This window comes from Diceros bicornis, unplaced genomic scaffold (assembly GCF_020826845.1).
Source record: "Diceros bicornis minor isolate mBicDic1 unplaced genomic scaffold, mDicBic1.mat.cur scaffold_339_ctg1, whole genome shotgun sequence".
Classification (NCBI taxonomy): Eukaryota; Metazoa; Chordata; class Mammalia; order Perissodactyla; family Rhinocerotidae; genus Diceros; species Diceros bicornis.
The window spans coordinates 60,538-132,626 of NW_026691210.1; the positions used below are offsets into that span (position 1 = coordinate 60,538).

Here is a 72,089-nt window from a genome sequence, read left to right on the forward strand (position 1 = left end):
ATGGAAGACCATAAATAAATAAGGAAGTTATAGCATGTTAGGAAGTGGTAAGCGCTATGAAAAGAAAATCAGGATTAGGGGCAGGAGAAGCATGAATGTCAGGGTAGGAGAAAAGGAGGCAGTACGAAATCGAGTTGCCAGAGGAAATACTATTGATAACAAATGATTGGAACAAAGATTTGAAGGAGGTGAGGGAGTTGGCCATGTGGGTATCAGGACAAGAACATTCAAGGCAGAGTGAGCATCCAGGTCAAGATTCCTAAAGAGGAAGTGAGCTTGGCGTGTCTGAAGAATCCTGAGCAGGCCAGCATGGGTGGAGCAGAGGGAAGTGAGATTAACAGAAGATGAGGTCAAGGAGGAAAAGAGGGTCAGATCGTACAGGGCCTTGTGGGCCATCAGGTGACTTTGGCTTTTACTGAGTAAGGTGGGAGCCATAGAGGTTTGTAGGCAGAGAAGGCATGTGACCCGACTCAGGAGTTCACAGGCGCCCTCTGGCTGCTGCAAGGAGAACAGACCAAAGGTGGGGCAGGGAAAAGGCAAGAGGGGAAGCAGAAAGACCCTTTATGAGGCTATTTCCATAATCCTGGCTACAGACAATAGGACTTGGAACAGAATAGAAGCAACAAAGGAACAGACAGGCGATCAGATTCTGGATACATTCTGAGGAAGTGTCAACAGGATTTGCTGACAGATCGGAGATGAAGGGTAAGAAGAAAGGCAGAGTCAAGGATAACTCCACGGCCTTGTGCTGAGCAATAGAAGGATAGGGGACCCTCCATGGAAATGAGAGGCGGGGGGATCAGAAGCTCAGTTTGGAACACGTTACATTTGTGACATCTATTAGACATCTCAGTGGGGGCACTTGGTAGGTGGTTGGTTATATGAGTCTAGAATTCAGGAAGGGGGCTGGACTGCACATTGTTTAGTATTTTGGGGTCATTCCTAATAAATGGTGTTTATGGCTGTGAGACTGGATGAGATCTATGGTGTAGAGAAAAATGAGTACTTCCATGGAAAACGATGTATTGTCAGAGCACACATCTCCAGGTTACCCAGTTCTGATCTATGTGGGAGATATTTTACAATTCAGTAAATTTTAAATAAATGACAGAGATGCAAAATAATTCCATGGAAAAAACAGTTTTGTGTCCATTTGCACGTTCATTTCAATATTCCTGAAATTATATATATGTATTATAATTCATAGGTATTATAATGCATATATATGTAATATGTCTATAACATATAGGTATATGAAATTTTATATGTATTTTATAATATTAATAATTATATGTATAATTATACAATATATAAACATTATATTATATATATCTTGGGTTAACACAGCTAGGAAGTGACAGAGATGGACTTGAAACTCGGCTGGTCTTGCTCTGGATCCAGGTCTCTCAAGTCCTAAGCCCCATATTCCTCTAACTAGCAGTTAGGGCCTCCCTGGCAGAGAATTCACCTCAGATCTTGCATGAGAGGTAAGGAAACTCACCACAGCACTAATGAGGATGTCTTTCCTCTCTCCCAAATCTGCCTGCTCACCAAGGCTCACTTTGTTCTTCATTTCTTCCCTGATCTGTCACCAGATCTCACTGAAACACCTCTGAATTCCTACAGCGCAACCTCTTGCACCATTTGTATGGTTCAGTGGAAAGAGACTTCTGGAACCAGACTGTCCTGGAATAGAATCCCACCTTCCAATTACTAGAAGGCTACTGAGCCTCAGTCTCTTATCCTGTGCAATGGGTCTAAAAACACTTAAAATAAAGGGTCCAGAACAAGATCAGTGCTCAGTAAATGGGATCTGTGATTTTTACTGTGCCTGCACCTGTTTAGGGTCATTCCTCATCTGACATATGAGCGTCATGGCTTCCCAACAAGACCATGAATTCTCCAAGGGCAGAGGTATGGCACACACCCCTTCTGTGCCCCCATGACTCCTCCCACAACACACAAGGCCATGAGAGGCACACCATGCATGTTTAGTCAATATTTTCCCATTGGATTTGGGGAGCAAGAAACAGAGCATCAGTACTGACCGTGAGCTCCCCAGAAGCCATGATGATGGCCAGGTTCGCCATTCGATTACAGCTGCAGACAGTATGCGTCTCGGAAGCTTCAAGGATCACGCAGCCAGATGGCGTCCACCTGCCACCCTTTGCATCCGTTCTCCAGGAAACGCAGATGGGGCTCTCAGACTTCTGCTTTGGCTGAAAAAATCAAAGTCCCTGGTCACCTGACAGTCCTTCTTGAATGGATGCAGTGTGGCCAACCTGAAGTCATCTGGGGCAAGAAGATGCAGGTGTGCTCTATAGGGGATGGAGGAAAACGCTGCCATTTCATTGTGCAGTCATGAGAAGAAATGTCTTGGATGTCAGATCTGTCTCTCCCACTGACTTGGTCATAGCTAATGTAACTAAAGTCTCTGTAAATATTCCTGCATCAGTGTTACTTAACCTAACCTAAATCTTGCCTGCTGATGAATGGAAGAACGCCACATAGAAATAGGAAAGTTTACTCCTCTAGAGGTGGGTTTTGAGGATTGGCTTAAGTTGCTAGAAATTGTGGAAGCTTGCCACCTTAATGGGTCCCCATTAAAAATGAGAGTTAAGCTATTCCACTGCCAGGTATTTATCCAAAGTACGTGAAAACATGAATGTGTAAAGATACTTGCACCCCTATGTTCATTGCAGCATTATTAACAATAGCCAAGACTTGGAAACAACCTAAGTGCCCATCAATGGACAAATGGATAAAGGAGATGTGGTATATATACACAATGGAATACTACTCAGCCATAAAAAAGATGAAATCTTTCCATTTGCAACAACATGGATGGTCCTTGAGGGTATTATGCTAAAAGAAATGTCAGAGAGAGAAGGTCAAATACCGTATGATCTCCCTCATAAATAGAAGATAAAGACAACAACAACAACAATAAACAAACACATAGATACAGAGATTAGACTAGTGGTTACCAGAGTGGAAAGGGGGAGGGAGGAGGGCAGAAGGGGTGACAGGGTACCTGTGTGTGGTGAAGGACAGTAATTAGTCTTTGGGTGGTGAACATGACATAGTCTACACAGAAATCGAAATATAATGATGTACACCTGAAATTTATATAATATTATAAACCAACGTTACCTCAATAAACAAAAATAAGAGTTAAGCCCACTAGGGGATGGGGAGTTCTCAACGGGTAGATGGGGGCTCAGTGGAGACCTCTTCACAAACCTTGATGTTCTCCAGAGTGTAGATGATTGGGTTGGAGAAGCCATCTTTCTTCTTCCCGGTCATGATGCCCCCAGCGATGCGAGAATTCATCTTCAGCTTCCTCTTGGAGTTGCCCAAGAAGGTCCGAGGGTCTTGGAAGAAGCTCTCATCCAAAACAGACTCCATACCCGCAAAGGAGACAAATGCCACCCCAGTGGTCCCTGCGATTTGCCCCAAATGCAAAAAAAAAAAAAAAAAAGGGAATCATTTGCTCAGTATTTATTAGTATATGCACTGTAATATCTCATGCATTCCTGCACCTTCACTGGCCTGCTCTGAGGATTAAAACATGGGTGGGCTTCTGGTTGGTGACCCTCATAGAACCATAGAAAAAAATCCTGAGGTGCTATCACCTGGAGAAATCTTGGCTATACTTAAAAACAAATTTGAATTTGTGTTTTTAAAGGACGATTCAACTCAGCAGTGGAAAATAAGTTCCCCTCCCACATTTGTGGTCATTCTTGTTTAATCTCTTTGGTGGGCTTCCCCTTTCAACGTTGGGGGTCTCCCAGGATGTGTCCTAGGTCTGTGCCCTCCAGAGAGCATGTAGATCAGGGGTGGTGGACAATGTACAGGCTTATCTGGCCATTGCCTGTGTTTTGTAAATAAAAGTTCTGTTGCAACGCAGCCACACCCGTTCATTTACATATTGCCTGTGAAGGCTTTTGCCCCACAGCAGTAGAGTCCCATGGTTGCAACACAAATTGTATTGCCCTCAATGCCTAAAATATTTACTAACCTGCCCTCTACAGGAAAAGTTTGCCAACCCTTGATACAGATTAGTGCCGTCTGCTAGAAACATAGTATTAGCCACATATGCAATTTTAAATTTTCTAGTAGCCACATTTCAGAAAAGTAGAAAACGGGTAAAATTCATTTTAATAATATATTAACTCAATACATGCAAAATATTATCATTTCAACACATGATCAGTAGCAAAAATTATTATTATATTTTTGTGTGTGAGGAAGATCAGCCCTGTGCTAACATCTGCCAATCCTCCTCTTTTTTTGCTGGGGAAGTCTGGCCCTGGGCTAATATCCGTGCCCATCTTCCTCCACTTTATGTGGGACGCCGCCGCAGCGTGGCTTCCCAAGCAGTGCGTCAGTGCGCGCCTGGGATCCGAACCGGCGAACCCTGGGCCGCCGCAGCGGAGCATGTGCACTTAACCACTTGCGCCATCGGGCCGGCCCCTAGAAAAATTATTAATGAGATGTTTTACATCCTCTGTTTTTTGTACCAAGCCTTTGAAATTTGGTATGTATTCTATGCTCACAATCTAGCCACATTTCAAGCGCTCAATAACAAAGTGTGGCCAGTGGCTGCTGTATTGGACAGGGAAGGTTTCAGTACTCCGGTATTGTGAGATTATTTATTTAATGTCTGCCTTCCCTAGCAGATGGAAAACTCCCTGAGGGCATGGGCTATTTCTGCCTCTGCCATCAGAGATTCCCTCACCACCTGGCACAGGACTTGGGACCTAGAAGGTGATGGATAAATATTTGCTGATTGAATATACCACAACCACCCTCCTTGATTCTCAGGAGCGGGTCTGTACCTGTGGATTCAGATTCTTCAATTGTGGAGCACCAAATCTTCATCTCATCGCCTTTGGCTTTGAAGTTAAAGACGGTGTTCTCCTCAGCGCATTCTTTGTTGATAACTTGGGTCTTAATATCCAGAAGGAGAAAGGGAGAGTTTGCATGAGGTCACCCAGAGAGTGGGTCCTGAATTCAGTTTCTGTCCAAGAAGGGTACGCATCCATAGTCGCAAGCAAAGGAGAGGACAGAAAGGCCAATTCATCACGGGAAACCTCTTGAGCCCCTGATTATTGGTAGGAGGATGGTAGCACCAAACATATGAGAGACTCGGGTGGAGCCATAGGCGTGAGCCCTCACATCATAGGGGGTGCATGGGGAAAAGATGGGATTGAAGTCGACAGTGATGGAAGGCGACAGAGTTGTGACTCTGGCTACTCCAAATTTAGGCAAGTTTTCCAAAGCCAAAGGAATAGAAAGGGACCGGGGCAAGCCCAGTATGGTGGATGAGGGCTTGGGTTCTGCAGTCAGATGGAGTCCAGCCCTGCTACTCACCAGCTGTGCAAATTTGAGCAACGACTTAACCTCTCTGAGCCTCAGATTTCCCACCTGCAGCATGGCAATGATTAAAGGACTCTTATTGAAAACAAAATAGATAATTCTACCAGAGGTACCCTCGAAAAATATCAGCCAGATAATGCCATGCATTTTCTCAAACTCTCCAATCCCACCCCCCATCTTACCTCAAATAAAATCCTGAGTCCCTACCTTCGTCTACAAAATCTGCACTCCCTTTCTGTTCTGACCCCTTCTGCTGCAGCTTTCACCGGCCTGCTCATTGTTCCTTGAACTCACCAAGTGTTCCAAGGAACACACTTGCTCTGTCTCCCAATATTTACACGGCTCCCTTCCCTCAGGTCTCTGCCCCAGTGAGACTTCCCCTAACCGCACTATATACAATAGCAACGCTCCCACTAATCTTGACCCTCTCGAGCCTCCTTAGCGTGCTGTATTTTTCTCAGTAGCACTAGCTCTATCTGGTATGCCATAGGTCTATCACTAAAATATAAAATTCACGAGGCTAGTTTTGTTCAATTCTGGTGGCAGTTCACCAAACACTCTATTTCCACCTCTTGGCCTCCTGGGCACCCATGAGGATGGAACTACCCGGGATTATGTGACTGATACTGGAGCTACACCAGGAGTGGGGTGCTGCCGTTAAGGCATACAGTACCCGAAATTCCCACGCAGTCACCCACCAAGCACGTTCAGGGTGGTAAATCCATAGCTGTATCAGTCAGGAGAGGATTGGGCATGCAGCAGTAACACACAACCCCAAATCTTAGTGGGTTATAAATAATTATTGATTTCTCATTCATGCTTTGTGTCCATCGTGAATTGACTTGGGGCTGTGCTCTGTGTTCTCCTTGCCCTGGGACCCACACAGATGGAGACATTGTGATCTGAAACACTGCCTGTCCCTAGAGTAGAGGGAAAGAAGGCTCTGGAAGGTCTCACACCAGCAACTATTCCATTCACAATTCACTGGCTTAAACTCATCACAAAATTCCACCTAACCCCAAGCCAGGGAGTACAATCCTAACGTGGGCCCAGAAGAAAGAGCTCGAAATATTTGAACACAGCAAACGACTATCATATCTTAACACCTGGCACACAGTAGGCAGTCAACGAGTATTTGTTGAATGAATTAACGACGCCCTCCAAACAGTGCCTGGCCACAAACTCTTAACACAATGCCTGATGCTCAATAAATGAGAGATGTCATTACTATAATAGGCTTGCTTTGTGTGAGTTCAGAGGTTAGAAACAGTCAGGGAAACGGTATATGGAAAAGACATGGAGAATCACATTGCTGAAGTCACCCCTCAAAATCAGCGCCCAGGTGTGAGCTTGCCGTGGAGGATATAGCCTACCTAGGCGTTCCGTCTGAATAGACTGACTGACATTCTCTGAGGATTTCAGGAATGCTGCCAACGTGGTGCTCTCCACGGTCTCCAGTAAGACTATGGCCAGGGTGGACGTTTCTTCTTTGGTGAAGGTGGATCACGTGGACGTTTGCTTAAGCACAGAGGTGACACTCTCAGGCGTATTCTGCAAAGAAAGGTGTATTTGCGCTCTGTCTCTCATCAATGAAATAGCAGCTGTCCTCTCTCATCAAGAGAATGGGTTGCAGTCAAGGGAAGGATGAGGTGTGTCTGCTTAACGGGTAGGGAATTTCCTTTTGGGGTGATGAAAATGTTCTGGAACTAGATAGTGGTGATGGTTAGACAACATTGTAAAGGTACTAAATATCATTAATGGTTACCAGAAAAAAAGGAATGGGACTATTGATAAACACAACATTGATGAATCTCGAAGGCATTATGCTGAGTGAAAGAAGCCAGACTCAAAAGGCCATGTGATTCCATTTATATCACATTCTTGAAAAGACAAAGCTATAATGACAGAGAACAGATCAGGGATTTACAGGGGCTAGTGGTGGAGGGAGTATCTGATTGTAAAGAGAAAACCCAAGAGAGTTCTTGGGGGAGATGGAACTGTTCTGTATTCTGATTGTGGTGGTGGTTACACAAATCTACTCAGGTGATAAAACTCATAGGATTGTAAAGAAAAGGGCAATTTTACTGCGTGTTAATTTTTAAAAACTTACAACTGTAATAAATTAAATATTAACTCACAGTCGATTAATTATAAAGAGGACTTTCTGCTCCCAAAGTGTCCCACAAGATGCTCGAAACTGGAAACACAATTACAAAGACTTCCTCGTTACCTTCAGAGAAACGACGGTGGCTTTGTTCTCACAGGCATTGTCCAGGATGCTGAAGATGGTGTTCATTAGTGCACAAAAAGAAACCTGTGCCCCCGAGGGAAAAGCATTCGTGAGCATTGATCAGTCTATCCCCCAAGCATGTAAGGTACAAATTGGGCCATCAAGCCCACCATACAGGGTGGTCCCAAATTCCTGAGGTCTCGTGAGTCTCTCGAATTCTCGGAGAAATAAAAACTCACTATTTGATCAGAATTGGAACCACAGCTCCTTTCTCTTCCATGAACAACAAAAGAAACGTAGACAGCAAAACCATTTAATGGGGTAAAAAGATGGGGAAATGTGTGAAAAAACAGTGGTCCAAATGAAATAGTACTCAGCCGTAAAAAGGAATGAAGCATTGACACATGCTGTAACATGGATGAACCTTGAAAACATGTTGCTCAGTGAAAGGAGCCAGACACAAAAGACCACATAGCGCATGATTCCATTTATATGAAATGTCCAGAATAGACGCATCTGTGGAGACAGAAAGTAGATGAGTGTTTACCAGGGGTTGGGGTGGGAGGAATGGGCAGTGACTGCTAGTGGGTACAGGGTTTCCTTTGGGGGTGATGAAAATGTTTTAGAGATAGATAGAGGTGGTGGTTACACATCATTGTGAGTACTAAATAACACTGAATTGTATAATTTACAATGGTGATTTTTTAGGTGTATTTCACCACAATGAAAAAAAGACATGACAATGGTCCAAAGTGCATGGCAATTCCAAAGCTAGTTTATAAGCTGATATTTAAAATAGTTACACCAATTCCTGAAGATGCTCATGGAGCCTTTACTCACTGGAGTGACTCCATTAGAGAATCAGATGTCCACATTCCTCTTTGCCTGGCCTGGGGGCTATGTATCACATATGCATCCCATATCACACAGATGCAGCACCAACATCTTCACTAGTAATGAGACTCCAACATCCTTTCTTCTTTTAGTAAGAGAATTCCCAAGTTTTAGATGAGCAAATGTCCTCCCTTCCCAGCTTTCCTTGTAGCTAGGTGTGACCACATGACTAATTTCTGGCCAATGAGGTATAAGCAGAAGTGATACTGGGTCATACTCTTGAAGGGAAGGACAGTGCCTGTCACCTCCCCTTCTCCCTTGCCCACAAGCTGAAATGCAGATGTGATGGCAGGGGCTGGAGCAGCCATGTTCGACCACAACAAGGGAGTCTTGTGTTCATGATGACAGAGCATTATGGAGCCATCACATCAGCTCTCAGCAGCTTACACTCAGACTGTTACAAAGAGAGAAATAAACTGTTATCTGGTTTAGGCCATTGTATATTTTTGTCTTCGTTAAAACTGCAAAACAACATCCTACCTAAGTGGCTTCTAGGACAACTTCAAGAGCTAGGAACCTTCAAAAATACTTACATATTCAGGCTCCACCGCTGCTCCCTCTTGGCATAGCTGGACCTGCTCATTGTTGGGTAACATATCTTCTTTACACTTGAAGGGAACCACTAGGACGAAAACAAAAGCAAGCCAATCAAATGTCAACCACAGAAAGATATTATTATTTACACAATCATACCCCATGCTGTAAATGCATCCATTGCCATGTTATACAACAGTGGAAATGAACAAGCTACAGCTACACGCTACAACATCAGGGGCTTTGGGAAGTGTGATTATTGAGTGAAAAAGAGCAACTCTGGAAAATATCATATGATCTCACTTATATGTGGAATATTAAAAAAAAAAAAAGCCAAGCTCATAGATAAGAGAACAGATTGGTGGTTGCCAGAGGTGGGGGTGGAGGGTGGGCAAAATGGATGACGGTCGTCAGGAGGAACAAACTTCCAGTTATAAAATAAATAAGTCCTGGGGATGTAATATACAGCATGGGGACAATAGTGAATAATACTGTATTGCATATTTGAAAGTTGCTAAGAGAGTAGATCTTAAAAGTTCTCATCACAAGCAAAAGAAATTTTGTAACTATGTAGGGTGACGAATGTTAACTAGACTTATTGTGATTATTTTGCAATATATCCAAATATCAATCATTATGTTGTACACCTGAAACTAATAGAATGTTATATGTCAATTATATCTCAATAAAAAAAAGATCATATGTGGTATGATACCATTTTTGTAAAGCTCCAAAGCAAACAAAACTAAGCAAGATATTGTTTAGGGATACGTAAATGGCAGGGTTTTTTTTAAGTAGGGGAATTATAAACACAAAATTCCGAGTGGTTCCCTCTGGGGAGAAGACAAGGATATACGGAGTGGAGAAGAAGCATGCAGAAAATGCAATGGCATTGATGATATTCTGGTTCTTATGTTGGCAAGGGCCTCGGATATATCCATTTTATTATTATACTTCATTGCCTCCATATAAATTACTTATATTTTTAATGTATCAAATAATCCATAATTTTAAAAACATAAACCTTTCACGGTTCCCCACTGTTCTCAGCAGAAAGACTAAAGTTCTTCACACAGCACACAAGGTCCTGCAGAATCTGACCTCTGCCCACCTGCTCAGATGCAGCTAATGCCATTCTCTTTGTCCTCAGTCTTTGTTAGCCTCAGGGCCTTTGCACATGCTATAACCTGTCACACTGTGATCTCCACTCTTCATCTGCATAATCCCTACTCTTCCTTCAAGCTTCAGCTTAAATGTCACTTGCCTGGAGCATATTATATATCTCACTAATGGGGTATATAATATGCCAAAGGGCGTGACAGTTTTTCAATTATTAAATAATTATGTGTGTGCTCTCTACTTCCTTCCCTAGACTATAAGCTACATGAGGGCAAATATCATGTCCATCACATCCAGGATTGAATCCCCAGTACCTAGTGCAGGGGCCTGTTTGACTAATTAGTTAATTAATTAATGCTTCAAAAATAATTTATCAAATTAATGTATTAGTGAAAGAATATAAAAAGGGAGAATGAATGAAAGTAAGAAGAGGATCCAGAGCTTGGGTAGAGTGAGGATTTTACAACCAAAGAAAGACACAGATTCCATTGCCAAGACACATAAGGAGAGGATTACTTTCGCAGCTGAAGTTGCCATGTTTCCAGGAGCCTTCTGGATTGGGACGGAAGCCCACAACGCAGCTACAGCTGTAGGAGCCTGGGGCGTTGGTGCAGACAGAATCGGGACCACACCGTGATGGATCTTGGGAGCACTCATCAATATCTGCAAAGAACTCAAAAAGATCAAAAAACCCAGAGAAACAGGGATAGCCTTCTTTCCAGGGTTGACCAGCAAACCCTCTGCTCTCCTCTGCATCCCACTGCTTGGTCTGTGAAGTTCAGCTGTCCATTGCTTGGTGCAAAGCCATGGTGGCAGGTACAAAAGTAGCTCCTGGTGCGTGTTGGTGCACGTTGCATTGAAAAGGCACTTTCCACTGCCTTTGGCCGAAAGGTTACATATCAAGGCACTCATCAATATCTGTGGAGTGAGGCAGAGTTGGCCAACAATCCAACAAAGTCATGCTTCCCCTTCCAAAGCATAGCCTTGTCACTGAAAAATGGCAGCACAACAAGGGACTACATTTCCCAGAGCCCCCTGCATCTAGGCGGGGCCATGTGGTTAGCTTTCACTCATAGAATGGAAGAGGGTATGGCATATCACTCCTGGGCCCACGTGGTTAAGAAGTGAGTGTGTCTTCTCCCTCTTTCCCTGCCACTGGCTGAAACCAAGGATTCCAAGTTCCTAACCATAGGAAAACCAGAGATGCAAGAGGACTGGATCCCTGTATCACCTTGTGGAGGAAAGCTGCCTATTGACCAAGGATATCCATACTGGATGGTTAAGGGAGTAAGAAATTTCTATTTCGTTAAGCTAGTGGTTCTCAACTGAGGGCAATTTGCCCCTCCAGGGGACGTTGGGCAATGTCTGGAGACATTTTTCGTGGTCACTGGGATCTGGGGGTAGATGCCAAACATACTGCCAATCCACTAATGCACAGAATAGCCCTACACACAACAAAGAACTATCCAGCCCAAAATGTTAATAGTGCAAAAGTTGAGAAACCCCAGCTTAACCAATACAGGGTGATGTATGGTCACTGTGGCAACAAGAGGTTACTTCTCCCTCTGAAGGTTTCTGATCCACAGAGGATATATGGAATAGAATGTCTCAGAAAAAAATAAATAGGAGGGGTCTGGCCCTGTGGTGTAAGTTCACACACTCTGCTTCAGCAGCCCAGGGCTCGTGGGTTCAGATCCCAGGCGTGGACCTACACGCCGCTCATCAAGCCATGCTAGGTCAGCATCCCACATATAAAGTAGAGGAAGATGGGCATAAATGTTAGCTCAGGGCCACTCTTCCTCCAGCAAAACGAGGAAGATTGGCAACAGACGTTAGCTCTGAGCCAATCTTCCTCACCAAAAAAAAAAAAAAATAAAGAAATAAAAGTAATAAAAAAATGAATAGGAGGGAGGTAAGGACAAAACCTTTCATATTTCTATGTCATCTCAAAAAACATGAGGGATAAATAGGCACTGTCCACACTAGGGGCTTACACAAGTATATGGTATATTGCACCAGGCAATACCGTGGAGAGTTGGTACGAGAAGTCTTTGTGATAGGAACGTAGACTAATTTGGAGGTCTCAAACGACATGGTTGGAAGGCATGGGGAAGTGGTTTTTTTCTTGGTATCACAGAAAACATCTCTAACCAAGGAGTGGGTTTCTTTTCACCGCAGGCTGCCCACTTCCAGAAATATTTAAGCATCGACTAAGTGAGCTCTTGTCAGACATACCACAGGTGCAATTTATATTTTGCATATAGAGCTGGACTAGGGGCATGGCTTTCAAAACTTTTTGGCCCAAGAAACCTTCCTTCTTGTGAAGTGAAACCCGAATAGGTAAGACAAATAAAAGAGGTGATAATTTGACTGAAAGGAGAGTGGAAGACCATGGCCTTGTTTTCTGGCCCTAGATGGGGATTCTGAAAGGTTCCTAGAGCCCTTAGAGCTGTGTTAATCTCTCTAAGATCCCTTTCCTCTTTATGCCTCTATTGTTCTGCTTCTAACAATGTCAGCAGCTAGTAAAGATCAACGAATGAGAAGAAATATAATATTTCTAATGAAAAGAAGCATGCATTTCCCCGGGGATTGAAGACTATAAAATGTGTTCTGCTGTATGGTAGACCCTCCGAAGATGGAGCCATCAGTTCTTCCATTTCCTGTATGCACATGTTGCTGTCCCAGTGAGATGGAGAGTTTATTTCCCCTCCTTTTGGATCTAGGCTGGCTCTGTGACTGTGACCAATAGAATGTGGTAGAAGTAACACTTGGGGACTTCCAAGCCCAGGCCTTATGAGAACTGGCAGTTTCTGCTTTCTTCTTCTTGGAACTTTCCTTCTTGGAAACCAACTGCCATGCTCTGAGGAAGCCCAAGAAGCCATGTGGAAAGGCCCACTGAGGGCCCTGCCAGAGATCAGCACCAACTACCAGTCACATAAGCGAGCCTACTTTGGACCGGCCAGCCATCTTAGTGCCCCAGAAAAACCATGTGGTCAACCCATGGAATCATGAGCAAGAACAGATGGTTGTTGTTATAAGCTGCTGCATTTCAGAGTAGTTTGACATGCATTGAGAAGTCCTCAGCATGGCTGGGAGAATGACTGGTACATTTGAAAGCCTCTGGTTTCTCAGGGGTCCAAACATCAGGCAAAAAGAACCCAGGCAGGCAGGAGCAACTGTGTTCTCTCGGGATATTGGTGCAGGTGGAATTGGGACCACAAAGAGTCAAGCTCCTGGAACACTCATCCATATCTAAGCAGAAAACTGGTCTAAGTCAAAAGGATGAAGGATGCTGAGGCTGCAGCTGCAGTGCACAGCCCCACCACTGACTGAAGCCAATGGGTTTCCCTGGCTCTGGTCCCACCTTCTTAAACACATTTTTGTCGTTACAGAAAGGAAGCATTTAGAGGCAAGTTTATGACCCAGGCAAATCTTCTGATGAGGGTCCTCGCAGCTCAGGATAAAATCCAAACTCCTCATTAGAACAGGCAAGACCCTGAGAGTTTGTTCTCACCTACGCTCATCTTTTGCCTCTAAACCCTTCATAATTCATGATCCAGATTCATTGATTACCTGTGAATTCATGAAGGCTCATTATCTCCTCACATGAAGAAGAATGGTTGAGACCCAAAGAACTGACCAGCAGAACCCAACCTAAACCACCAATGCATGAAATCAAGAGCTAAATGAATGGTGCTAGTTTTTACCCATTGACTTTCAGAGTGATTTGTTACTCAGCAATAGCTAACTGCTACAAATGGACCAGAAAAATCAGAGATGACTTCGAATATCTCTGACTCCAAGCCAAGGGAATGTGATAAGGGCTTGATCACTCCATGCCCTGCTGAATGAAGTCATCCTCCCTATAAATGAAAGAGGAAAACAATAGAACCACCCTAGACTCAGGAAGATGGAGCCATGGTGTCTTTGTGAGAATATCCTGGCTGCAGTGTGGAGGATGGATTTGAGAGGGGAAGACTGGAGAAAGGGAGAGACCAGTGAGGATGCTGTTACAGTACGGATGCAGCCTGAATAAAGGATGGAGAAGAGTGGAGAGATTCAAGACATATAGCAGTTAGATTCTCTGAGACTTGATGACCGATTTAATATGGAAGGGGAGGGAGGATGAGGGTAACTCTCAGGTCTTAATTCAAATACCTTTTAGGAAAAAGTGCTGAGGTTTGAGTCTGAGCTCTCCCTATAACACAGTATCTCTACCTCAGCATTACTGGCATTTGGGACTGGATCACATTTGGTCGTGGGGGGGCTGTTCTGTGCATTGTAAGATGGTTAACAACATCTCTGGCCTCTACCCACTAGAGGACAGTAGCACACACAATCCAATAACAACAGCTGTGGCAATCAAAAATGTCTCTAGACATTGCCAATGTCCACTGGAGAGAAAATCGCTATAGAGATGGAGCCCCCGCATTATTCGCAGGAACTGCCTGACCCACTGCTTAAGTCACAGTAGGCCCTCAACGGGAGTTCAAATCATGATTCTTCCACCGAATAGCTGTGCATCCCTTGGCAAGTCACTTCACCTCTCTGAGCCTCTGTGGTCTTATTCCTAAAATAAGGATCATGATCACTACCTAATAGGATCATGAAATGAGGTGATTCTTAATTAAGTAGGTAAATAAAGAAGGGCAGGCCCTCTGTGCCTTCACAGGTGGAGTTGTTAGAGAAGAACCCATCTCGACAGCTGCACCTATAGCTTCCTAAGGAGTAGGAACACTCAGAACGCTCTGCGAAGATCCCACTGGAGAGGCATTCATTGATGTCTAGGAGCAGTGGAGGAGAGTGAGCAGACAAAAGATTGGGTGTCTACAGTGAGAAACACATGTACCCAACTCAATGATAGCTTTCCACCAAAGACCATGCCTGAGAGCCTGAGAGCATTACGTGTACAGGCAAAATGACCTGGATTTCCCAGGTTCCAGTTGGTTCCAGTAGGAGAAGAGAAACCGCGCAAACAGCTGCACTTGTACCTCCCTGGCAGGTTTTGGCAGATTGAGTTAAGACCACATTGTCGCGGGTTTTGAGAACACTCATCTATATCTGGATAGAGAAAGAGTCAGAGTTACAAAGTTGCCTCATCTTGTGAAGCCCATTGTATTTTCCAAAGATGGTTGAAACAATGTTTCCCTCCCATATGTCCTTCATTCAGTGAGACCTTGGTACTCCACCCATCAAGTAGTGGGGTCTATATTCCCTCCCCTGGAATCTGAGCATGCTTGTGACTATGGTGGAAGTGACACCAGGTCATAAAAATACCATGCTTAGTCAGAAGAATGTCATGATAGGTCGTAGAAATATAATGTAATTCCTTCTTCTCTTGAGATGCTCATTCTTGGAAATCAGCTGCCATACTTTGAGGAAGCCCAACCAGCCATGAAAATGCAGCTCAATGGGGAAGAACTAAGACATCCAGCCCGCAGCCCTGGGGGAGCAGCCAGTCAAACAGCCAGCACCACCTTGCCAGCCTTGTGAGTAGACCCTTTTCAAAGTGGATCCTCTAGCCTCCAGTTGAGCCAACTCAACTGACACTGTGTGGAATAGGGACAAGCCATCCTCTCCAAACTCAGCCCTAATAGCAGATTCATTCATGAGCATAATGAATGATTACTATTTGCAACTAAATTTGCAGGTGGTCTGTTACCCAGCAACAGATAACTCGGACACTTGCAAAGCAAATTCTAGGAATTTACTCATTGAAGGACCCATGGAATCGTGCAGTCATGGAACCATGGGGTGGCTCTCCACAAATCTATTTCAACCCTGCTCTGACAAGTTACTCGAAATAAACCCTTGCTAGGTACTTGTTATAGAAGCACAACTTCAAGGCAAGTCTCCTATAGCTCCCTCCCAGATCACAGGGATGCTCATTCAGCTTTCTTTCAAGTTGTAAAACATTAGAAAAACCTAAGTGCCTGCCAATAGAAGGATGACTCAATTTGGAGTTGACATAAAGAATAAGGTACATATTCCTTCATTCAACAAATACATATTAAATACTCACAATGTATCAGTCACCATACTGGGGGTCAAAGACATAGAGTAGACAAAATAGTTGCTGTAGTATCCATCATTTTCTATATGGTTAATATTGATTTCACCCCAAATTTAAACACCAGGGTTCATCAGCACTACTGAGCTGACTGAATAACCCATGAACTGTAGGCCAAAGATAAAGAACGATGTTTGGGGATCCCTGGAAACTAACTGCAAAAGTGATAGAAATGCATCATCTTCTTCAGAGCTCAGCAAACTACATCCCATGGGTCAAATCCAGCCCACCATCTGTTTGTGTACATAAAGCTTTATTGGCACACAGACACATCCATTCATTTTTGTATCATCTCTGGCTGTGTTTGCACCACCACTGAGTGGTCATGACAGAGATCGTACGACTTGCAACTTCCAGAATGTTTATTATGTGGCCCCTTACAGAAAAATTGCCAACCTATGGTCTTATTCAGAGGAATAATCAGATTTTTACTGTCAAGAGGAGAACTGGGGTTTAAATATAAGGAATGCTGACAGAGAACTTAGCTCCTTCTGGGAATTATGTTACTTTATATTATTTATGTTAATATAGCTCTTAATACTGCACATGTGCCTAGCACACTGCATACATTATTGCATTTAATCTTCCCAACTATCCTTGGAGTTGGATACTCTTATACGCCCGTTTTACAAATGGAACCATTGAGGCTTATAGAGATGAAATATATTTCACCAACATCTCTTAACTAGAGTGTGGCAGCTAAGTAACATGGTTGAGACACCCTCAGTAGAGTCAGAAAGACCTGGGTTTGAATCCCAGTTCAACTGCATGACCCTAAAAAAGTCATTTCAGCTCTCCAAGCCTCAGTTTTCTCATCTGGACAATGGAGATCATCAAAATGCCTCTAGTCCGTTTAATGTGATATTGCACATAAAGCACTTCACACAGGACCTGGCACTCTATAAATGTTGGAAATTCTAACTATCTCCATGGAAAGGCGGCCAAACAGTGGGCCCTCACAATGAAATCAGTGGGTATTTCTGGATATTGACAGGGAGCATGATTTTAATTTTAATTTTCTTCCTAATGCTAGTCTATAATCATTGGAAATTTTAGTGGCCAGGAATAATTCTCATGATGAAAGAAATAGAAAGTAAGAGCGAGAGAGAGAGAAAGGAAGAATGCAAAGAAGAAAGAAAGAAAGGAAGGGAGGAGGGAGGGAGGGAGGAAGGAAGGAAGGAAGGAAGGAAAGAAAGGAAGGAAGGAAGAAAGAAAGAAGAGAAAGAAAGAAAGAAAAGAAAGGGAAAGAGAGAGAGAGAAAGAAAGAAAGAGAGAGAAGGGAGGGAGGAAGGAAGGAAGGAGGAAGGAAAGCAGGAAGGAAGGAAGGAAATAAATAAATAATTAATATTTGGGGCAAAACCAAAAAGCATCTGTATCTGCTACCCAGCTAGATTCCACCTGCTTTTCCGACCACCTTTGAGGGGATGTGAACTCACCCTTGCATTCCACTCCTGGGCCCACGAACTGTGTCTCTCCGGTGCTGGACAGGAAGCCTTGTTCACAAGTGCAGTAGTAACTGTCCAAAGTGTTGGTGCAGGTTGCATGAGCTGGGCAGATGGTGGAACTCGCACACTCATTCACATCTAGGCAGCGTAGAAGGAAAAGGTTGCGTTAGCGCCCCAGAGCAGGGCTGCAAGGGAAGGCAGCATTTGAGAGTGAAGGAGACCACTGTGGGTTGAATTGTGTCCTCCAAAAAGAAGTGTTGAGTTCCTAAACCTGGTCCCTTAGAATGTGACCTTATTTGGAAATAGGGTCCTTGTAGATGCAATTAAGATGCAAGTTAATGTGGGATCATGCTGGAGAAGGATGGTCCCTTAATCTGATATAATTGGTGTCCATATAAGAAGAGGACAAGAGGCACAGAGACAGGCTTGGGGAGAACACCATGTGATGACAGAGGCAGAGATGGGAGTGATGCATTTACAAGTCAAGGAACACCTAAGATTGCAGGCAACACCAGAAGCTAGGAGAGAGAGACAGAGCAGATTCTCTCCCAGAGCCTTCACAGAAAGCACGGCCCTGCTGACACCTTGATTCCAGACCTCTGGCCTCCAGAATGTGGGACAATAATTCTCTGTTATTTAAGGCCGCCAGTCTACAATATTCTGTTATGCAGCCCGAGCTTCCTAACACAATGGACAAGAGAATTCATCTCTGTGTGTCTCAATTTCCCCATCTGTCAGACGAGGATAATAATACCCACCCCACAAGGTCATTCAGAGGATTAAATAAGGTGACCTCTGGAAAGCGCTCACCACAGAGCCTGGAACACAGTAAGTACTAGGCAAGCAAATCTTAACTAAAATAAAAATTAACCACTAACATGTCGAGCTTTCTTTGTGGCAGGTATTGCCATAGATCCCTTACATGTGTTAGCTCCATGAATGCTCATAGCAGCCCTATGAGCTATAAACTAATATTTCCACTTTTCAGAGGAGGAAACTGAAACTCAAAAATTGTGCAACGTCGCATAGATTGTGAAAGGCACGAGGATTGGAATCCGGGTTCTGTCTGGCTCTGGAATATTTGCATGACAGCTTCTCAGGCTGTCTTGAGTGCCAGAGTCTGGAAATTTGGTGATTAAATCAATGTCTGTCCTACGCAAGCCCTCCTTGAGCTGCCAGAGGTTGCAGCCTCATTTGGAGGCAGAATGTCATGGTGGTTGTGAGCATGGGGTGTGAAGTCACTCTTGGGCACACTCAGATCCTGACTCTCCTACCTCCTATCTATTTGGCCTTGGGAGGGTGATTCCACCACAGTGGAGGCTCACAGTCCTTGTCTGTGAAATGGGTGTAGAATATGACCAATACCGTCAGGTTGTTGGGAGGACTGAATGAGCACACGAAACAGAGAGCTTAGTGCCTTGACTGGGATCCTGCCTCCAGCCTTTTGTACCTGGTGTTCCCTCCTCCTGGAACATCCTTCCCCAGATACCCAATCTCTCACTCCCTCACTTCCTTTAGATATTGTCTCAAATATCAACTTCTCAGCACGGCCTCTTCTTACCACCGTGTTAAAATTAGAAACCCACCTCCGGAACTTTATATCTACATTTCCTGCCTTATTTGTCTTCATCTCCTTTAGGTATCCCTAACACACAATATGTTCGTGCTTCTATTTTTTATCTATCTCCCTGCAAACAAGATGATAATTTCCAGGGGGACAAATATTATTGCCTGTGTTATTCACTGCTGTATTCACCATTCCTAGAATAGAACCTGCTGTATTGTAGATGCTCAAGTAGTATTGGTCGAAAGGTGCAGGAATGAATGAATCAATGAGTGAATGTATGAATGAATGATTATTAGCATCAGCTTTGCAGAAAAGTCTTTGAACTCAGCCGAGACATGCCCCTACTCATCACCCACCACTGCTGAATTTGCAAACAGAATTGGACCTGATTCCCCAACAGATCCCTCCACCTACTTTCACACGTCTCTCCTGGACCGCGGAATCTCATGTTTCCACTGCTAGAAACAAATCCTGGGTTGCAGACACAATAGTAGCTTCCAGGACTGTTGTGGCAAGTTGCATGCTCTGGGCAGGCTCTGGAATCCACACATTCATCCACATCTAGAGAGTGAAAGAGAAAACCCGGGTTGAGGCAGACGAGGAAATGAGAGCAGGAGACTGCAAGTGCAGACTTGCTCTACATGTTCTTATCTTGTGGCACACAGCACTGAGGCTCCCCACTACCCACATTCTCCCCTTCTCCCTAACCTCCCTTGCTGTTAGGTGGGACCATGAGAATAAATTCTGGCCAATAATATGTAAGGAAAAGGGTGATGAATAATTTCAAAACGTAATGATCACAGATTGCACAAATGGCCGTAGTCTTTTTTTCTTGGCATAGAGAAAAAAGATATGTTGAAGTGCGAAACCAGGTCTCTGAGAATGTGACCTTATTTGGAAACAGGGTCTTTCTAGTTGCAGTTAAGATGTAAGTTAACATGGGATCATGCTGGAGTAGGATGGTTAATCTTAATCTTATCTGATTGGTGTCTTTATAAGTAGAGGAGAAGGGGCACAGAGGCAGGCTTGGGGAGAACACCATGTGATGACAAAGGCAGAGATTGGAGTGATGCGTCTACAGCTCAAGGAATCCCAAGGATTGACGGCAACACCAGGTGCTGGGAGAGAGACACAGAGCAGATTCTCTCCTAGAGCCTTCAGAGAAACCACGGCCCTGCTGACACCTCGATTTCAGACCTCTGACCTCCAGAGATGTGAGAAAATAAATCTCTGCTGTTTAAGGCCGCCAGTCTATAATACTTGGTGATGCAGCCCAAGCTGCCTAACACAATGTGCAAGACAATTCATCTCTGTGTGTCTCAGTTTCCCCATCTGTCAGATGAGGATAATAGTACCCACCCCATAGGGTCATTCAGAGGACTAAATAAGGTGACCTCTGTAAAGCACCTACCACAAAGCCTGGAGCACAGTAAGTACTATGCAAGCAAACGTTACTAAAATAAAAATTAACTACTAATATGTTGAGCTTTCTTTGTGGCAGGCATTGACAGAGATCTCTTACATGCATTAGCTCCACGAATCCTCCTAGCACCCCTATGAGCTATAAACTAATATTTCCACTTTTCAGAGGAGGAAACTGGGGCTTCACAATTCTGCACTGTCACATAGCTTGTGAAAGGCACAACGAGGATTGGAATCCAGGTTCTGTCTTGCTCTGGAATGTTTGCATGACAGCTTCCCAGGCTGTCTTGAGTCTCAGAGTCTGTGAACTTGGGGATTAAATCAATGTGTGTCCTACGCAAGCCCACCTTGAGCTGCCAGAGGTTGCAGCCTCATTTGGAGGCAGAAGGGCATGGTGGTTGGGAGCATGGGGTGTGAAGTCACATCTAGGCACACTCAGATCCTGACTCTCCTACATCCTCTCTATTTGGCCTTGGGATGGTGATTCCACCACAATGGAGGCTCAGTTTCCTCGTCTGTGAAATTGATGTAGAGTACAACCAATACCATCAGGTTGCTGGGAAGACTGAATGAGCACATGTATGAGAGAGCTTAACGCATTAGCTGGGATCCTGCCTCCAGGCCTTTGTACCTGCTGTTCCCTCCTCCTGGAACATCCTTCCCCAGACACCCAATCTCTCACTCCCTCACTCCTTCAATCTTATCTCAAATATCAACTTCTCAGCACGGCCTTTCCTTACCACTCTGTTAAAAGTGGTAGAATCCCATCCCTAGAACCCTTTATCTGCCTTTCCTGCCTTATTTGTCTTCATCTCCTTTAACTATTCCTAACACACAAGATGTTCATGCATCTATTTTTTGTTATCTATCTCCCTCCACACTAGATGATAAGTTCCAGGAGAACAAATATTATTGCCTGTGTTAGTCACTGCTGTGTCCGCCATCCCTAGAATAGAACCTGGTGTATTGTGGATGCTCAAGAAGTGTTGGTCAAAGGGTGCATCAGTGAATGAATGTATGAATGAATGATTCAGCCAAGACCTCCCCCGACTCCTCTCCCACCACTGCTGTCTTTGCAAACAGAATTGGACCTGATTCCCCAACAGATCCCTCCACCTACCTTCACATGTCCCTCCAGGACCAAGGAATCTCGTGTTTCCACTTCTAGAAACAAATCCTGGGTTGCAGAAACAATAGTAGCTTCCAGGGCTGTTGTGGCAAGTCGCATGCTCTGGGCAGGCTCTGGGATCCACACATTCATCCACATCTAGAGAGTGGAAGAGAAAACCCAGATCAAGGCAGAGGAGGAAATGAAGACAGGAGACTGCAAGTGGAGATTCGCTCTACGTGTTCTTAGCTCGTGGCACGCAGTGCTGAGGCTCCCCAATACCCACATTCTCCCCTTCTTCCTAACCTCCCTTGCAGGTAGGTGTCGTGGTTAAAATAAATTCTGGCCAGTGGTATGTAAGCAAAAGGATGACAATAATGTCAAACATAATGATCATAGCTTGCAGAAAGGCTGTAGTCTTTCTTTTTTAGCATAGACAAAAAAAGTACACTGTTTATTTCTTTGTTGTTGTTCATTTGTTTGTGTCATACATACATCCATCCACCCATCCATCCACCCATCCATCCATCCATCCATCCATCCATCCATCCATCCTTCCATCCATCCATCCATCCATCCATCCAGCCAGCCAGCCAGCCAGCCAGCCATCCAGCCATCTATCCAAGCAGCTGTCCACCTATCTATGCATCCAGCTTTCCATCTTTTCATCCATCTTTCTATCCATCTGTTCATCCGTCTATTCATCCATCCATCCATCCATCCATCCACCCATCCATCCATCTATCCAAGCAGCTATCCATCTATCTATGCATCCAGCTTTCCATCTATTCATCCATCCAAAAGATATCTGCCACGAGAGTGATACTTCAATGGCCCGGTATATACCCCTGTATCCACACCTCAGGATGCAGGTTATGCAGTATGACGTAACTTTGACACTCCTCTCTTTAAATGTGGAGTTTGTTTCCCACCGCTGAATCCACCTGGCCCTATGACTTCCATTGGCCAATTGAATGCAGCAGAAGTGATGTGGCGCAGTTCCTAACTTTGACCTCTAGAGGCTTCTTTGCTTCTGTTCATGCTTTGGGCCTCCTGATTCTGCCACATGAACAAGCCCTAAACTAGCCTAGTGAAGGATGGAAGACATGGATCATCCCATATGAGCCCCAGTCATGTGCGACAGCCCAGCCCAACCACAGCTGACCACAGACACACGAAGAATGTTTGAGACCCAAAGAACTGACCAGCAGAGCCCAACCTAAACCACCAATGCATGGAATCAAGAGCTAAATAAATGTTAGGTTTTTTCAGCCATTGTCATTCAGGGTGATTTGTTACTCAGCAACAGCTAACTGCTAAAAATGGACTAGACAAATCAGAGATGACTTCAAATATCTGTGACTCCAAGTCAAGGGGATGTGATGAGGGCTGGATCACTCCATGCCCTGCTGGATGGAGTCACCCTTCCTATAAATGAATGTGGAGAACAATAGAACCACACTAGACTCCAGAAGATGGAGCCTTGATGTCTTGGTGAGAACATTCTGGCTGCAGTGTGGAGGATAGATAGAGGTGACAAGACTGCAGAAAGGGAGAGACCAGAGGGGATGCTGCTGCAATACGGATGAATCCTGATCCAAGGATGGAGAAGAGTGGAGAGATTCAAGACATGTTTAGCAGGTAGATACCCTAAGACATGATGACTGATTTAATATGGAAGGGGAAGGGGGGTGAGGGTAACTCTCAGGTCTTAATTCACATATCTTTTAGGAAAAAGTGATGAGGTTTGGATCTGAGCTCTCCCTAGGACAGAGTTTCTCTACCTCAGCACTACTGAAATTTGGGACTGGATCATTTTCATTTGCCGGGAGGCTGTTCTGTGCATTGTAGAGTATTTAACAGCATCTCTGGCTTCTACCCACTAGATGACAATAGCACACACAACCCCAACACCACCAGCAGCTGCAACAATCAAAAATGTCTCTAGATATTGCCAATGTCCCCTGAGGATAAAATCGCTGTAGGGACAGAGCCCCCTATTACTCTCAAGTACTGCCTGACCCACTGCTTAAGTCACAGTAGCGCCTCAACAGGAGTTCAAACCCTGGTTCTTCCACTTAACAGCTGTGCATCCTTGGGCAAGTCACTTCACCTCTCTGAGCCTCAATTTTCTCATTCCTAAAGTGAGGATCATGATCCCTGCCTCAAAGGACCATCAAATGAGGTGATTCTTAAAGTAGGTAAATAAAGAAGGGCAGGCCCTCAGTGCCTTCACAGGCGGAGTTGTTAGAGAAGAGCCCAGCACGACAGCTGCACCTGTAGCTTCCCAAGGAGTTGGAACACTCAGAATGCTCTGGGCAGATTCCACTGGAGAGGCATTCATTGATGTCTGAGGAGCAGTGGAGGAGAGTGAGCAGACAAAAGATTGGGTGTCTACAGTGAGAAACACATGTACCCAACTCAGTGATAGCTTTCCACCAAAGACCATGCCTGAGATCCTGAGAGCATTACCTGTACAGGCGAAACGACCTGGCTTTCCAGGGTTCCAGTTGTTTCCAGTAGGAGAAGAAAAACCGCGCAAACAGCTGCACTTGTACCTCCCTGGCAGGTTTTTGCAGATTGAGTTGTGACCACATTGTAGGGGATTTTGAGAACACTCATCTATATCTGGATAGAGAAAGAGTCAGAGTTACAAAGTTGCTTCATCTTGTGCTACCAATTGTATTTTCCAAAGATGGTTGAAACAATGTTTCCCTCCCATAAGCCCTTCTTTCAGTGAGACCTTGGTACTCCATCCATAAGCAGTGGGGTCTATATTCCCTCCCCTTGAATCTGAGCATGCTTGTGACTATGGTGGAAGTGACACCAGGTCATAAAAATACCATGCTGAGTCAGAAGAATGTCATGATAGGTCGTAGAAATATAATGTAATTCCTTCTTCTCTTGAGATGCTCATTCTTGGAAATCAGCTGCCATACTTTGAGGAAGCCCAACCAGCCATGAAAATGCAGCTCACATGGGGCAGAACTAAGACATCCAGCCCACAGCCCTGGGGGAGGAGCCAGTCAACAGCCAGCACCACCTCGCCAGCCTTGTGAGTAGACCCTCTTCAAAGTGGATCCTCTAGCCTCCAGTTGAGGCTCAACTGACACTGTATGGAAGAGAGACAAGCCATCCTCTCCAAACTCAGCCCTAATAGCAGATTCATTCATGAGCAAAATAAATGATTGTTGTTTGCAACTAAGTTTGCCGGTGGTCTGTTACCCAACAATACATAGGTTCAACACCTTGCAAAGCCAATTCTAGGAATTTACTTCCTGAAGCACTCACAGAATTGTGCAGTCATGGTACCATCGTGGGGGGCCCTCCCCTAATTTCCTTCAGCCCTGCTCTGCCAAGTCACCCCAAATAAACACTTGCTATGTACTTGTCATGCAAGCACACCTTCAAGACAAGTCTCCTATAGCTCGCTCCCCATCATTGCACCTCTCCTAGAGAGATATCTGGAGCTGCCACTGTACGTCAACATAAGATCACAGGGACGTTCATTCAGCTTCGTTTCAAGTTGTAAAACATTAGAAAAACCTAAGTGCCTGTCAATAGAAGGATGATTGGAGTTGACTAAAGATTAAAGTTTGTGTTCCTTCATTCAACAAATATCTATTTAACTCACAATGTATCAGGTACCATGCTGGAGGTCAAAGACATACAGTGGACAAAATCCTTGCTATAGTATCCATCACTTTCTAGATGGGGAACATTGATTTCACACCAAATTTAAACACCAGGGCCCACCAGCACTACTGAGCTGACTGAATAACCCATGAACTGTAGCTCAAAGATAAAGAAGGACATTTGGGGCTCCCTGGAAACCACAGTGATAGAAATGCATTCTCTTCTTCAGAGCTCAGCAAACTACATCCCATAGGTCAAATCCGGCCCATCACTTGTTCGTGTAAATAAAGTTTTATTGGCACACAGCCACATCCATTCATTTTTGTATCATCTATGGCTGCTTTTGCACCACAACTGGAGCACTGAGTAGTCATGACAGAGATCATAAGCCTTGCAGTCTCCAAAATATTTACTTTCTGTTCCCTTACAGAAAATTTTGCCAACGTCTGGTCTTATTCAGAGGCATAATCAGATCTTTACTATCAAGAGAATAAGGGTCTAAATATAAGGAATGCAGACAAAGAACTTAGCTCTTTCTGGGAATTATGTCAGTTTATATTATTTACGTTAATATAGCCCTGATACTGCACATGTGCCTAGCACACTGCATACATTGTTGCATTTAATCTTCCCAACTATCCTGTGAGATACATACTTTTATACACCCGTTTTACAGATGGAAACATTGAGGTTTAGAGTGATTAAACATGCTTCCCCAACACCCCTTAACTAGAGTGTGGCAACTAAGCCACGTGTTTGAGAGACCCTCAGTAAAGTCAGAAAGACCTGGGTTTGAATCCTAGTTCAACTGCATGACCCTAAACAAATCACTTCAGCTCTCCAAGCCTCAGATTTCTCATCTGGACATTGGAGATCATCACAATGCTTACAGTCAATTTTATGTGACGATGCACATAAAGCCTTTCTCACGCAGGCTGGCACTCAATAAATGTTAAAAATTCTTATTATCTACTGGAGAGGTGACTGAAGGCACACCCCAAAAATGAAATCAGTGATTATTTCTGGATGTTGACAGATAGTAGGATTTTTATTTTCATTTTCATCCTAGTGCTAGCCTCTAACCATTGGAAATTTTTGTGACCAGGAATAATTCTCATGATGAAAGAAAGAAAGAAAAAGAGAGAGAGAGAGAAATGAAGAATGAAAAGAAAGAAAGAGAGAAAGAGAGAGAGAGAGGGAGGGGGGAGGGAGGGAGGGAGGGAGGAAGGAAGGAAGGAAGGAAAGAAGGAAGAAAGAGAGAGAGGCAGGGAGGGATGGAGGAAATCATATTTGGGGAAGAAACAAAAAGTACCCACATCTACTACCCAGCTAGCTTCTATTTGATTTTCCTACCACCTTTGAGGGGGTATGAACTCACCTTTGCATTCCACACCTGAGCCCCTGAACTCTGTCTCTCCGGTGCTGGACAGGAATCCTTGTTTGCAAGTGCAGCAGTAACTTTTTGGAGTGTCGGTGCAGGTTGCATAAGCTGGGCAGACAGTGATATCCACACACTCATTCGTTTCTAGGCAGCACAGAAGGAAGATTTCGGGTTAGTGCACCAGAGCGGGGCTGCAAGGGAAGCCAGCATTCGAGAGTAAAGGCGACCGTTGTGGGTTGAATTGTGTCCTTCAAAAAGATATGTTGAGGCCCTAAACCTGGTCCCTGAGAATGTGACCTTATTTGGAAATAGGGTCCTTGTAGATGCAATTAAGATGTAAGTTAATGTGGGATCATGCTGGAGAAGGATGGTCCCTTAATCTGATATAATTAGTGTCCTTATGAGAAGGGGAGAAGAGGCACAGAGACAGGCTTGGGGAGAACACCATGTGATACCAGAGGCAGAGATGGGAGTGATGCATCTACAAGTCAAGAGACACCGAGAATTGCTGGCAACGCCAGAAGCTGAGAGAGAGACAGAGCAGATTCTCTCCTAGAGCCTTCAGAGAAAGCACGGCCCTGCTGACACCTTAATTTCAGACCTCTGGCCTCCAGAACTGTGAGAGAACAAATTTCTGTTGTCTTAAGCCACATGGTTTGTGATAACTTGTTACAGCAGCCCTAGGAAACTGGTTAGTCAAGGACCTTACAGACCCTAGACTTTGCCGCTCAAAAGTGTGGTCCGTGGGTGGGCAGCATCAGCATCGCCTGGCATTTTGATGGAAACAGAAAACCCCAGGCCCTGCCCCAGATCTACTGAATGAGAATCTGCATTTTAGCAAGATCCTCAGGTGATGTGTGTGCACAGGAAGTGTGAGAAGTACTGATCTGGACTCTTGCTTCTCCAAGTGTGGTCCGCAGACCAGCAACATCTGCCTCACCTGGGATCCCCGAGAGACCTTGGAAAATCAGGTGCTGATTCAGCTGGTCTGGGGGACCTGAGTCTCTGCATTTCTAACAAGCCTGTGACTGATGCTGATGATGCCAGTCCATGGACCACTCTGTGAGCATCAGAGCTCCAGACAGAAGAGTATGCGAGTCAAAGCTGCAGCCTTTGGAGCAAGGACCACCTGGGTTAAAGCTCCCACAGGAAACATCAAAGCAGGGAATGGTGGCTACTCCCCCACACCCATCTCCCCCTCTTCCTTTTATTAAAATGACCACCCATTTAAGCTTCAATCCCAGCTTCTCTTGTAGCTACGTGTGGCCATGTGGCTAAGTTCCAGCCAACGGAAATGAGCAGAAGTGATATGTGCACCTTTTGGCCACACCCTTAAAAAGAAGGAGCATGGTCTTCACTTCTCCTTTCCCTTTCACCTGGGCTGGAACATGGACAGAATGAGGTGATCTGTCCATAACCGTGGGGATGATGCTTTGGAAAACCTCCACACCGAGGGACGGAGAAACAACAAGATGGAAGGCACCTGGGAGCTGAGAAGATCTCAGACGAGGTAGCCCTGTCACCTTGTTCCATCCTCAAAGTGGAGATTTATGAGAGAGTGAAGAATAAACTTCTAAGAGATAAACATTTTAAGTTGTTGTCATTTGGTTTCTATGGAAACAGTCAAAACTACATCCTAGCCACCCCAGCCCTGGGACAAGTGAAGTTCACATCTCTGTACCTCCGTTTACTTCTTTGGCCCTCAACTCATGTCCAGTGAGTTCCCAAGCCCCATTGATTCTTCCTCCCAAATATTCGACATCTACCCACATCTCTCCATTTCCATGGCTATGCTTGGTACAGATCTTCCCCTGGATGCTGCATCCCCTACATCCCCTACATCCCCTACACCCTCCACTGTTCCCTGCAATCATCTCTGAATGCAAATCTGATCACCCACCCCCACCCCTGCCTACAACACTCCCTGTTGCACTCAGAATGAAAATGCAAGTTACTTAATATGACCTGGAAAGTCCCCAGTGACCAGACCGAACCACATCTCTCTTCACTCTCCATTTCTAGCCTCCCCACCACAGGGCCTTTGCACATGCTGTTCTGTTTTCCTCTGCTTTGCCTGGCCAGCTCCTATTCATTCTCCAGTTCTTGCTTAAATGTCACTTCCTCCAATAAGCCTTCCCTGACTCCCCCATAGCTCCCTGTGCTCTCTGTTTATGGCACTTATCAAAATTATAATTGGTGGATTATTTGAGTGGTTAGCTTTTTAGTGATCATCTCCTCTACTACACTGTGAGTTCCAGGAGGACAAAGCCACAGGTGGGGGCAGGCTTCCAGGTGCTAGGGAAGGGACTCACTTGACACTATCATTTCTGTGTTTGGCAGAATAATGGCCCCTCCAAAGATGACCACGTCCAAATCCCTGGAACCTGCAAATATGCTATGCTACATGGCACAGGGATATTAAGGTTGCAGATGGAATTAAGACTGTTAATCAGCTGACCCTGAGATGGAGAGATTAGCCTGGGTTATCCAGGTGGGACCAACACAATCACAAGCATCTTCATAAGAGAAAGGTGAAACCAGGAGAGACAGAGTCAGAGTGAAGCAATGTGAGAAAAACTTGACCAGCCCCTGTTGGTTCTGGAGATGGAAGAAGAGGGACACGAATAAAGGGATACAGTTGGCTTCTAAAAGCCAGAAAAGGCAAGAAAACAGATTCTCCCCTAGAACTTCCAGCGAGGAATGCAGCACTGCTGACACCTGGATTTCAGCCCAGTGGGACCCGTTTCAAACTTCTGACCTCCAGAACTGTAAGAATACGCTTCTGTTCTTTCAAGCCACCAAGTTTTCGGTGACTTGTTACAGCAGCAATAGGAAACTAATACAACTTCCATTATATGGATGTGGAAAACTGAGCCTCAGAGAGGTTAAGTAACTTGCCCAAGGGCACACAGCCGGTGAATGGCAGCATCAGGCCGGTGAAAACCCTAAGTGCATGATTTTCATTACTTCTACATGACAAGAGGTAGGTCTGGCTGGAAATGGAGTAAATTTTCAGGCAATATCTAAGATAATTCTACATAAAAACTTTTGTAATTGGTTGTTTAAAGTTTCTCTCCCTGATTGACTGTGAGCCCCCAGAAGAGATGTGTGACCATCTTACTTACTACTGCATCCCAAGTGCATAGAATAGCGCCTGGTGCATAGTCGGTGCTCAATGATAAAGACCTCACTGAGAAGGTAACATTTGAGCAAAGATCTGAAGGAGGTAAGTGAGCTATGAAGCTAATTAAAGCAGAGGAAACAGCAAGTGCAAAGGCCCATTGGCAGGACCACACTTTGTGATTTTGGGGAACTACAAGGAGGCCGATGTCGTTGGAGTACAGTGGATAAATGGAGAGTGGGAGGAGGTGACATAGCAAGATCATGCAGGATCTGCTGGACCACTGTAAGACTTCAGCATTTTATCAGAGCAAAAGGGGAGCATGGGAGAGTTTTGAGCAGAGGAAGGACAGAGCCTGACTTTAACGTGATCCTTCTGGCCATTGGTTGGAAGATGCACTGTAGAGGGACAGAGGCCGGATGACCAGGGAGGAGGTGACCACACTTGTCGAGGCGAGCGATGATGGTGGATACAACCCAGGTGGGAGCTATGGAAAGCTAGGATTCTGGATTTATTTTGAAGGTAACGTTAACAGGATTTGCCAGTGGATGGGATGTGGGGCGTGAAATAAATAGAGGGGCACAGCGAGAATGCCAGCATCAATTGGTAGGATAGGACATCATAGGAAAACTCTTTATAAAGTGCCATGAAAACGTAAGAGATAGGGCCAGCCCTGTGGCTTAGCGGTTAAGTGGGCGCGCTCCGCTGCTGGCGGCCCGGGTTCGGATCCCGGGCGCACACCGACGCACCACTTCTCCGGCCATGCTGAGGCCGCATCCCACATACAGCAACTAGAAGGATGTGCAGCTATGACATACAACTATCTACTGGGGCTTTAAGGGAAAAAAATAAATAAATAAAATCTTAAAAAAAAAAAAAAACGTAAGAGATGGATTATCATTATTAGGGTCTTGAGACCCAAGCTCTTTGCTCCCTACAGCATGATTTGTTTATTTCCCTTCCCTGCATGATGCCTCAGATAATATCTTGCTTCTCATTTCCAGCTTCCTCTTTCAGCTACGAAGGCAACATTTCTCTTTGCAGACTTCCGGCACCTTATCACTTGTGGTCTCTCAACTCTGAGCTTCCCATTACTCACAACTCAAATCCACCCCAAACCAGACTAGCAACCCAGTCATGTCTGACTGGGCACTTGTCAACCTCTCCAGCTCGTCTCCTATCCTGTCCCATCAGCCATGCTCACTTTCACTCAGTTCTCCAAATTCCTTCCAGTCTCAGCCCGCAGATCTTGAGACTTGCCAGCCTCCATAATTGTGTGAGCCAATTCTCTATAATGAATCTTTACGTATGTGTGTGTGTGTGTGTATACAGATATATAGATATCCATCCTATTAGTTCTGTTTCTCTGAACAACCCTGACAAATACAAACACCTACTATACACCAGGCCCTATTCTAGGCACTGTGGATTCAGCGGCGGAACAAGACACACAAAATTCTCCACCTTCACAGAGCTGATAATCTGGAGATGTGGGGGTGAGGGATACAATGTCAAAAATAGAGAGGTCACTAAGAAGACGACACATGAGCTAAAACATAGAGAAGGTGAGGGAGGGAGCCACGTGTATATGTAGGGCAAGAGCTTTCCGGGCAGAAGGAACTGTGTGTGCAAAGACCCTGGGACAGGACTGTGCCTGGCATGTTGGAGGAAGAGTGAGGAGGCCCGCGTGGCTGGAGCAGAGGAAGCGAAGGGGAGAGAGGGAGGAGGGGAGGGCAGGAAGGGGATAGGGGAAGATTGTGCAGGGCCTTATGAGCCACGAGGAGGACTTGAGAGTTTACCCAGAGGGAGGTGGGAGCCCTGAAGGGCTGTGGGCCGAGGAGGGATGGCCCCTGACTCTGGGGTTCACAGGTGCCCTCTGGCCGCTCTTGGAAGGGCAAGGAGTGGGGATACCAGGGCACAGGCCACTTCAACACCCCAACTGAGACACACACATGATCTTCAAAACAATTTAATGGTCATTTAACTGACCTAAGCAGAAAATGAGACTCAGAGAGACAAAGGAACTTATTAAAATACAAATAGAGCTTTCATTTCCTAAGTGACTTCCGTGCACCAGGCCCCTTCCATGCATTTTCTGCAGTCCCCACAGTAATGTGTCAAGGTAGTTGACCAAGTCATCCTGGCTTTCCCAGGATTTTCCTGTTGTTAGCCCTCAAAGTCCAAATTCCTGGGATCCGCCCCCCCCATCCCAGTCTGGGGCAAGTCAGGATGGTCAGTCACCCTGCTTCAAGGTAAACGTTACAACTCCATTTTACAAATGTGGAAACGGATGCCCAAGAGAGTTCCTGTAGCCTGCCCCAGGCCACACCACAAGTGAGAACGCAAGAGGAGAGCAAAGTAGAGGGGATGAGTGCAGGGAGGGAGTCCAGGGGACCCGCCATGGTCCTGGCTCTGCCCCTCACTGGCTCCCAGCTTCAGCCCAGCCGCAGCCCAGCCACTAACAACCAGATAATACGCGTTTCTCCAAGGAGGAGGAGGAGGAACAGAAGGAGGAGAGGAGGAGGGGGAGGAGGGGAAGAAGGGGAGGGGGAGGCTGAGGGGGTGGGGGAGGAGCGGAGGAGAAGGAGGAGGCAGAGGAGCAGGAGGAGAAGGAGGGGAAGGAGGGAGGAGTGGGAGGAGGGGGGAGGAGGAGGGGGAAGAAAAGGGAGAAGGAGGGGAGGAGGGAGAAGAGGAGGAGGGGGGAAGAGGAGGACGAGAGGCAAGAGGAGTGGAAGAAGAGGAAGGGGGAGAGGGAGGAGGGAAGAGGGGAGGAAGGAAGAGGGGGAGGAGGGGAGGGAGGAGGAGGGGGAGGGAGGAGGGGAGGGAGGAGGAGGGGAGGGAGGAGGAGGGGAGAGACAAGGAGGGGGAGGGAGGGGGGAGGGAGGAGGAGAGGGAGGAGGAGGGGAGGGAGGAGAAGGGGGAGTGTTAACATAATGGAGCGCTTACCATGTTCCACGTACCACTCTAAGCACTGCCCGTACACATCTCATTTAATCCTCATCAAAACCCTGTGGAATTAACTCCTCTTACCCTCATTTTCAAGGAAACTGAAGTCGTGGGGAATTTATTGAAATGCCTGAGGTCCCCAAGGCAATGAGCACCAGAACCAAGATTTGAACCCAGGAAGAGTGACTCCAGAGCCCCCCTCTTAGCAACTCCACATGGAGGGGAGTCCTCACAACTATCCCATTAGGTAGGGGTCGTCCCAATACCCACTAATCAGATGATGACACCGAGAGATGGAAGTGCTTGCCCAAGGCCTGATTGCCTTCAATCTGGGGGAGTTTCTTACCAAAAGCCGTCCCTGTCAGATTCAGCAGCCGACCTGCAAGCAGAGGACAGAGAAGTGATTAGCTGCCTTGGAGATCTGGCCATGAACCACCCTCTCACCCAGCCAGGCTCTGTATTTCCCTGGGGGCCAAGGTCACGGTGGCAAGTTCTGGAAGCAGGCGTTGGTATGTGATGAAGAAAACCCAGTCTCTTCCTGGAGATTTACCTGCATCAGCTCAGGAGTTCTTCACACCTTGCCAGGTGAGACAGGTGGGACAGTAGCCACTCTTGGCACCACCCCCATCCCCTGTACCAGGTTGGCACACTCGTCTGACAGCTGTTTCACTGCTCCAGAAGCGATGACAGACAGATGCAGGAGTGTAACAGCGCAGCCATCCCCTTGCCTCTGAGCAGGTGAACGTCTCTGGTGCAATTCACACTCTAGAGCTCCGGCGGGATGGGCTGTGGCTAAGCCTTTCCTGAAATGCCTTCTGAGTGGCTAGTTTCTCCCCCTGCCCTATCCTGCTTCCCTCACTCCTGCAAGTGTCTGCAAGTGCCTCCTGAGAGCCCTCTCTTCATGAATTACTCACACCAGAATCCTCATCTCAGGCTCTGCTTCGACGGAAACTAACCAAAAGCAGATGGTAATCCTTATTTTTGTTTCTTTTGTTTTTATCTTTTTTTAAGAAGGTAATAATTGCTTGTTGTAAAAAAAATTCGAACAATGCAGAAGTGTATAAAATTAAAAGTGAAGGTCTCCCCGTCCCCCATCCTCATACCCAGAGGTAACAATTGTCAAAAGCTTGAGTGAATCCTTCAAGGCTGGGTCCTATTCACAACTCAACTGTGCAAATATACTATCAAATAGAAATGAATTTATAAATTCACACAATTTTCTTAACACAAATAGAATCATGCAATCTACAATCTGCTGTGCTCTCTAATACAGTAGCTACTATTTACACTTAAATCTATTAAAATTAAATAAAATGAAACATGCCATTCCTCAGTATATCAGCCATTTTTCAGCTACTCAATAACCACATGTGACTAGTGGCTGCTGTGGATCTAGAACATTCCATCATCATGGAAAGTTCTGTTGGACAGCTCTGTTCTATTTCTACTTGCTTTTTCACTCAACAGTATGTCTTGCAAACCAAGAGGAGCAAAATTTGTCAGGCATTGAAGCTGTACAATGGGCACATGGGTGTTTGTTATACTGTCTTCGCTGCCTCTGAGTGTTTAAATATTTCTATAATAGAAATTTAAGAAAATAATACATTTTGGGCAACTTTCCATGTCAGTCCATATAGACCTAACTCATGCTTTTTAACAGCTGCATAGTATTCCATTGTATCCATGAGCTATAGCTGCGCCAGAAATAGCTAGGTAGCCAAAGATCAAACAAAAACTCCACACTCCCCTTTCCGTGGTGTGGAATTGTCACTAGGAGGCAGCCGCCCAACCATGGACTACATTTCCCAGCTCACCTTGCATCCAGGTATGGTCATGTGACCGTGAGCAGAAGTGACATGTGTCACGGCCTAGGCCAGGCCTAGGCTTTTATCAAGTGGGTGTGCCTTCTCCACTGTTTCTTTCCCCTTCTGCCACTGTCTGCAGAAGACTCTGAGACCCTAGCTTGGCTGAGCCCCAATACAGAAGGATCTGGGTCCCTGAATCATCCCATGGAGGAAAGCCACTCACTAGCCAGAAATATCTGCGTTGGACTCTTAAACAAACAAGAATTAAATTTCTTTTTATTAAGCCACTGACTGTTTTGGGTTTATTTGTTACAGTAGCTGGAGTTACTCTAACAAACACAACAATTTACCCAATCAGTCCCTGAGTGTAAGCAAACATTTAGTTTATTCCAGGTTGTTACCAGGATAGTATTAACATGCCCATTCTTGAGTATATAGCAAGGTATCTCTGTATGTTATATGACTATCTCTTTGGAGTAAATTTCTGGATGAGCGGTTGCTGTGTCAAGTGTATGTCCGTTTTTATAACATTTTATTAAGTGTAATATATATAGAAAAGTGCAAGTATCATAAGTGTACACTTGGATGAACTCTCACAAAGTTAACACACCTGTGTTTATGCATTTTTAATCCTGATAGTACAGAATTTTCTCAAACGTTAAGCCTTTTGAATTCCCATTTATAAATTCCTTGTACAACCCTCTACCATACATTTCTCACACTCTCTATGTGGGGCACATATTCTTCATTTATCCATCTAACTTGCCCACACTCTGCCAGGCTTGGACTGGGTCCCAGAGCTATGGAGATTAATACAATCTCTTTCTCACCAAGCAAAGGCTTTCTGGGCTCAGGTTTATTAAAAAATTTTATTAAAGATTTTTTATTATTTAAAAAACAATAGTTTTTTTAAATCAAGGATGACTTTTTTGGGCATATATTGATGTAATTTTCTCTTTTCCACTTATAGGGATGTGAACCTCCCCACCCCAGCTCAAACCCATCCTGCCAAAAGATTTCATCTCATTCAGGAAAATTTAAGATGTCTTAGCTGCAGACACACAATGACAGCCAAAGGTAACGTTCAGATTTTCATTATCAAATTGGGTTTTGGGGTTCCCAAGAAGACAATAGTCTTGAAAGCAAAGCCTTACAAGATGCATATATTTTGGGAGTCTAATGTACAAAATGGTAACTATAGTTAACAATAGTGTACTATATACTTGAAAGTTGCTAAGAGTAGATCTTGAATGTTCTCACCACAAAAAAAAATGGTAATTATGTGAGGTGATGAAGGTGTTAGCTAATGTTATGGTGGTAACCATTGTGCAATATATAAGTGTATCAAATCAACATGTTGCATGCCTTACATTTGCACAATGTTATATCTCAATTCTATGTCAATAAATGTTTTTTTCAATAGCCAGGCTTGGAGGACTGGAAGATAGAGATTTCATTAAGCTGTGGCGTAGAGAGGACTCAGGATATGATGTAAGGGAAATACCTATTATATAGGAAGGGTGAAAACTGAAGGAAGCTAAAAGAGAGCTAAGACGAAGAAGACTCACCAGGATTCCTGCTTCTCTGCCATCTCCCTTCAAGGCTAAATATAAGTGGTGATGGGTCACCTGAGAGATTTCCAGATAGGAGTGGGTGAATTTAGAGGCATCAAGGCTAAGGGTTAACTTCTCCCAACAAAAGCTTTCTTTCTGCTGTTGCCACATCCAACGCGGTGTGGGAGCCAAGGATTAGAACAAGCAGACGGAGAGAGCTGGTAGGTGACCCAAGAAAACTCTTATGGTTTCTGTAGCCTGGACATGGAAACCAGGAGCTACTGCATGGACCCCTTGGAGATGCTGAGCTTCTGAGAGGATTGATGGACAAGCAAGAACCAAGATGGGGCCATGCTCCATCTGTAGACAAAACACCGCACCTGGAGTCCACACTTCACAGCTACAAGATGCCATAAGCTGCCCCTATGCCAATACCCAGACACCATCTTGGGAGGAACAAGGGTAGGGTGAGAAATTTTGAAAGATTAAGTCTTCATACAATATAAACGGGGTTTCCCAAATAAGCTAAATCAAGAAACTGAGACACTGAGAACACTGAGAAAACTAACACTGTTTTCCTCCTCTATCCAGTAGGAGCTTATATGGAAGATGAGAATACTTAATGAAACATTAAAAAAATGCATTTTTTTCCACATTGAGTTGTAGTTTGAGTAAATTTCATGCCCATTCCCACCACGCTACCATTTATGAAGCTCTTATCACGCACACCAGGTGGTTTAGAAAGTTACCCCTTTTGACTCAAGCTTCACAACATCCCTGTGGGATAGGAACCTTGTTATCTGTACTTCATAGCTGAGGAAACTGAAGATCAGAGAGGCAATGTGACTTGCCTGAGGTCACACAGCAAGTCCAAGGCACAAAGGAAAGAGCCTGGAGTGGGAACCAGGAGACCTGGAAGTTATCCCTTGTTCTGCCACTAACTAGCTCTCAGCAAGTGACCAGCTGTCAGCCTCTGAACAAAAGAATCTCCTCTCCAGAAGACGTCCTCCCACCACATTGGACGTATGGATTCTCTTGGACCAACTTACGCCATGCCACTGATTCCAGTGGGGTTAATGTGACTGTTTCACAGCTACATATACCACAACACCCTGTGTAGAAAGAAAAGAAAAATACCATGAAGCAGCAAGAAGCTTTTTGGGCTCAACCTTAAAAATTACTCCTGGCATGGCCTCAGGTTTGATGAGCTTACATGAGAGACCCAATTGAGTGAGAAACATACATTACTGCACATAATCTTCACAGCCACCATTCCTGCTTTTCTGCACTTTATTTTGGTTTTTCATTTTGATTGTATTCATTTTCTTCTCAATTACAAAAATAGCTCCAGCCAGTTTTCAAAGATGTACAATAAAACACGCATTCTCAAAAGGAATGACATCTCCCCCAAAAGGGCAAAACTTGGTTCTTTTGGGAAAGATGAAAAAAATCTTACTCTTTTATGTATAATACACATATAGATATACATATAATACACAAATAGATGTACAGTCTATCTGTGGTATTAAAATTTCATGAAATGGTAGGGCAATTAGTTTTTTTAAATATCTAAAAGGCAGTGTAGTCCTCCAGCATTTAGCTCTTCTCCAACATCATCATCATCATCATCATCATTATCCCTCACCACCGTCATCATCACTATCATTACCACCACCATCATCATCATCACCACCATCATCACCTTCATCACCACCACCATCATCATCTTCATCAGCACCACTGCCACCACCACCACTACCATCATCATCCTCTTCATCACCACCACCACCACCATCATCATCACCACCACCACCATCATCATCTTCATCATTACCATCACCATCACCACCACCACCACCACCACCACCATTATCATCACCCTCACCATCAACATCATCAAAGTCATCATCACTACTCTTTGCTGGTTGACTTCAGGGCATAACGAGGGGTGCTAATGGCTAATACCAGTGCTGACACCCCAAAGCAACAACTCTGCATTCCTGCATTTGGAGTCCATGACTTATCTGCTCCTTCTGATGAAGCCTTCCAGTCAACCAGTTCCACAGACCCAAACTCCCAACACTCCAACTCACCATCACTAACTGAAATTCTCTTGCTCATGAATTGTCTTAGAGGCAACCGAGTATCGTATTTAAGCATACCAAATCTGGCATCAAAATATGCGGGTTTAAAAATCTGGCTTCACCAATTACAGACCATGTGGCCTCAGGGAAGTTATTTAATATCATCATACCTAAGTTTCCTCCTTCATAAAATAGGAGAAACTCTACAACAGCAGAGGAAACCCACACTTGTCACTTAGAAAAGATCCCTCATTCTTAGATTTGAACCCATGACCCAAACTCACAAGACATGTCAAAGAAACCACAACATAGAAGATAAACAATACCAAGATAAACTGACGCCTAAAGAAGAAGCAATAAGAGGACAGACAGAAAGTCTCCATCTCATTGTCCTGATCTCAGCACAAATATCACCCCCTCAGAAATGTCTTTCCTGACTTCCGCCTTCAATGCAACACCCAGTCACACTCTATAACAACTTCTTTCATAGCACTTATTATTACCTGAAATGCTTTTGTTTATTATTTGGGGTAGCATAGTGGAGTGATAAAGCATACAGACTCTGGACCAGACTGCCTGGTTTTAAATCCTGGCTCCACCCCTTACCAGCTAAGTGGTCTTGGGCAAGATATTTAATCTCTTTTGCCTCAGTTTTCTCCTTTGTAAAATGGAGCTATTGATGACCCAATATCAGAGAAATTCTGTGGAGGTTGAATGCATTCTATATTTGAGGAACTTAGAACGATGGTAAGTGGGTGGTTGCTGTTACTGTTAGTAGATTCTTTTCTGCCCACCCCCTCTCACTAGGATGTTAGCCCCACGAGAGCAGGAACCTCGTCTGTTTATTCACTTCTCTATCCTCACTACCTAGAACAGCTCCTGATACATAGTAGGTACTCAGGAAATACATGTCAAGTGAATGGCTATAAAGGAATTCTGCTCTGACGGATGGAATTCCCTGAGCTAGAGTGATTTTTGTCGACGGTCCCCCAATAAAGGTGTTTGCAGTGTCCAACCTACATTTATGACCTCTTGGCTGGACGGTCCATGGCCCTCCCTTTTTCCTACAGCCTGTTTCCAGCCCAGGCTTCCCCGAGTGCCCCATTCAGCCTCACACTCACCCCAGAAGAGGAGCAAGCTGAAGGTCCACATCGTGCTGCGTTTCTGTCACTCAAAGAGGGGAAACTTTTCTCTGTTCTCTGGGTTTTCAATTACAGAAAGTGTGGGAAGAGGGCAGGGGTGGAGCTGGAATTGCTCAACACTGTGAGAATATCATGACCCTTTTTGCTGAGTTGCTCCCACTAAATGAGGACAGGGTGGCAAACCCCTTATTTTCTCCTCTCATCACCGCGAAGAAAAATTGGTCTGGCTGCTGTGTCACCATGTTCTCTCTCTCCTTCCCTCCTGCTCTCTTTTTTCTTTCCCCACCAACATCTACCTCCCATCTCTCATCACTTTCCTCCATTGCACCCAATAATAAATGGGCTTCCACCACTTGACCCCGATGAGGCCAAGTCCCAACTCAAGGGTCTCTTCCCAGCCTGCTCCATAAAAATAAGCACCATAGCCATCATGTACCAGGCACTGTGTAGACACATTGCCAACAAAATTTAATTTCATCATCATGTCAACATTGTAAAGTAGGGATTCCCACCCCCACCTATTTTACCAAAAAATACAAAAGGAAACTGAGGCTTGGAGAAGAGATGTGACTTGTCCAAGATTACTTGGACCTGAAACTTGAACCCAGGACCCTCTGAATCCAAGGTCTAGAGTATAATCATTTCATCTGCCTTCAGCTCTCCGCTATATCTGATCATATCCATCATCACCACAATGCACAACAACACTCCCACCCCATTCCCAGCCCTCCAACCCAACCCAACACACACATGCACAATCTCATACATATGGAGGTCTAGTAATGCCTTAGTTGGGGTCCCCCAGAAGCAGATGCTGAGACAAGAATTCTGGTAAGAGTAGTTTATCAAGGAGGTACCCAAAAACTCCAGCTAGCTAGGGGGGGAAGTGAGATAGGGAAGGGAAAGAGCCCACAGTGGGTGTGTTATCAAGCAGGTTACATAGTGAGAAACTGGATCTTAATCTCCCTGGCACCTCTAGAAGGCAGCATAGACAGCACTTTTCAGAGTTATCCTAACTTAGGGGTGAAGGAACTGGGGTGTTTATCCACCAGCTCCTGTCACTCACAGATTGAGGCTCCAGAGTGTAACTCTCTTGATAACAAAATGCAGTGGCTGGAAGATGTCAGTCTAGTGTGCCTTGAGGGGTTGAGGGTCACGGGGGTGGGCAGGCATCAAGAGCATCTGCTACAAGCTAAAAAGTGAGATGGAAAGACCAGGCCCAAGTTCTTGGGAAGAAAAGCCCCACTTGTCTTTGCATTCTCCCTTTTGATCTGTGCAAGGCAAGATACCCATCTTGGAGTTATGATCACTGAAGCAGATTCATCAAGGGACCCTGCCCCAGTGAGGCTGCAGTCAAGAGCCAGCATGAAAATGCAGCAAATTCCACCAAGAAGGAGGATAAACAGAGCTGTGTTGTGTTTGAGAAGCACTGGAGGGTAAAAGCAGACTCTGGAACCAGCTTGCTGGGGGGTTCAAATCCCATTTCCACCACTTGCCAGTCATGTGTTGTCCTGGGCAACTTCTCAATCTCTCTATGCCTCAACATTCCCATCCATAAGATGGGCCCAGTAATGGTAGGATCTACTCCGTGTGGCTGACATGAACATCCGAGGAGTGGTCATATGTGATGTGCCTGGAACAGAGCCTGGCACACAGGAAATCTCCAAGCGTTGGCTATCACAGTGAGAGGGTCTGAGGTCAGACAGACCTGGGATCAAATGCTGACTCTGCAAGATATTCCCAAAGTGACCTTGGGAGATGACTTGCCTCTCTGGGCCTCAGTTTCTTCATCTGGAGAATAGGAATAACAATAGGTCCTGTCCCAAAGGATCGCTGTGGAAGGGATGCAGTAATGTCTGGTAACATTGCTACCTGGGAGGGGATGCTGGGACTTGCACTTTCTTCTATAATCCTTGTTCAATGCATCCAGGAGTGTGGACCCTAGAGGCAGAAAGACCAATGGGGTAGCTTTAACAGATGTTCACAAATTCTTTGATACTCCTGCGTTCAAGAGGGGGAGCCTAATTCCTCTCTCCTTGAGTGTGAGCTGGATTTAGTGACTTGCTTCTAATGAACAGGAAAAGGAGGATGTGACATTGTGTGACATCTGAGACACCTGAGGTTGTAAGAGTCATTGTGGCTTCCTCCGTGCTCTCTCTTGCCAGGATCACTCACTGAGGTGAAGCCAGTCACCATGCTGTTATGACACTCAAGCAGCGCAGTGGCGAAGCCCCTGTGAGGAGGAACTGAGATCTCCAGCCATCTGTTTGACTGCCACCTCATTAGAGACCCCAATCTAGAACCACCGAGCTAGGCCACCTCCAGATACCTGACCCCGATACCGTATAAGAAAATAAAAATATGTTGTTTAAAGTTGTTAAGTTTTGGAGTAATTTGTTACACAGCAAGAAGTAACTAACACACTGAGAAGCAACGTTTCCCCATCAGTAAAATGACGATAATAACTTCATAAGGTTTGAGGTTTCATGTGATAAAATCAAAAAATCCTGCATGACAGATTAAATGCTCAAGCGTATTAGTTACTGTTGTCAATATCATTATCCCACTATGCCAAATGGCTACAGCTACTCATAGGAGGCATGGTACCAGCCACAATTGAATTGAAGAGGTCGCCAAAGATCATTTCATCCAGTATCTTCTGAAGTGGGTGAAAGGGTTGAGGCTTTATCCTCAGGACAATTTAAGGAGGTTCAGGAAGGGAGTAATGGGCAGGTTGGTGTTTTACAACACTTGTGCTGTGTAGAGTGGGTGTTGCACAGGATGTGGTCATGGGTGGGGAGACAGGGAGAAAGTGAGGCTGATCCAAGAGAGAGAAAAGAGTGGTGGTGGTCTGGTCTAGGACAGGGGCTGTGGAGATGGAGAGGAATTTGGGAAGTAGGAAGAGAATTGGGGTAACATCAGGATGTGGGTGGGGAGTCTGAGACAGAAGGAAGAGTTGACTTTTGGAGGTTGCATTAAGGAATTGGAAGGTTTTCTGATCAAGCCCAGATTCCTCGTGGGGATGGGAATGGGATGAGGTGATGAATGAGTCTTCTGCTGCTGCCATAATGAATCACCACAAACTTAGAGTCTTGACACAACACAAATTTATTATGTCACAGGGCTGGAAGTCAGAGTCCCACATGAGTCTTATGAGGCCGAAATCAAGACGGCAACTGGTCTGTGCTCCTTCTGGAAGCTCCAGAGGAGAATCCATTCCTTGCCTTTTCCAGCTTCTGGAAGCCACCTGCATTCTTTGGCTCAAGACCCCTTCCTCCAGCTTCAAAGCCAGCAGTGTAGCCTCCTCAAATCTCTCGCTTCAAATCTCTCTCTCTCTCTTCTTCTTCTACCTTTTCCTCTTTCTCTCTCTCACCCTCTCGAGAGATAGACAGATAGATAGATACACACATACATACATACATACATACATACATACATATATAGATACATAAATACATAGAAACATAGATACATATATAGATACACAGACACATAGATCCCAATCTCTCTCTCTCTCTCTCTCTCCCCCTCCATCTCCTTCTCTTATTCTCTCTCTCTGACCCTTGTGCCTCCCTCTTAAAAGGACCCTTGTGATTACATTGGACCCGCCTGGATAATCCAGAAAAATCTCCCCATCTCAAGATCCTTCACTTAATCACATCTGCAAAGTCCCTTTTTCTGTGTAAGGTCATATATTCACAGATTCTAGGGATTAGGGTGTGGGCAACTTGGGGTGGGGAACCACATTATTCTACCTACCACAGATGGGGTCTGGGGTCTTAGTGAGTGATTGAGCACACAAGATGCCATTCACCCTTCAAACCCAAAAGAGGTGACCAAGGCTATAATATCTGGACCACAGAGGTCCTGCAAGGATGAGGGAAGTCGTAAGGGGAGAAAAAGGGGAAAGATGGGATGGAGGAAATGAACCATTCTAGTCAAGCGATTGCAGAAACCTAACCCCTTGTGACTTTCCCAGCAAAGGGGAAATCTAAGGACACTCAAGACGGAAGAGGTCAGCCTGGAGGAGCCCCAGAGATGTCACTCATCCTCACACTGTGTGTGAGGGGCTCCAGGGAAGCCCTGCCCACCTTGACTATGCTCCTTCTGTGTTCTAAACCCTCCCATGGCTCCCTATTACCTTCAGGATGAAGTCCATGCTCATTAATATGGCACTCGAGACCCTCCCTCATCTTACACTGGTCTCCCCCTCTAGCCTCCCCACTCCCCCAAAACCCCAGTCATCTTAAACTAATTGAAGCCCCCTGTAGCAGACACTGTTGATGCCTCCCTGTCCAGCCACCCTTGAGCAGCTGGTGCACCCATCCCCCAGCTTCCGGGGGTGTCGCCTGCTCACAGCTCACAGCTTCCGCTTCCCCAGAGGACTGCTTTCCAGTCCAGCAGCTGCACAAGCCCTCTGACCCAGCCCACAGCCAATAACTGGTGGTCACAGAAGTACAAAAAGCCAGCCCTCGCCCCAAGGTGAGATCAATTCGGTGGTGTTGTTCAGGCTACAGGGCTCCCCATGGGATTAGGCTGAGGCTAGATTCCAGCTGAGACCACCTCCTTGCTCAGCTCCTCCCTCTGTCCTACCCTGCTCCCCTCACTCCTCCTCTGCTAAATGTCCTCCCTCAATAAACCCAGTGCACAAGAATCCTCATGGCAGGGTCCAAGTTCCCAGACCCCAACCAATGGCCAATTATGTTAATATTTTTCTGCACAGGTGATATTCAAAGTATAGGATTCCTGGTCTGGGCAGGGCACTGACCATACAGAATGGACACTGGCTATGAGCCTCAGACAAGATCCTAGGGGCCACCCCTGGTGCCAGCCACTAACTCATCAGTAGCTGGATTGGGGGATATCTTATGGTAAAGGCTAGATATGCAGCTGGACTGAAGTCGTGATTTACCAACTAGAATGGAAATATATCTATACACTTTTTTAAGTTTAAGATGTACAACGGGTTGATTTGATATATTTACATATTGTAACATGATTACCACTGCAGCATCAGTTAACATCTCCATCATGTCACATGATTATCAATCCTTTTTTGTGGTGAGAACATTTAAAATCTAGTCTCTTTGCAACATTAAAGTAAACAATACGGTGTTGTTGACTATAATCACTATGCTGTGCTTGAGATCCCAAGAACTTATTCATCTTATAACTGCAAGTTTGTACCCTTTGGACAACATCTCCCCATTGCACCAACACCCCAGCACCTGGAAACCACCATTCTACTCTCTGTTTTCACAAGTTCAGCTTTTCTTAGATTCCACCTATAAGTGAGGTCATACAGTACTTGTCTTTCTCTGTCTGACTTATCTCACTTAGCATAATGCCCTCAAGGTCCATCCATATTGTCACAAATGGCAGGATTTCCTTCTTTCTCATGGCTGAATAATATTCCATCATATATATGTCACATCTGCCTTATCCATTCTTCTGTTGACAGACAGGTTGTCCCCACATCTTGGCTATTGTGAATAATGATGCAATAAACATGGGGGTGCAGATATCTTTTCAATATCCTGTTCTCATTTCCTTTGCATATGTACCCAGAAGTTGGATTACTGGATCATATGGTATTTATCCAAGAGAAATAAAAACATACCTCCACAGAATGACTCACACACAAATGTTCACAGCAGCTTTATTCACAATTACTGAACACTGGAAAGAACCCAAACGTCCATTGATAGGTGATATATCTACACTATGAAGCGCTGACTTGCTCAATGATGTGGATGAATCTCTAAGACATTATGCTGAGGAAAAGAAATCTGACATAAAAGACACAAAAGAGTAAATGCTGGAATATTTCTGTACTAGTCAGGGTTCTCCAGAGAAACAAAACCAATAGAAGAGAGAGAGAGAGATCTTAAGGAATTGGCTCATGCAGTTGTGGGGGTTGGCAAGTCCAAAATCTGTAGGACAAGCCAGCAGGCTGGAGACTCAGGTGAGAGTTGATGCTCTAGTCTTGAGTCTGAAGGCCGGACACTCAGGCAGAATTTCTATATTTCTACATTACTGTCTGGAAGAAGAATTCCTTCCACTCTGGGAAACCTCAATCTTTGCTCTTAAGTCCTTCAACTGACTGGATGAGGCCCACCCACATTATGGAGGGCCATCTGGTTTTCTCAAAATCTACTGATTTAAGTGTTAATCACATCTGAAAGATACCTTCACGGCAAAACCTAGACTGGTGTTTGACCAAACAACTAGTCCCCACAGTCTAGCCAAACTGACACATAAAGTTAGCCATCACACAGTCCAACAATAGGAAATTTTAGAGGTTGCAAACCACATATAGGGGAGAGAGGAGGAACAAATCAATGGTGGCCTAGGGTGAAGCAGAGGGAGGGATGTATCAGAAAAAGCCTCGAGGAAAGTGAGGGGGATGATGGAGATGTTCTTTATCTTGATTGTGACAGAGGTTGTCAAAACACAGCAAATTTTACATTGTGAAAGGAAGCCGTGTGTTGTATGTGAATCATCCCTCCAAAAGTTGATAAGATTGGCTCCAAAATAAAGAGTGCCCACCATTCTGCCAAGTTATTTTATTGCCCATTCTATATAAAGGGACAAAATTATTTTATGCTATACAAAGGGACCAAAAGACATGAGTTTTGAGTTTCTCCAGAGAATCGCGGTCTCTTAAATTTGTTTTCATATGGGGCTTGATCTCATTTCACAAAGATAAATACATTTGACCTTAGAAAGCTAAGATACAACCTCTAGCTATACTTCCTTAAAAATCAAGATAAAACAATAAAAATGTGTACAGTTTCTATTTCCTAATTGCACACTGACTGATAAGAAATATTTCTTGGAAACCCCTTCCTTAGCAATAATTAGAGCTCGGCCACACTCTTTTCAATCTACATTGTGTGCTGTTCTGTGAATGTGTCACAATTTGCTTTCCCACCCCCTTGGAGCAGATTCCTGGTGTTTGCAAGCCCTGCTGGACACACACGCTCCCTCTGCAGATTACTGCAGAAACTCAGTTCCACGAATGCTCTTACTTATCATTCTATCTCAAAGGCAGAAGGAACAGCTAGAAGAACTGTCACCCTAGACCTTCAGACACTCCCAGAAGTAGAACCAGAGGAAGATGTGAAAGTGCAGAAGCTTGGAGAGGAAAATAATACATCATCACATTTGCTCCGCAAGCACAGGGCCCACGGGCCAGAATTTCAGGGAAGTGGATCTGCAAGAATCTAGAGAAGAAAAAACATGAGCCTCCAGGCCTAAGCCTCTGAGAAGGAAGAGGTTCTAGAAGGAGAGGGACGTCTGAAGGGTACAGCCCAAATCAGGGACAATAAATTCTGTGAGCTTAGAGGACTGGCTTTTCTGGCAGATAGCATGAGTTTCACAGTATTAGTTTGCTAGGGCTGCTGTAACAAAATATGACAGTCTACGTGGTTTAAACAACAGACATGTATCGTCTCACCGTGCTGGAGTCTGGAATTCTGAGATAAGGTGTCAGTGGGGTTGGTTTCTCCCGAGGCCTCTCTTCTTGGCTTACAGACGGTCACCTTCTCCCTGTGTCCTCATATGGTCTCCCTTCTGTGCATGTCTGTGTCCTAATCTCCTCTTCTTATGAGGACACCACTCATATTGGATTAGGACCCACCCTAATGACCTCATTTTACCTTAATCACCACTTTAAATGCCTTGTCTCCAAATGCAGTCACATTCTAAGGTCCCGGGGGGTTAGGGCGGCAACATACCAATTTGGGGAGACGCAATTCAGCCATAACATCCGCATTCCAGATCCAACCATGTAATATGTGACCTTAACAATTGACAGTCTCTTTGACCCTCAGTTTTCTCATCTACTAAAAAATATTTGTCTACTTCACACAGTTATCTTGAGGACTAAATGAAACAATGCACGGAAAGCATTTGGCAGAGTAGGATGTACACAGTAAATATCTATCAGCTACTATCACTATTACTATACACTGCATACAAATATGTACATATATTATTTTTACAGGATATTACAATGAGGCTCTCTCTTAATTTGTCTGCAGCCCGCAAATGTGGGAGAACATAATAAGAGGAAACAAGAGAGCATTAATATTTCATCCAAGCAGAGCTTGCAAAGGAGGTGACTAATAATGAACCTTCTGATTCCTTCGCCGAAGGTTCAGCAACTGTTTCTGTAAAGGGCCAGGTAGTAAATATTTTCAACTTTGCAAGCCATAGGGTCACTGTTGCAACTCCAGTGTTATAATGTGAAAGCAGCCATAGATGTTGTGAATGGATGTGGCTGGGTGCCAATAAAACTTTATCTGTGGACAACAAAATTTGAATTTCATACACTTCTCATGTGTCATGGAATATTATTTTTCTTTTGACTTTCTTTCACCATTTAAAAATGTAAAAACCATTCACAGAAGCACTATTCCCAATAGCCAAAAGGTAAACAGAGCCTAGATGTCTGTCAATGGATGAATGAATAATCAAAATGTGACATAGCTATATATTGGAATATTATGCAGCCATGGAAAGGAGTGAAGCAATCCACAAACAAAATACAGGAAGATTGGCAACAGATGTTAGCTCAGGGTGAATCTTCCTCAGAAAATGAAAAAATATATATATATATTTGTTAAATGCCCAATAATCTAAAACATTCTAGTTATTAGAAAATTAGTTAAAAGTCACAGCTGTTACCAACAGGTATCTGATTATCTCCAGACTTCATGCTCCTTATGCAGGGAGAATTGTAGTCCTGGATTTAGGAAGAGCCCTCAGGAGAGAGAGGCTTTCTGTTGTTTTCACTGCACTCCCTGCCCAGAGAATGAGATTTCCAATGAGACAGGTGAGTATATGCCTTACAGAGACTTTCTCTACCTCTCTGTTATGTCCGTTATTCATCCGAGGAAATATTCTGGATGAGAACTGCAGAGTTGAAATGCTTCCTTAGTCAATTTAGTAATTGACTATTATAACAGGCCACTCTCCTTCTTGAATTAAGTTCATGTATCCTAAATAAAAATCAAATCAGCATTCCAAATCCAGCTATATTTTATAAGAAGGCCATATCATGACTAAGCTTGGGTCATGCCATGTAATTCAGTACTCTAGTCCCTGAAAAGGGAGAAATAATAACCTCGATAACTGCAGAAAAGGACATTTAATTAAATTCAACACCATTCGTGTATTAAAAAATAAACAGCAACAACAAAAACAACTCTTACAAAATCAGGAATAGAAGGGAACTCTGTCAATCTCATAGAGAGTATTTACAGAGTCAAACTTTATGGTGCAGTGTTGAAATCAAGGATAAGAGAAGAACGTTCATTATCATTGCTACTACGAAACACACACTGGAGGCCCTGCTTAATGCAATGTTGGCAGGAAATGATACAAAAGGAATGATTTATTGGAAAGGATGAAATAAAACTGACATTATCTTCAGCCGCTCCTCGGCTCAGCGGTTCGGGTTCGTCTCTCTCCGATTTCGCGGCCACAGTTCGGCTCTTTCCGTCTCTCCCCGCCAGGTCCCGGGCTCCGCCCACAGCCTGGTCCCGCCCACAGCCCCGCCTCTAGAGCTGGTTTCCACCCACAGCCCCGCCCCTAGACCTGGTCCCTGTCCCTGGTGCTGACCCAGCCCGCGGCCCGGCCTCACATTAACTCTAGAAACTAGACACCTCCCCCGAGGCTGGGGTGAGAGGCCCCGCCCTGCCCCGCCCCCTGCCCCGCCCCTCACGCCGCCTCAACCCGGAGCCCCCAAACGTCCGTCCTCCCCGAACTTCCCTCCTCCCAGAACGCCCGCCCGAGACCGGAAGCGGAAGCGCGGGCGGCGCCGTGGATGGAGCGGGAGGTCTGCGCGGTGTGTCCAGTCTTCTCGGCGCGGACCGCATTCCCGTGGCCCTTCGGCCGAAGGGGCGAGGCGCGGTGAGTTGCGGGCGGTCCCGTCTCCGGTCGCGGTCGAGGGAGGGGCCTGGGCCGCGGGCAGCCCCCTCACGGCCCGGCGTCCCTCCGTCCCCCCGGAGCCCCGTGTCCCCCGGGCTGTTCGCTCAGGGCGCCCGAGGCTGCTGTTCCTCCCGGCTCCGGGCGCCGCCGGCCCCTCCTCAGAGTCCCCGTCACCGTCCTCCGTGTGATTTTGTCCCCAGGGGGCTTATCCGCCTCTGGAGGGTTAGACTGGAGTGAGGGTGTGGGAGTGTGTTCAAGAGAGCGTTTCAGACAGAGGGACCCGCATGAGGACACCCTTGAAGCAGAGAGCCTGGTGTGTCCATGAACTGAGAAGAGGGATGGCTGAGCCGAGTCAACACAGGGGGAGGGGTGTGAGCCACGCCGGCGAGGGGGGACAGGCAGGACCAGATCAGGGGTGACTTGGGATTCTGTTCTAAGACCAGTGGGAAGACTCTGGAGAGATGCGAGTAGAAGAATGATGTGATTAGCGTTTGGTCTAAGCACGTTGGTTCAAATGGACTTCATGGTTAAGAATGTAGACTTAATAGGCAAGATGGGAGGTGCTGGGAATAAGATTAGGAATAAGATGATTGTTCCCTAGGCCTGGGTGATGGCTGTGGAGTAGGAAAGAAGTAGAAAGAAAAGACCTTGGAGTGTAGAACCGAGAGAACGTAACGGTACTTTCTTGCCTGCATGTGTCAGATGGCACAGGGCACTGACTGTGCTCCTCGCTGCTGTCCGTGCAGACCTGCAGGCGCCCCCTCACCCAGGTCTGTGTGTTCACCCATCTTTGTCACTCACAGGCCCCCCTCCACATCCTAAAGGGAGTCAGGCCTTATTTGTGAGGGGGTTGTCTCACATGGGAGACACCGAGGAGAGCCTCTCCAGACATCAGAGCAGCCCCTTCAGCCTCTCCCTCAGCCTCCTCCCTTCCCCTCTCTCGCTTTCCACACCCAGAAGGACCCCTGCTCAGTATTCCATGTCCCCAGGTTCTCCCTCCCCCAGGCTTGAGAAGGGTGGGGCAGCCACTGGGGAGGACATCGTCTGCACCTTCCATTCTGACCCCCACTGGTCCCGGGCTGAACAGAGAGTGACTCTACTGTGAGCTGAGCCATGAGACCCAGGGCGTCACCCACCTGGGCTCCCTCACCCTGGACGGGGACAGCCTCTACGTCAGTGGTGAGGGGCTGTGCTACAGCCACACTCTCTCTCCCAGTCAGAGTTCTGTGTTGCCTCCGTTGCTCTAAAGTGAGCTATGATCCATCTCTCTATGCTCCTGGTCTGGGATCAGTCTTCTCATCACTGTGTGATCACTGGGTCCAGCCACCTTCCACCTCGTTGCCTCCCCCCTGAACACCACTCCCCTCTTCCCCTCTGCTTTCCCCACAAAGCTCCCTACATCCACCCTCTCCCTTAATCCTTTATGTTCACCCCAGCTCTTGCTCAGCTCCTCTCGCCTTCTCTCCACAGATTACACCTATGGAGCCGCAGCCCCGACTATCACCAGTGAGTATTCCTGGCCCTGACGTCCTGGGTCCCGTCCGCATTTGGGGTTGGGGAGCACTTGTTCTCCTTCACCCGCTGTCCTTGGTGAGGGAAGCACCTGGAAGGGCCCTAATTCATCCCTTCTCTCCCTCCCGGGTTCTGGTGGAGAGTTCCAGCCCAGGGTGAGAAAGCCTTAGACACAGACATGTTCTCCACCACATTCTGACCCCACGTGGTTTTCACTTTAATTCTCCTGAAGCCCCGCCCTTGGTCCTCCTTTTCCAGGTGTCCCATCCATCTGTCCAGTTTTCTGCCCGTCCATCTGCCTCTCCTCCGAGTTCAGTCTCTCTTGTTCACCTATCTCTCTCTCTTGGGCTCCTCTCATCCACAGGCTTGCTCATCCCTCTACTCACACAGTCACCCGTCCCCTCACTCTCATTTATGCTTCACCTGTGAATGGTGGTCCTGGGACAGCCACTGCTGGAGCCCGGGTGAGCCTGGGGGCTCCTCCCACTCTGTCCCTCCCTGAGACAGCCCTCGCCACAGCTCCCGAGCCGGCCACCACGTCCCTGCATACTTCATCATCACCTGTGCCACCAGAAGCCACCACAGGTATCTGGGGGCCCCTTTTCCTTCCCAAGAGAAGCTCTCCAGCCCCACACCTCCACCAGCCAGTTGTGATCCAGGAGCTGGGAAGCCAGGGTGTGAAATTCTGGTTTTAGGGCAATCATGCTGATCACAAAGATTATACCGACGGTTCAGTCTCAGGCCAGCCCTCAGAGAGCCCCGAGTCTTGTGAAATTAACACACCATTATAGTACAATGTGGGAGGTTTCGGGGAGAGGCGCCTGGCATGATTTGGAGGGGAAGAGCTTGCTAGAGAAAGTTTCACCAGAATGGAGTCTTTGAGAATAAGTAGGAGGGACCCTGGCAACTAGAGGATGAAGGGTTTTCCTGGCCCAGAGGATTCCATGATCAAAGGCTCCGGCCAGAAACAACATGCCGTATGGGGAGAATTGAAACGAATTTGGGTTGCGTGAAGCATAAAGTTTAACCCGCAGTAGATGGATAAAATGAGACTGAAAGGTCAGCAGGAGCCAGATTGAGTAGAGCCTTGAGTGCCAGGTCAAGAAGGTTGAACTAAACACTGAAGGCCATAGGGAGCCATGGGTGGTACTAGAGCAGTGGTGGCCCTAGTGAGGTATTCATTTCAGAAAGATTCTTCTAGTGGTCCATGTAGAACATCCTTTAGACAGAGCATCCAGTGAGCCTGCTGGGGTGTTGGTCCGGGTGAAGGAAGTTAAGACCTGAGCTGGGACAGGGATGGAGAGAGGGAGTGTATGTGAGGACCAGTGCGCAACTGGAATTGGTGTTACTGGGAGGGAGGAGGAGCTGAGCAGATATGCTGGTTCTGACCTGGGTGACCACACGGGTGGGTGGTGGTGACACTGGGAGAGAAGACGACAGATGATAATGAGTGCAGGACTCTGGTGTGGTCTCAGGCCAGCTCTCAGTGCTGGCCATCGCTCTCCCTCTCGTCTTGCAGCTTTGGGGCACAACCTGAAGACCCTCACAGTCACCTTCCCCATCTCCACCCTCCAGTATTCATCAGACAGGAGCAATGGCTCAGCCACGTTCAACTCCACTGAGAGGGTCCTGCAGAGCCTGGGGAGACCCTGGTCCCAGCAGCTCCCACCCAGCCCCTCCCCCACTCCCTGTCCCTCCTGCTCCTCCTCCTTCCTCCCCAGCTGGATCCTTGTTCAAGAAGAGCAGCCTGGGCCTCTTCTCCTTGAGTTGCAGACCGGTCTCCCTCAGGTGAGACCCTCCTCTGAGTATTTGCCCCTAATGACCACTTTTGTGACCACCCCTCTCTGTCTCCCCCCTGTCCTCCCATTTCCTCCTTCCTGTTCTGGCCCCCACCCCAGAGGTTTCAGGACCTCTCTCTAGAGTCCCCACATCCCTCTCTCCCCAGGCCTGAAAAGGATGGGGAAGCCAGCAGTGTGGACGCCGTCTGCACCTACCATCCTGACCCCGTGGGCCACCATGCCTCTGTGCTGGGAGCGGAGAGTCTCCACCTGTCTGCTTTTCCTCTCGGTGGCTCCAGGCTCTGCAGCCCAGAGTTTATCCATCCAGAGAGAGCACCAGCTACATTTCCACATCATCAGCTGGAACCTCAGCAACCCGGAGCCCACATCCTCGGAGTACACCGCCCTGGTGAGGGACACCCAGGACCAGGTGGGGTCTCCCCTGTCCCGTCTCTCCTTTCCCTGAGGGCACCCTCATTCCTCCGTCTGACTTACATCTGTTACGTGATTGTTTCAACCCTTCACTTTCCCTGTGTGCCTGGGTTCTCTCAGTGTCCAGAGGTGATGTCCTAGCTGCCTTCCCCATTTCTCACATGGGTAAACTGAATCTCAGAAAGGGGATTTTTGTGCCTAAGGTCACACAGTGAGTTAGGGGCAGAGCCAGGATTTGAAGTCAGGTCTCCCTTGCCCCAAGGTCTGTGATCTTTCACTGGCTCCAGTGGCCCCCTGCGTCTCCAGGAGACCTCCATCTCACCCACTCTCCCTTGCGTTTGTTCTAGGTCACCAAGCTCTACAGAGGCAGCCAGCTGTGAGACATATTCCACTCCTGCCTGGTCACTGACTTGATGTGGGTTGAGGAGATTGGAAGCATTGGCTGAGCAGGTGGCTGATGGCTCTGAGCTCCTGTGACACATCCTTGATCTGGAAGTCACTGAGATGGTGCCCATTCTGCCCCACATCCCTGTCAGCTAATCCTACCATCTCCTTCCATAGATTTTCGGGGGTTGAGAAAAGCATTAACATTTGGGGCCACCAACCTCCAGCATCCTCCTCCTCCTCCTCTTCTGGAAAGGTTCAACAAATATTAGCGGTCTAACTGTGCTCTCCAATATTGGAGCCACTAACCAGATGGGGCAATTTAAATTTATTATACACGTATTGGGATACGATGCACATATTGTGTGTGGGGGGGTGGTATTTTTTAGGTTTTTCTAGATACAATATCTTCTCATCTGCAAAACAAATAGTTTTACGTCTTCCCTTCCAATCTGGGTTTCTTTTATTCCTTTTTCTTGCCTAATTGCCCTCATCAGAGCCTCTGGTGCCTGTGATTAACATGTGAGATGAGGGAAGACATCAATGTCTTGTCCCTGATCTTAGGGGGAAATTTTCAGTCTTTCACCATTGAATATGGTGTTAGCCGTGGGTTTTTCATCGATGCTGTTTATAGGTTGAGAAAGTTTTTTCTATTCCTAATTTGTTGAGTGTTTTCTTTTTTAGGCATGAAGGGCACTGTATTTTGTGAAATTCTTTTCTGTATATGTGGTCGAGATTGCGTGGTATTGGCCGTTATTCTATTAATATGGTGTATTACATAATCAAGTTTTCAGATATTAACCCAACCCTTCAACTAGAGGTGAGAGATTAAGATGTTCTCAAGTCTTTCCTGGGCATGCCACAGGCCTGAGCCCTTGTGGCCTTCTGGATGCCCGCAAATACCCTGGAGATTTTCAAAGCCCCCTGTGGACATCTCATTCCCCCAATTTTTCTTCTAAGTTGTTGGCTCACCTCTTGCCTGCCTCAGCTGGTATCACTCCCTCAGGCAACTACAATAGAAAACAATTAGCCCTGATTGTTTTTAGCAAGTGCCCTGGGGACAGACTTTCCTCCCTGGGCAAGCTCTGAGTCTAGTAACAACAAGCCCTGAACATGGGGCGTTTTCGGGGAGCTGCCAGGCAGGTCAGCTAGTTGCAGTTGGGTGGGGATGGGTCTTTTCAGAGCTCCACACCCATTATGGCTGCTGGGATGCTGGTTGTCTCAGCTACCATGGTTCTGAGACTGACGGTTTTCAAAGTTATGGAGGATATTGTGAGAGCAGGATGGGAATAGTGCAAGTTATAATGCCACAAAGTTTGCTCCCTTTATCAAGATTCCACCATGTTTCTTCACTAAACCCTCCTCAGATTCTTGCAAGCCTTTGATTAATTTCTAGACTTCTGAAAAGTTGATTTCGACCATTTTTACCAGTGTTCTCATTGTTTTTATGCATTTGAAGACGTCCTTACTCCAAAGTTTCAAAAATGTTCTCCCTGTGGTTATTTATTTATAAATTAATTACTTTAAATGAAATTACATGAGAAATTCAGTTCCTCACTCACACACACTAGCCACATTTTAAGTGCTTGATAACAACATGGGGCTAACAATGGGTGTATTTGGTAGTGCAGGCAAATGTTGACATTATTGCAGAAAGTTCTCTTGGACAGGACCCAGAAGCAGGGAATCTAGAATCAGGGTAGAATTCCAGACACCCTTGTTCATCCCTTGTGTCCTTCCAGGTCGGTCCCCCATGGTAACCACACTGCAGTGGACTCACTGTGTACCCAGCCGCCTTGGCACAGAGACTGGATAGAGTTGCCATCTATGAGGAATTCCTGCGGCTGACCTGAAGGGTACCCAGCTGCAGAACTTGACCCTGGACGGAAAGAATGTCCTTGTGGATGGTAAGGCTCCCTGGTCATTGGGGAAGAAAGTGAGGCCTTTCTAGGGACTCTGGAGGCCTGGGGCTGAGAGAACACTGAACTTGCTCAGGCTGGCAGGAGGTGGCATAGTCCCCCAGTCTTTAGCCACCATTGAGAGAGAGAAAAGCACACCAGTGTAGTATGGGAGGCCCTCAACTTCTCCTAAACAGCTCAGTGACCTCAAGCTAGTCACCTCCCCTCTCCGGACTTTTGTTTCCTTATCTCTGCACTGAGAGCCACTGGGCCCGATGGTCAATGAGGGCCTCCAGCTGTGTGTGAAGCAGACTTACAGGTTTGGGGGTGGATGTGGTTTCTGATCCACAGGCTATAGTTTGCCAAGTCCCGCTCTAGATGAGCACCAATGCACTAGAACTTTCTGCAGTGGTGGAATGTTCTATATCTGTGCTGTCCAGTGCATAGCTGCATGTGGCTGTTGAGTGCTCGAAAGATGGTATTGTGACTGGTCTTGATTGTTACTGATTTTTAATGTTACTGAGGTTAGAATTTTTATTTTATTTAACTAAAATTAATTTTAATTCAAAAAGAGACTTGCTGCTGCTGCATATCAGACAGCACACCTCTAAGAGGTTGTCTGGGTAGAGGCACAAGTAGGGGGACCTGCACCCCTCCCCCCATGCCCACTCCCTCCTGGAGTTTATGTTGTAGCTGGCAATAACAAGAATAGAGAATTGAAACTTATCAATTATTTGATCTGAACAAACTCATATTTTTAGGGGGTAACCGGAGAAGACTTCCTGCAGGAAATTACATTGTAGGTTAATCCTAGAAAATGAATATTAAGCAAATAGATAAAGGAGAAGGGGATGATGTGTTTCTAGGCACGGAAGAACAATTTTGAGTGGGAATTTACGAATTTAGAGAGATCACATAGGCTTGCCAACTGTGATGACCCATTCTCCCCCCGGCCATCATAAGATAGTCCAACCCAAATTCAGTCCTCTGTGCCCAGAGGTATTAATTTAGTTTAATTTATTACACTTTTGTTCTGTGATAATGGCCTTGGATTTTGTAGCAAAGTGTGCTCACTTTTTAGAGATGGAAAGTAAAATGGGGTGAAACATCATGATGTCTACTTGACTTTAATATTTCATTGAAAACATGGGATGAATCAAGGGTGGCAAGTGTTAATAATTTATACATTGATGAAATATTGTTTTAATTGGATGGAATATGCATTGTTAAATCTAGATGATGGATGTTTATGAGACTGTTCCCTTTATTTTTCTGTGTCTAAAAAGTTTTATTAAAAAGAGTGAAACACACTCACATGCATTCTCCATTTCATTCACTTCCAGAATATTCTCCCAACAGAGATGACACCTTGACTGAGAAGCATGGTAAACCTGCAGGAAACCCCAGCCCACGGTAGGGGGCGAGTATCTTGATGCTGTGCCTCATCGAAGAGAACTATGCGCACAGGGTCTTGGATGATGAGGAAAGTTGGCCAACCCTTGTCAAGGACGGTTGAGGCACAGTGGGGTCAGCAGGAGCCCTGGGGCGATGACAGGAGGTGGCTCACCCCACCACTTGTCTCCCCAGACCTCTCCTTCTGGACCCTCATCCTCATCTGCTTGGCGGGCTTCCTGGTGCTCATCACAGGCCTGATCTGCCGTCTCCTGGTAAGCCATGACGTGTTGATTGTCTTCTTACCATTGGGTTGTAAGAGCTCTTTATATATTATAAGTACACGTCCTTTTCTAGGGATATGTTGCAGATGTTTTCTCCCAGTCTGTGTGTGGCTTGCCTTCTCCTTCACAACATGAGTCATTGGGGAAATATAAGTGACAGTCATCATGAGATTCTACCACACTTGAGAATGGCTAAAATTAAAAAGACTGACTATAGCAAGTGTTGTTGAAGATGTCAAGTCACTGAAACTCTCATCGAGTGCTGGTGAAAAATAGCTTGGATGCGTCTTTAATAATTACATACGTCTATCCAGCCATTCCTCTCCTAGGAATCCATGCAAGGGAAATAAACTCATATGTCTATACACAGACTTGTACACACATGTTGATAACAACCTATTTATTCTAGACAAAAATGGAAAACAACCCAAATGTCCATCTACTGGTGAACAGATACACAAAGTGTGGTATATCCCCACGGTGGAATACTATTCAACCATAAAAAAGAATGAATTATTTTTTTTCTTTTTTAATTATTTTATTGAAATTGTAAAGGGTTTTAACATTGTGTAATTTCGGGTGTTCATTATTATTTGTGAATTTCTTTATAGACTGCATCATGCTCACCACCAGTAGTCTAACTATTATCCATCACCATGCATATGTGCCCCTTTAACTCTTTCACTCAATGCCCAGCCCCCATCCCCTCTGGTAACCACTGATTTGTTCTCTTTATCCCTGTATATGTTTATCTTCTGCGTATGAGTGAAATCATGCATGTTTGATTTTGTCTGGCTTATTTCATTTAACATCCTACCCTCAAGGTCCATCCAGGTTGTTGCAAACACGATGATCTTGTCTTTTTTTTCTGGCTGAGTAGTATTCCATTGTATATAATACATACCACCTCTTCTTGATCCATTCATCTGTAGCAGGGCGCTTGGATTGCTTCCATGTCTTGGCTATTGTGAATAATGCTGCAGTGAACACAGGGGTGCATAAATCTCTTTGAATTGTTGATTTCAATTTCTTTGGATAAATACCCAGTAGTGGGATAACTGGAAGGTATGCTATTTCTATTTTTAATTTTTTGAGAAATCTCCATAGTGTTGTCCCTAGTGGCTGCACCAGTTTGCATTCCCACCAGCAGTGTGTGAGGGTACCCTTTTCTCCTTATCCTCTCCAACATTTCGTACTTTTTGTCTTGGGAATTATAGTTGTTGTGACAGGTATAAGGTGATCTCTCATTGTAGTTTTGATTTGAATATCCCTAATAATTAGTGATGTTTTACATCTTTTCGTGTGTCTGTTGGCCTTCTGTATATCTTCTTTGGAAAAATGTCTGTTCATATCCTCTGCCCATTTTTAGATTGGATTATCTGTTTTTTTATTGTTGGGTTGTATGAGTTGTTTATATATTTTGGAGATTAACCCCTTGTCAGATATATGATTTGCAAATATTTTCTCCCAGTTGGTGGGTTGTCTTTCCTTTTTTTTTTTTTTTTTTTTGGTGAAGATGATCAGCCCTGAGCTAACATCCATGGTAATCCTCCTCTTTTTTTCTGAGGAAGACTGGCTCTGAGCTAACATCTATTGCCAATCCTCCTCCTTTTTTTTTCCCCCAAAGTCCCAGTTGATAGTTGTATGTCATAGTTGCACATCCTTCTAGTTGCTGTATGTGGGACGCGGCCGCAGCATGGTCGGAAAAGTGGTGCGTTTGTGCGCGTCCGGGATCCGAACCTGGGCCGCCGGTAGCGGAGCGTGCACACTTAACCACTAAGGCTCGGGGCCGACCCTGTCTTTTCATTTTGTCCATCGTTTCCTTTGCCTTGCAGAAGGCTTTTAGTCTCATGTAGTCCCATTTGTATATTTTTTCTTTTCTTTCCCTTGCCTGAGTAGACATGGTATTGGAAAAGATGCTGCTAAGACCGATGTCAAAGACTGAACTGCGTATATTTTCTTCTAGGAGTTTTATGGTTTCAAGTGTTAGATTCAAGTCTTTTATCCATTTCGAGTTAATTTTTGTGTATGGTGGAAGATAATGATCTACTTTCATTCTTTTGCATGTGGCTGTCCAGTTTTCCCAACAGCATTTATTGAAGAGACTTTCCTTTCTCCATTGTATGATCTTGGCTCCTTCGTCAGAGATTAACTGACCACAGATGTGTAGTTTTCTTTCTGGGCTTTCAGTTCTGCTCCATTGATCTATGAGTCTGCTTTTGTGCCAGTACCATGCCATTTTGATTACTATAGCTATGTAATATATTTTCAAGTTAGGATTGTGATGCCTCCAGCTTTGTTCTTTCTTTTCAGGATTGCTTTGGCTGTTCGAGGTCTTTTGTTATTCCATGTATATTTTAGGATTCTGTCTTCTATTTCTGTGAAGAATGTCATTGGAATTCTGATTGGGATTGCATTGAATCTGTAGATTACTTTAGGTAATATGGCCTTTTTAACTGTGTTTATTCTTCCAATCCATGTGCATGGAATATCTTCCCATTACTTCAGGTCATCATTGATTTCTTTCAATAATGTCTTATAGTTTTCATTGTATAGGTCTTTAACCTCTTTGGTTAAATTTATCCCTAGAGATTTTTTTCTTTTTGTTGCAATTGTAAGTGGGATTGTATTCTTGAGTTCTCTTTCTGTTAGTTCATTATTAGAGTAGAAATGCAACTGATTGTGGTAAGTTGATTTTGTACGCTGCAACTTTGCTGTAGTAGTTGATTATTTCTAATAGTTTTCTGATGGATTCTTTATGGTTTTTTCTATTTACAATCATGTCATCTGCAAACAGCAAGAGTTTCATTTCTTCCTTTCCAATTTGGATTCCTTTTATTTCTTTTTCCAGCCTAATTGCTCTGGACAAAACCTCCAGTACTATGTTGAATGGGATATGTCCTCTTGGTGGAAAGTCCCCTTTAGCATTATATACTGCCCCTCTTTGTCTCTCATAGTCTTTTTTATCTTGAAGTCTGCTTTGTCTGATATGAGTATGGCAACACCTACTTTCTTTTATTTGCCATTTTCTTGGAGTATTGTCTCCCATCCATTCATTCTGAGCCTGTTTGTTTTTAGAGCTGATATGTGTTTCCTGGCAGCAACATATCGTTGGGTCTTGTTTTCTAATCCACCCCACCACTCTGTGTCTGTTGATTGGAGAATTCAATCGATTTACATTTAGAGTGATTATTGATACATGAGGGCTTAATCCCACCTAATCTATATTTCCATTGTTCCTCTTCCTTTGTGTTTCTGACTACCATTTCATTTTGGGGGTTTTCTGTGGTAGTTTTCTCTATTTTTACGATCTATGGCTCTGCTCTGATTTTTTGTTTGCTGGTTACTCTGAGGTTTGTATGAAGATCTGATAGATGAGACAGTCCATCTTCTGATAGCCTCTTATCTCCATTAGCCTAAGCAGGTTCCATTCCTTTCCTCTTCTCCTTCTGAGTTATTGTTGTCACAAGTTATTCATTTTTGTGTTGTGCGGTTGTGACTAAGTTGAAGTGTTTATAGTTACTTTTGATGCCTTCCTTCCCTTCTTCTTTTAAGTTATAATTAAGTATTTGCTACCCTGTTGTGAAACAGAGCTGTAGCTTTCTGATTTTGTCTATTTATCTCTTTGATCAAAGCTTTGTAGACATTTGCCTTCTTTTTGTTTCAGGTATGAGGGCGTTCTTGATCATTGCTTGTATGGGAGATCTCGTGGCGATGAATTCCCTCAGCCTTTGTTTATCTGGGAAAACTTGTATTTCTCCATTGTATCATAAGGATCATTTCACTGGATAGAGTATTCTTGGCTGAAAGTTTTTTTCTTTCAGTATTTTTAATATATCATTCCATTCTTTCCTTTCCTGTAAAGTTTCTGCCAAGAAATATGCTGAAGGCCTGATAGGGGTTCCTTTGTAGGTTATTTTCTTCTGTCTTGCTTCCCTTCACATTTTTTCTTTGTCATTGTCTTTTGCCAATTTTACTATTATACGCCTTGGAGAAGGTCTTTAAGCATTGATGTAATTAGGCGTTCTGTTGGCTTCATGTATTTTTAAGTCCGGTTCTTGCCCAGGGTTGGGAAGTTCTCAGCTATTATTTCTTTGAATAAGCTCTCTGCTCCTTTCTCCCTCTTTTCTCCCTCTGGAATACATATAATTCTTAGGTTGCTTTTATAATTCCGTCATATATTTCTCCAAGAATTCCTTCATTTTCTAAAAATCTGAGTCCTTTCTCCTCGTCCACTAGAAGCATTTCTATATTTCTATCCTCTAAATCACTTATTCTTTCAACCTGATATCAGCTCTATTTTGTAAGGATTCTAGATTCTTTTTTATCTCATTAATTATGTTCTTTATATCCAGAATTTCTGCTTGTTTTTTTTTTAATAGCTTCAGTCTCTTTGATGAAGTATTCCTTTTCCTCATTAATTTTATTCCTGAGTTCATCGAACTGTCTGAACATTCTTGTAACTTGGTGAGTTTCTTTATGACAGTTATTTTGAATTCTCTGTCATTTAGATTGTAAATTTCTGTGACTTCAAGGTTGGTTTCTGGAGATTTGTCATTTCCTTCTGCTCTGAATTGTTACTGTAGTTTCTTATGGTGTTTGATGAACTTATCTTTTGCCTGCGTATTTGTGGTAGTATCAGGTCGCAGACTGGTGAGGGTGGGCCTCTTTACATAGTCTATGGAATTGAATGCTAATCTCTTCCACAAACAGCCATGTGAACACATCCAGAAATAATGCTTAACTAGCTTTCTGGGCATCCCTTAGCTCTGTCAAGTTGACACCTGAAATTAACCAAAAAGGGTCAAGTTACAAAAGTGAGATGGGGGGATCTTTCACTGGGTCAGGAAGGGAAAGGACTGAGGTGGTTTTGGAAGGATCCGGAATTTTCTGGACTTTCTTGAAGAGCTTTGATAGAGCAGTCTTAGCAGTCATGGGGAAGGAAGCCTATTTCAGAGGGTCAAAGAGTGACTGAGAAACGGAAGGGCAGAGAGGGAGTGGAGGTGGACAACTGTGCCTTGTGCCTCCTGACAACGGCCTCTGGATTTAACACAGTGATGGCTCCCTCCCGGATCCCACAGCTTTGGTGTGGGGCTGACTCCTCCCTAGGACTAGGGTGTTCTAATTCCTCAGTGTGAGCTAATCTGCATATTCCAAATCCCCAATGTCCTAGGAATGGGCTGTCAAATGGCCCTCTCTGGTCCAGCAGGATCCAGGCACAGGACCCTTTATGGGACAGGAGGAGGAGCCGGGTGTACACGGGGTTCTTACCTGCCAGACCTGGAGTTCTGGGGAGTGGAGCTGAGCGAGGTCACAGTGCAGGAGCCGCTGACAGGGTCTGAGGCCACCTGGGAGGAGAGCAGAGGAGGGGTGGGCATCAGGGACGGTCAGGACAAGACCTGCCCCCTCATTTGTATGCTGCATCTCTGTGCCTGGACACAATCTACTCCTCAAGTCTCGTTACCAAGAGCTGATTTCTTCCCTCATCGACTCTTTTCTTCCTTTTTCTTACATTGTTAAATTATTTTAAGTTAAATTTAGCTGGGTTTTCTCTCCCATACATTTAAAATTATTCCTTACTGATTCTTAGATGGAGACTATGATTTCAGTGAGTTACAATGAAAAATGAAGGAGTTCAGGGGTAATAACTGTGGACCTGAGAAATTTAAATGATGGCATCGGGCATGGTCCATGATCTTCAGGACAGCCATATGATAAGCCACATGATAATCAGAATTTTTAAGACAAGGTACTGTTAGGTTTTATGGTTTGAGTGAGAACAAAGGGAGAGGCCTACAGTTTACCAACAGCAGAGAATCCTCCCTCACCTCTTCCAGCTCCTGATGGTTCCTGCTTCCCTGTCTTGTGGGAGCAGATCTCCAATCTCTGCCTATGTCTTTCACATGATCTTCTTCCCTCCATGTCTCTGTGTCCTCATCTCTTCTTATAAGGATGCCAGTCACTGAATTGAGGGCCCACTCGTTTAATCTTCTCAGCAATCCTGGAGGTAGATACTGTTGTTATCCTCATTTTATAGGGAGCCTCAGAGGGGTAAGTTAACTTGTCTAAGACTGTACAGCTAGGCAGAGGCAAAAATCAAACCCTGACCATTTGGCCTCAGCAGCCATACTGTTAGCCATCTTGCTGCACTGCCTTATAAGTGAGCATGGGTGAAAGGCTCTTCAAAAGTTGGGAGGAATTCCTGATCAGATAAAAACATCCTAGCTACATCATGTGAAATATTTCAATTATTTATTTAGATTCTGCATTTTTATCTAACTCTGGGAGCTAGTGAAATGGTCTCCCTTAGTGCTGTAATATTCCAGCTGAATCAGGTGAGCCATGAAAAGCAGAGTGCCCATCTCTAAACTGCTCACATTTCCAATAAAAGGAGCATCCATTTGAGTTGGCTTTTTTGGAGAGAAGAAATACCTTCAAGCTCCACTGAAGAAAACTTCAAGCAAGAAGACAGATGTGTGCCTAGTGTGCAGTGGCTTTGGCTGTGGATTTGAGCCATGTCAGGAGAGGTGGTGGAGCTGTGAGCGGAAGAAGCCCCACGGCAGGAGAGGCACCAGACGAAGACACCCCAGCGTTACACGGTGGGAAGAGTTCCATCCTGAGAGGACAGCCTGCAGCTCCCAGGATCTGAGTAGTATTCATAAGACCAAGGCAGCCACTGTAGAGCCCAGGCTTATCTCCAAGGGGTGAAGTGACCCGTGTTCTGGAGGGGACACCTGGTTAAAATAAACATCCTGGCAAGGGGAAAGGAGTCATAAGACTATCCTGAAGTGCCCATATTTAAAGAGGAAATGACTTAGGTTGGAATTGCCGAGAAGCAGATCCTGAGACAAGGATTTGAGTATAAGTAGTTTATGTAGGAGGTGGTCCCAAAAATCCCAGATAGAGGAGCGAGGAAAGTGACAGGGCCGATAAAGAGTGTGACTGAGTAGGTTACTTCTGTGAGCAGCTGGAGCTCAGTCCCCTTACGGAACCTTGGAAGACTGTAGAACATGCCTCAGAGTTATTGCACACGGGGGTGGGAAAGGGAGGCGTTTACCCTTCCCCTCCCGTCTGTCACTGACTGAGTGTTGTGCCTGGCTCCACTTCTGGCAGCTGCACAGCAGCGAGGGAAGTGCTCCGGCCAGGAGGCATGGGTGCTTGTAGGAGGACACTGTGGGCATGTACTGGGGTGGTGAGGGCCCCAGGGATATGGGCCTGGCCCTGTCATACTCGCTACAGGAAAGAACAGTAGGGGAAGGGGGTGAAGGAGTTGGGTTCTTACTTAAAGTTGTCTGTATAAGCCTCAGTTTCTTATCCTTGCTAGCCCACAGTGCTTCCTTCACCAACAGTCCCCTTGAATCACTGCTCAGTTATACACAGTGCACAAGAATCTCCCTAATGTGGGGCTCTGAGCGGTTGCCCAGGTTTCTAATACCAAGCCATTGTGCCTTCATGGGGATGGTGACCCCTCAGCTCTGCCATCCTCAAAGATGTGACTTCATTTGACCCAGAGCGATGACAAGTCGAAAGGTAGTCTCTCTGTGTTCAGCTGGACCTCTTTTATCTTAATAGCTTTTAATTCATGTGTGTTTCTATTCAGAAAACAATTAGAAATTAAACTGAATACACAAACAGTTTTTCAAGTCCTGGCCCTAAAACTAGATCTGCAGGCCTGTTTTCAGGAGAGGGTAGTAACTGCTCTTCTCTCCAGGCTCGCTAGACCATGAGCTCCCGTGGGGCAGGGCCCAGGGCCCCTTCCCCTGCTACACCTGGTGAGTGAGAATGGCCCCCTGACTTCAAAGAGGGAGAGGAGACAGCTGTTCTCTTTGAGCCAGGTGTGCATGCCTCCCATTTCACATGGAGTTAGAGGGCAAATGAAGTTTGAACTCTCCACATCCTGCTTCCTTTTAGGGGTGCCTTCCAGGTGGGTAGTGGGGAATGTGGCTCAGATTTACAGCTAACACTTACATTGGTCTTACTGTGTTTCAGGTACTAAGGTCTTTATATATGTGTGTATATAAATATTTATAAATATACACACAAACATAAACATATACACACTCTCATTGCAACAACCTTACAAAGTAAGAACTATTTTTGTACCCATTTTACAGATTAAGAAACAGAGGCCAAAGAAGTTAGGTAACTTGTTCCCAGGTCACACAACTGGTCGGTAGAAGAGCAAACCTCAGCAGACGGGTTCAGAGCCTTAATTAATAAGTATATCTACTCACTTTTCAGTTACTGGAAGAAAGATTTCACTTAGGAAAATGATGAGAGGGAGCCTTTCTTTAAGGGATTTAGCTTCTCTCGTAGTCAAGAAAGAAAATAACAATAAAGTCTTACCTTTTGTGGAAATGTTTGGCTACCCAACTATCGTTCCTTTCGCCTTCTCTGTGGTGAAATTATGGGACAAGTGTGTTAGGTGTCAAGGCTCTTACAAGTGAGAAAGCTGTGTTCATACATATAGGTGCACATCTTACAGTGGAGTGATGGGGAAGAGAGGAAAAGTGAACGAGAATGGGAAAAGGAAACATAAGTCTATTTTGCACGAGGCAGATAAATTTTGTGAGTAACAGTTTCTTTTCTCCTTTTGATAGTACAAGGGATTACAGAAGCCTCCACAGGAGAACAAATATTGATTTCTTGTTCTTTAGAAGACTTTCCAAACTTTGTGTACTTATAGTCTATGAAATACTGTATTAGTAGAAAAGGACAGCCTGCTTCATATAGTCTGAAAAAAAATGTTAGTGCCTAGAACTTTTTTGGAAAGGAATCTAGCAATAACCATCACAGTTAATAGCCATATATACTTTATCCCAGCGATCCAACTTTTGGTAATCTATGCTCTAGGAATAGAAGCTCTAGTTAATTTAATAATGTTAATATAGTGAAAAAAAAATTCAATATATGAGGAAGGAATGGACAGGTGGTTAATCCAGTTTAGGAAAAAGGAGCCTGCCTGTGGATGAGATTGCTTTTTTAATTGTGGTAGAGTATGAGTTGCTTTTATCTTTACTCAGGTCTCTCAGAATTAGAAAATGGAGTTGGTGTTCTGTCTCTCTGTGGTAATTCTTTAGTGAACAGGGAACTCTAAGAGACATAGTTATATCCTGAGTCACCCTATTTGGGAATTTCCGAGCAGATACAGGGCATATTAAACTGTATTATAAAAGAATGAGCAGTTGCCTTGATATTCTCAGACACTTGTTAAGCTTCTGTTCTTTACTTGAAACCAAGACTTAACTTGTATTGTTTTGATGAAGGCAGTTGCTTTGGCCTAGAGGTATTGGGGAAAATGTTGAACAAAAAATGTTCCATCATTTTTTGAAAATCACCTACTGGTACAATTTAGGAATGCTGAATTTCTCCTGAAGCTTCTGTCTGCTTTTCTACTCTTCCCATTTACCCTACAGGGACTTGGTTTTATTTATCAGGTACAAGTTCCATTTAGAGTCTATTTTAGTAGATCTGGTTTTGTACTGGTTGTATTTAGTAAGAAATTAGACATAGACTTCAGATTCATTATTAGGGATTTTTATTTATTTTTTCAAAAAAGCTATGGTTCAGTAACACAATTTGAGTTTAAATGATTCAGTTTTGAGAATTGTAGCATAAGAAATGGGCACTGGAGTGCTTGTGTCTGGGTTTGAATCCTGTGACAGAGAGCAAATTGTTGAACCTTGCTAAATCTTGTAAGAGTGGGGATAATAATAATGATTGTTTTGAAGATTAAAAAAGGTAATAGATATCTGCTTGACATCTGGTAAGTGCTTGACAAATGTTCACTGATCTTGTCACCACCAGTCTTACCACTGTCACCATCATCACCATCTTTGTTCTCCACTAGGTTAGCCATACTTTGGTCCTGGCTTCTTGCCGCTGATCTAGGATAGTGGAGAGGCCAGCTCTGGGGATAGAGAGGCTAGCTATGAATTAAAGAAATGGGAGGTAAAGCCCCCTGGTGGTAACAACTTGTAATATATTGATTTTATAGTGATTTATCCTAGAAATTAACTTAGAATACATCCTTTGAAGCCTAAATTTAATGGATCCATTTTAAAATTTAGGTAGTTCCAATGACTATTGGATTTAATGGCCAGAGACATCTCTTTGTGGCCTCAGTTGAGAAAATTTGGTTGTGTCTATAATCTATCACAGTGGCAAAAAGGAAAGAACAGTTACAAATCACATTGGTGTGGTGTCTTAGTTGTGTCAGGCTGCCATAACAAAATACTACAAACTGAGTGGCTTAAACAACAGAAATGTATTTTCTCCCTCTTCTGGAGGCTGGAAGTCCAAGAGCACGGTGCCAGCAGGGTTGGTTTCTGGTGAGGCCTCTCTCCTTGTGTTGCATGTGGCCACCCTCCTCTGTGTCCTCATATGGCCTCTCCTCTGTGCCTGTGCGTGGAGAGAGAGCGATCTCTGCTGTCTCTTCCTCTTCTAAGGACACCAGTCCTATCAGATTAGGGCTCCACCCTTATGACCTCATTTAACCTTAATTACCTCCCTAAAGGCCCTGTCACATTGGGGATTGGAGCTTCAACATAAGAATTTGGGGCCAGCACAATTCAGTTTATAACACATGGTAAAGTAAAATAATTCCTTCAGGATTGTTATATGTGTTTTTATTAAGGGATATTTTTGAAATCTTCTTAATGTAATTTAAGGACTTGTTTATGTGGAAACTAAAAAGTGATAATTATACTGTGTGAAAAGCTGAAAATTTAGTCTGACAGCTCTGTTTCCATTCTACATTCACCTTGATGCTTCCCAATTCCCTTGTCTGGGGAAAAAAATATATTAAGAAAAAATTAAAATTTCCTCAGCATATTGTAAAACGAAGTATAACAAATATTTTTTCAAAGTACAGTAGTGGTCAGGATCCTCTTGCTTTGAAAATTCCGGTTAGTAATTATTAACCGAGACATCATTACAATAATTCTAAACTTGCTGATATCTCTTTATATATGTCCCCTCTTTTCCTCCAGCAAAGAGGAATGCCTGATTGAAGAAGTTACCTTCTGTTCCTTAATAAGTATTTTCAGTTGTGTTTGTTTGCTTTGCTATCACTTTCCCCAACTCTCAATATTTTTTAAGAAATTGCAGATAGGTAACTGTGACAGGAAAAGGAAGAACTGAACTAAAATCTTTGATTATAGATTTACCTCAAGCACTCAACTACAGAAAGTAATAGGAAGGCGTAAAAAAGTTGATCATTATGTCAGATCCTTAAATTCTGATACACGGTCCTTCTTTCGGCAATAACATCTGTCTCTCAAAAACCTGTCAATTCCTAATATTATTCTAGTGTCAACAATAATGTGAAACGCGACATTCTCTCTTCAGCTTCCCTGGTTCAGAAACTGCTTTGAGAAGACACATAATTATGTTCAGAATTTTAAGATTCAAGACCACCCTATTTCCTGTTGCTACGCAAACAAACTGACAGACTATTTTAAAAAAGAAAAGAGACACCTGTCTTTGTGCCTGTTCTCGGCAAGTGGGAAATCTGCCAACCTGCAAAAGCCCAGCTTGTATTTCACTAGAGCCAATATTTTACTTTGCAAATGTTGAGCCCGTTCAAATGTAGCATTACCTTATGGTGAGCAGGAGTTAATTTTTGCAGATTTCTTGTACATTTTTTGTTATAAAAGTTTAAAGTATTGCTGGTGGGAATGTAAAATGGTACAGCCCCTTTGGAAAACAGTTTGGCAGTTTCTCAGAATGTTCAACATAGTTACCATATGACCCAGCAACTCCACACCTAGGTATATACTCAAGAGAGGTAAAAACATGCACACAAAATCTTATGTGCAAATTTCAAAGCAGCAGTATTCATAACAGCCAAAAAGTGGAAACAACTCAAATGTCCATCATCTGATAAATGGAGAAACAAAATGTGGTATATCCATGCAATGGAATATTATTTGGCCATTAAACGGAAGTACTTATAACTGCTACAGCATGGATAAACCTTGAAAACGTTATGCTGAGTGAAAAAAGCCAGTCAGGGGCTGGCCCAGTGGTGTAGCGCTTAAGTACACGTGCTCTGCTTTGGCGGCGCCGGGTTTGCAGGTTTGGATCCCAGGCACAGACCTACGCACTGCTCATCAAGCCATGCTATGGTGGCATCCCATATACAAAACAGAGGAAGATGGGGACAGATGTTAACTCAGGGCTAATCTTCCTCAGCAAAAAGAGGAAGATTGGCAACAGATGTTAGCTCAGGGCCGATCTTCCTCACCAAAAAAAAAAGAAAAAGAAAAAAGCCACTCCAAAAAGACCACCTCTTACACCTATTGTATAATTTTATTGATATGAAATGTCCAGAAGAGGCAAATCTTTAGAGACAGAAGGTAAGTGGTTGCTAGGGCTGGAGGTTGGGGAGGATGGGGAGTGATTGCTAAAGGGTATGGAGTTTCTTTCTGGAATGATGAAAATGTTCTAAAATTGATTGTGGTAATAGTGGCACAGCTTTGTGAATAAACTAAAAAACTGCTAAACTATATAGTTTAAAAAGATGAATTGTATGATCTGTGAATTATGTCTCAATAAAACTGTTTTTAACAGTTTAAATTAAGTTAAATTTGTTAAATTGGAAAAAAAAAAGCCAAGAAGACAATGTTCATTTTCCTGGCATAATCCTGTACAAACAGATTTTGGGTAATTTCTTTTTCCTGTGTTTAGATTGATCTTTACATAGGTATAAACATACTGAATATATAATTTTTTTTTCATTTACCATATTTAAGCATTTCCCTTGATGTGACATAGTCTTCATTTGCCTCATTTTTATGACTTCCTAATCTTGCCTATTTTGTTGTCATATAGGTCGCTTCCAACTTTTCATGATTATAAGTAATGCTGCAAATGAACTTGTTTGTCCACGTAGCTTTTTTTTTCTGTTAGGTTTATTTCCTTACAATGTTTCCATGTAGAATTATAGAATCAAAGGCAACAAGGATATTTAGGACCCTTAATGTCTGACTCTTTTCCAAGAGGATTCTGCCTGTTTATTCTGCTACCAAGAATGCAAGAGCTTCTGTTTTACCTATCATTCATCAATACTGGGGGTTATAATTTTTTAAGTGAACTTTTCATTCTAGAATAATTTTAGGTTTGCAGAAAAGCTGCAAAGATAATATCAAGATTTCCCTTGAATCCCTTACTCAGTGTCCGCCATTATTAACCTGTTACATTATAGTGCCACACTTGTCAAATCTAAGAAACCAACATAGGTACATCACTATTGACTAAACTCCAGACTTTATTCAGATTTCACCAGTTTTTCTATTAATGCCTCTTTGCTGTTCCAGGACCCAGTCCAGGATTGAGTGTTATAGTTTTAATTTTAAAAAATTTAATGTAATGGGTATAAAATGATATTACATTGTTGTCAGTCTTGTTTGTTTTTTTAAGCCAAGTTTTTAAGGGAATATTTCTAACTATTTTGTGTGATAGGAGAAAGATTGGAAGTTAATTTCCCTCCCAATAAACTTAGTTTATCAGGGCTGGCCCGGTGGCACAAGCGGTTAAGTGCGCGCGCTCCGCTGCAGTGGCCCGGGGTTCGCTGGTTCGGACCCCCGGCGCGCACCAACGCACAGCTTCTCAAGCCGTGCTGTGGCAGCGTCCCATATAAAGTGGAGGAGGATGGGCATGGACGTTAGCCCAGGGCCAGTCTTCCTCAGCAAAAAGAGGAGGATTGGCAGACGTTAACTCAGGGCCCATCTTCCTCACAAAAGAAAAAAAAAAACTTACTTTATGAAAGTATTATTCCTGTCACTTGAAAACTAGAAACACACTTCTGTGGTCTTCCTGCCAAAAATGCATAACCAGAATGTAACCATGAGGAAACATCAGTCAAACACATATTGAGAGACAGTCTACAAAGTAGCCAGCCTATATTCTTAAAAAGATGTCAAGGTCAAGAATGACAAAGACAGACTGAGGAGCTGTTCCAGATTAAAAGAAATTTAAGAGACATGACCCTAGATTGGATCCTGAACCTGGAAAAAAGTTGGCTACAAAGGAGATTATTGGGCCAATTGACAAAATCTGAATGTGGACTGTGGAATGAAAAATAAGATTGTATCAATGTAAAATTTCCTGATTTTAATCATTGAACTCTGCTCATGAACGAGAATGTCCCTGTGGACATTTGGAAATACATACTGAACTGTTTAGGGGGAGAGAGGGAAGATGTCTGTAACTTACCTTCAAATGGAAAAAATAGTATGCATATATATAAACATACTCACATGCATGTATGTAGAGGGAGAGAGAATGATAAAACAAATGGGGCAAAACATAAACAATTGTTAAATCCAGCTAAAGAGTATTAGGGAAGTTTCTTGTATGATTCTTGCAACTTTTCTGTAAGTTTGAAGTTATATCAAAATAAAAAGTTACCCTTCTCCCCCTCCAAAAAAGTAGAACTTTTTTCCCTATTGAGTCTCCTAAATAATTTTCTATTTATTCCTATTGGGTCTCAGCAGATCCTCAAATACAAGTTGCCTCCTTTGATCCTTATGGGGAAATAATGCACCAGACTGATTTTTATGCATAATTAAGGGTAATCTTTTTATAACCCCTGATATATTACATGCCACTAAAATATAATGTTCTCATTAATTAGTGTATTACTAGAGTTTGTTGAGGACTCAGAGTTCCATATTCTAAAAAGTCTGGAATTCTTGGCAAAATGGCACTTAATAACTACTTGCTATCACAGAGAATTGTAACTTCTCCTGTTTTTAGGAAGTACCCACTGTTAACAGTGCTTTTTTGAATTGGTCATTGTTTTCAGTTCCTGTGGTTACGGAAGCGTTTACTGTAAGTTAAATCATGGTTTTGTGCTACTTTTGTTGATCGCACAGGTTACCATTTAGACTCTTGTTGTTTCTCTCCGCTTCTTGGCTCTCTGCATTCTTTGTCCAGTGGAAATGGGCCTGGAGTCTTCTGCCTCTCTTAGTGGGTCAGAGGAGTTTGAGAACTACTGGTTGCAAGGAGTAACTCAAGGCACTTCCTTTGG

General features: G+C 44.5%; 2 long non-coding RNA genes and 1 pseudogene across 2 annotated transcripts in view; 1 reads left to right on the forward strand and 2 right to left on the reverse strand.

The window, feature by feature from the left end:
• Positions 1-1,991: 1,991 nt before the first annotated feature.
• LOC131402906 (adhesion G protein-coupled receptor E1-like) lies at positions 1,992-28,560 on the reverse strand (annotated as a pseudogene).
• Positions 28,561-50,484: 21,924 nt separating this feature from the next.
• Positions 50,485-56,776, forward strand: LOC131402911 (uncharacterized). Its single transcript, XR_009219064.1, has 6 exons — positions 50,485-50,554; positions 50,846-50,881; positions 51,252-51,472; positions 52,833-53,095; positions 55,224-55,388; positions 56,723-56,776. It is a non-coding gene; the product is annotated as an uncharacterized LOC131402911 (long non-coding RNA).
• A 6,179-nt stretch (positions 56,777-62,955) lies between these two features.
• LOC131402913 (uncharacterized) overlaps positions 62,956-72,089 on the reverse strand; it is a 9,410-nt gene continuing 276 nt past the window's right edge. The window contains exons 2-3 of the long non-coding RNA XR_009219066.1: positions 65,402-65,449; positions 62,956-63,056 (exon numbers count right to left, since the gene is read on the reverse strand). This is a non-coding gene — a long non-coding RNA (uncharacterized LOC131402913). The remainder of the gene's footprint in view (positions 63,057-65,401; positions 65,450-72,089) is intronic.